The sequence below is a fragment of the Leptopilina boulardi genome, unplaced genomic scaffold (genome assembly GCF_019393585.1).
Source record: "Leptopilina boulardi isolate dan_hultmark-lab unplaced genomic scaffold, ZJU_Lbou_2.1 LbouV2_210, whole genome shotgun sequence".
NCBI lineage: Eukaryota > Metazoa > Arthropoda > Insecta > Hymenoptera > Figitidae > Leptopilina > Leptopilina boulardi.
Genome location: NW_026137764.1, coordinates 662,688 through 715,145, shown reverse-complemented (window position 1 = coordinate 715,145; position 52,458 = coordinate 662,688). Strand labels below are relative to the sequence as shown.

Genomic DNA, 52,458 nt, shown 5'->3' with positions numbered 1-52,458 from the left:
AACCCTGGGAAATAGCATCATTAATTGCTTGAGTAATAGTAGTTAGATTTGTTGCTGTAGAACGATTGCTAATGCTGCCATGTTGCTCATTAGCAATAAATGGCGAAAGATAAAACTTAATATGTTTTACAACTGACTTCTCAAAAACCTTAGCAAAATTAGGGATTATCGAGATTGGTCTGTAATTTTTTATGTCATCCTTTTCACCTGATTTAAATACTGGAACGATTTTTGTAATTTTCCAACTATCAGGGAAAGTACCAGTGGAAAGGATTTTATTAAATATATAACAAAGTGGTTCGGACAAGAAAGAAGAAGAGGATTTCAAAAAAAAACTAGGAATATTGTCGTATCCAGCAGTGTTTTTTGAGTTTAAGCATTTCAATGCCTCTGATACCTCTGTAACTGATAGTTGTAAAATAGTGTCACCAAAACGTTGCATACTGGGATTATCGACAGGAGCATTTCCGCTTGGTAAGGTATACACGCTTGAGAAATAACCCGCAAAAGCATCTAAAATTTTTTGAGGGTTGTCGAAGACTTGATCGTTAAGTTTCATACTACTAGGAATACGTGGGGATGTTTTTTTGCTTCTTATAAATTTCCAAAAGGCTTCAGGATCTGTTGCGAAATTAGATTCCAATGACTTGTGAAATAATATATATTGTTCCTGAATTCTTTTTTTAATGTTATTAGACAAAAACCGGATCTGATCTTTTAATTTAGGTGCCTTTGTATATCGGTATTTCCGAAACATAGTATTTTTTAAACGGATATCACTGATGATATCTGGTGTAAACTATTGGGGAAAAACTTTGGTAGATTGTTTATTTGTTAAAAAGTAAGGGATGTGTTTTTCAAAAAGATTAATAATACTGTTATATAAAAATTTACATGCTTCATTTACATCCTGTAGATCATTAATAGGAGACCAATCCCATTTAGCTAGATCAGAGAAAATCATAGGAAAATTACCGGTTTTAAAATTAAATCTTTTTTGCAACGTAGTTTGTGGTGAGTCATTTATCTCTAATCTATTATCGCGGTTATGAATCTTAGGTGAAGGTATAGAAAGTGTGATATTTAAAGATGGATGGTGATGATCTTCAGGGACTAATGGGAAAAATGAGCGGGAAATTTCACAGGTGAAGTTTGAAAAAACTAAATCCAGACAAATGCCATTCCTATTGCGAACATTATTGAATTGGGTAACATCAAAAAATTCTGCGAAGTTTAGTAGCGGTTCTGCTTTAGTATCAAATACTAAAGTATCAGTTTTATAATTGACGAAATTCGTAACATTGAAATCACCTAAAAAAATTATTTTTTCAGAAAAAAGATGTCCTTGAGATTTAAGGCAATCAAAAATGTCCAAGAAACATTGTAAAGATAAATTCGGTGGTATATAAAGAATAATAATGTCAAAAGTAACTTTCTTTTTTAATATTCTTAAACATAAGCAATTAATTAGAGAAATTATATTTTCAGGGAAAGGAATGGTGATTTCACTAACTTTAAAACTTACATTAACCGCAAGTAATACACCTCCTCCTCGTCGATTAGAGCGATCTTGTCTAAAAATATTATAAATAGTAGTTGGAAATAATTCCTGAGAAAGAACGTTATCTTAGATATCAATAGATAACACAATGAAAATGTAAACAGGAAAAATAATAGAAAGAGAAGGTAGATATAAATTCGAATAAAAAGAATTATTAATTTAATTTAAATTTAAAAATTTTTTTTAATAAAATAAAGAATTTTTATAAATTACACAGCCACACAAAAAAAAAAAAAGTTCTGATCTGGGGGTCTGACTATATATTTTCTATGTGTTTTGGGTCGCTGAATCCGAATCCGAGGCCCATTCAACCCCATCACATCAGGTTTTTGAAAAAACCTCAAAAAACCAAAATGGCGGACACTTTTTTGGAAAATTTATCGGATTCGCTTGAAACTCGCTACTCGGGGTTTTTTGGGGTCGCTGATTACGAATTTAAAGTCAGTTTTCAAAAATTCAAAATGGCGGATCCAATATGGCGGACATTTTTTTGAAAAATTTGCCGGATTTGCTTGAAACTCGCTACTCGGGGGTTTTTGGGGTCTCTGATTACGAATTTGAAGTCAGTTTTCAAAAATTCAAAATGGCGGATCCAATATGGCGGATATTTGTTTGAAAAATGCTGGATTTGCTTGAAACTTGCTACTCGGGGGTTTTTGGGGGCGCTGATTACGAATTTGAAGTCAGTTTAAATTTATCATATCAGGATTCGGACATAATCTAAAAAAACCTACAATTTGTGCTATTAAACGCGCGTAATATCTTTAGTTTCAATGTTTATGTTATCACGTCTATTTTACTATATAATGTACCGTCGGCATTTGCGTTACCCAATGTACACCACGTGGAGGTGCCCTGGACGCAGGCACACGCAAGATACAAAGTAAATACGGGTGAATTAAAACACTCAAGTTTTTGATTTCTCAAAAGAACATCTTTATTGGATTCGCCATTTTAAATTTTGTAAATTGGACTTCAAATTCGTAATCAGCGACTTCAAAAACCCTCATGTAACGAGTTTCAAGCGAATCTAATAAAGTTGACAAAAAATCCTGCCATAATGGATCCGCCATTTTGAATTTTTGAAAACTGACTTCAAATTCGTAATCAGAGACCCCAAAAACCCCCGAGTAGCGAGTTTCAAGCAAATCCGGCAAATTTTTCAAAAAAATGTCCGCCATATTGGATCCGCCATTTTGAATTTTTGAAAACTGACTTTAAATTCGTAATCAGCGACCCCAAAAAACCCCGAGTAGCGAGTTTCAAGCGAATCCGATAAATTTTCCAAAAAAGTGTCCGCCATTTTGGTTTTTTGAGGTTTTTTCAAAAACCTGATGTGATGGGGTTGAATGGGCCTCGGATTCGGATTCAGCGACCCAAAAGACATAGAAAATATATAGTCAGACCCCCAGATCAGAACTTTTTTTTTTTGTGTGGCTGTGTTATTATTTAAAGAATAAATTTTATTTTATATTTTTTAAATATTTAGAAAATAAAATAATAAAAATTATTTTCTTTTATTGCTAAAATTAATAATAATTAAATTATATTTTATATTAAAGTCAAAATTATTTGAAAATTGATGGTAAAAGTTAAATAATTTTTAAAATTATTACTTTTTGAAATATTAATGATTTTAGAAAATAAAAATCAGTTAGAGGAAAATGATTGACAGGTTAACAATGACATTGTTCTCGGCGAGCGTTAGAAACGGAATAAGAGAGAGAAAAATAGCTCTGCCTTTAGATGACAATTTACATGTAATTGGCTATCCAAAAATAGACGGCGCGAAAAATCCAAATACATACACTAAAACCCCGATTGTTGGGTCGCTGTTTACATAGTTCGTTAGTAAAGTTGGAGGGAGGGAAAAGAGGGATCTGTTGAGCGACATCATACTGAGAAAAATGTTTAGTATCATCTACCAAAGTTTGGTTCTCTCTACCAAATTTTTTATTTGATATATGTGCAACTAATCCGTTTGGTTCGGGCTACTAAATTTTTTCGTTGAATCATTTTGTTCGGTCTACCAAATTTTTTGTTTTGCACAACTAACTTATTGTTTTTAAGCAAACAAAAAATTTAGTTAAATGAAATTTTTTTTTTTGTTTTCTCAACCAACTTATTTTTTTGTTTCACCCTTTTCTCTTTATATAACCTACCTATGCCTACTTAAATTAATTTCTATCGCGGAAAAAACCTAACACTGCTGGGGCTCGAACCCTCAGACTACGCAACGCTAGTCGAGAACGCTGACCACTACTCTACGAATCCTACTAACAATTTGAGATTAAATCATTTTCACAATGTATAAAAGCTGGAAAAAAACTTTCGTTCTTGTAACAAGTTTTATTTATTTATTTTCACTACACAAACTTTTTTTTTTAAAAATGTCTGAAAAACATAAAAACTTCAACACTGAAACTTCACGACGCGAACGACATATGGTTAATGTTGACATCCCGTGAATGGGAAGCGACGCCATATTTACGAGAAGAGCGCGTGCGCAATACAGCATGTCAGCTATTTAGTACTGGGAACCAAACTATTTAGTTCGTAAACATGAAAGCTTCAAATATATTTTTTGGTAGAGCCAACTAAATTTCCCGATTTATTGCCACTTTCTATTCTGTTGTGACAACCATATTTTAGTAACGCCAACTAAAAAAGCTGAACTAAATTATTGTCTTATTATTACGAAATTATTTTTCTCAGTGCAGAGTTGTACTAATATCTTTCGTTTGAAGGCGCTGTTGCCCCTTTTAGTTTTCACTAGTCAAAAATATGTATTTAAAGAAATGCATGGGAGCATAAAACAGTTCATACGTTCCTCTTTATTTACATTTCAATGGACCACGATCGGTGGTTTAGCATGACCAAACCGACCCAGCGATCGAGGTTTTAGTGTACACTGAAAGAAAATTCATACTACTAAGTATTAAACTCATATTAGAGTTTAATATAAATGTTACAATTTAGGGAAAAAGTGCACCTATACTGATTACTATTACAGTTTTTATGAAAATATATAATGAATTTAAGAGTAACTATTATTTTAAGAAATAAAAATTAGTATATTTATTTTAAAAATTAGTATTTTCTTTATGAATTCACAGAATACGAAATATTATAATAAATAATTTCACAAAATAGTAAGAAAAATAACATATATCCGTATACTTATTTCACATTTTGTAAAACTTTATATTAAAAGTCACGGATTTTCCCGAGAGACTACGAATTTAACCGAAGTTCTGTCTGTTTGCGGCTTCGTGTCCTACTCGAACTTCTACGACTTGATCCGATTTTCGAAAGTGTTGTTAACCAGCAGAACGTACCTATCAACTGTCAACACACGTGTTTCAAATGTTTATAGTGCCACAGAAAACATTTATAATTATTAAATTTATTATTATTTTTATTAATTATTATTTTTTGATGTCATCTTTACAATTATTTGATTTTTATTTGCAATAAAAATTTTTATAACAATCATAATTTTTAATCTGAAAAAAAAGAAAAATCTATATAAACAATTAATAATAAAAATGAACCCAGCGTAACCTCTATAAAATTACACCATTGGCACTAGTAAACTATTTTTTATTATTAAGTTATTATAAGTAAACTTCTTTCTCGCAAGTGGTAAAAATATTCAGTAGTTAGTATATAAGAAAACGATATATGCCGACCCCCAGCGAAATTTATCGTTATGCGTATAGAATTGTAAGTGTAGGTTTCGTTGCGATCGTGTAATGTCTATGTATAAGCGAAATGAACGTGCGTGTTCATTAGTATGTGTGTTAACCTGTATCGTAAGTGTGAATGTGTTGTTCCTAGTCTCACTCCTCTTCCTCCCGAGAATTAACGGAAACGTCCGAGTTTCCACTTTTTTCCCTTTTCTTCCGACATTCTCAATTTTTCGTATAAAGTTTTACAAATATTAGAACGCTACATTCCATATAATGCAACAACTCTATGAGAATTTAATATAATATTTTCAAATATTGGTAATCTTTTTACGTTCTTTCTACAATAATTATTAATATTTGAAAAAAGATTTTAAGTTGGAACTTTAATATAAAGTATATTGAATTTTAATAAAAAGTACACTTTTCCCTAAATTCTAAAAGAATATATTAAAATGTAATACGCATTTTGTTATTTTTTCCTATGAAATTTCTTTCAGTGTAGAGGGAGAAATTGTCGAAAAGAAATACATGGGAGAAGCGCCCTGCATAAAGTGGTGAGAGAAATTTGCGGATTTTCGCTCAATCAATTTAAAATTTCCTACTCATACACTCGCACATTTTAAATCTTACTTACCCCGGAAAATTAAGGGTACGGACCCGACTATATAAGCCGAGTAAATGCACGTTTCTGTCTCTTTTGATCTGAACAGTTTATACTGGTAAGAGCTTTGTTTTATATTATTTTAAATATAAAGAAATATTCAGTTGTATATAAAATTCTACTATATGTTTATAATTTTATCCGATGATATGGTTCTCACGCGTTTCATTATACTAAATAATAGAATTTAATAATATATGTAATGTCCCTTTAAATTTTGACAATACTATTATTTCTTTTATATTGAAAATAATAGAATGTGGTCGATAATTTCCTAAACAATTATGTTTATATTTAATCAACCACATGTTTGAACTCATTTGCTTCTCAGAATCGATGTAGCACATAAATTTAATTAAATAAGAATAAGAAATTATATAATATTCTAAAAATCCCCGGACTGAGAGCATATGAATGCTCTTCAGTATATTAACATATATTTTAAACATTAAATTTTGCTTTTATTTTTAGAATTTACAGATATGTGTATATAAATATGTATTTTAATTAAAAATATTTTCACGTGAATTGTGAATTTTAAAAATATAAAAAAAAATTTCTCTAATTTTATTAAAGAGAGAGAAAGAATAAAATAAAAATTTTGCAATATATAAAATTAGCAATATTTTAATTTTGTAGTTAAAAGAGAATATTGTAAATGGAGTATTGACAGTTTGGATACAAAGTTGTGCAGTCCTGTTTGGTTTGATACGCGTAGTCGTAAAGTTTGTTCTCTATCGATTCGAAGGCGGTGCCGTCGTTTGGTAAACTGAAATCAAATTATAAGTAGTAATTAGAATCGACAAGCAAACTGATTCTATGTTATATAGTTGTAAACAAGCAGTAAAATGTGTCTCTTGTTGTACGACTTACGTGAAAATGGCGTGCAAAAGTTCTTGAACGAAAGTACCTTTTCCAATTTCCGATTCGCTCCTTTGGCCTGCCTCACAAAGGGCCCTCATTACGCAGGATTTCCCATCAAGACCTGTACTATAAAGAATGAAGCTTTGCTTATATTGTATAGTGGAAGGTTTCATGAGGACGAGGGTAAAGTTTAATTGGAAACTACCTCAAGCACCACTTTGAAAAATTAATCGACAGAAAGGTAAATGCAACTCGAAGACGAGTCTTCTCTCACACCTTTTGTTACGATATTTGAACAAGTTTCGGTTAACGCTATATATATATATATATATATATATATATATATATATATATACACACTCACACATTCTCTTCAGGCTTTGAAAATTATCTTCACTACATTTAATGTCGAAACAAAATTAAATTCTTTTCTGTAATTTCAAAATTAAATTATTTCGTATTAAAATTTTAGATAACATTTCTCATTGTAAAAATTCTCTAACTAAAGGAAAGTTGGGAGTAGGTTGTTACATATTTCAAAATATTGAAAAAATTATCAATTGTTTTAAAATCATAATTGCTATTATTAATAAATCAATCATTTCTGCAATAAAATACAATAAAACAAATCTATTATAAAATTAAGCTGTCAATTTTTATATGAAAAATTTAATAAAAATAAAGAAAATTAATACACTGATTACTCGGGAAAATATTCAAATTTTGACAGGTTATAAATGTGATCATAATTATTAATAACGAGAGCCTGGATTATTTAATTTAAAATTAACTAATTAAAGAAAAGAAACATTTAATTGAATTTTATAGGAGAATAAAATTCATTTTAATTATCCGGATAGGGAATGGGTTAATAAAACAAATAAAAATAATTATTTTTAATTGAGATAAACAATTATAAATAATTGACTGTTTTTGTTGCTTCATTACACTTAATATTAAGATACAAATTATTATTTCTCCATTTAGGACTATTCGTAAAATTCTTCGCACAATTTAATTCAACATTTTCAAACTCTACACATAAAATAAATATAAATAAACGAGATCTTAAATAATAAATTCTGAACATTAAATGAAAATAATGTAATTCAACACAAGAAAACTATACAATTGTCATTTAAATGATAATTGAAAAATTTATTTGATTAAAATAATCGGTTACTTGACTATTATCAAATAAATATTTATTTGTATCAAATAATTATTATTTGAGTCAATTAAATGGTATTTAATTAGTTGTATCAAATAAATTTTTTTTTCCGTGCATATGTAGAATTTACTTGTGTAGGATTTATTTATTTTTATGTTATCTTTAGTGTTTAGAAATGTTGAGTTAAATTATGTAGAATTTTACGAATAGTCCAAAATAGGAGAAATAATAATTTTTACTTGTAGTTTAATTGTGTAGAATTATTAAAAAAAAATTAATTAATGAATTTTTTAAGCTATGTAGAGTTAACGGATGTAGGATTTATTTCTGTAGAGTTATTAAAAATTTTCATTTTCATTTTTATATTAATGTATACAGGGTGTTCCAAAAGTATATGGAAACTTGAAAATATCTCGAAAAGTACGAATTTTTGTAAAAATTGTTCAAGACAAAAGTTGTTCCAAACAAAAAGATGTACATCTTTGAAACCAAAAAATTGGGCCCGGAGCCCAATGTTGGGCCCTACAATGAAAAAAGTGGTTTTCTTAAATGAGACCACTAATTTTCAGTATCAAATTCGTAATCCCCATGAAATTCTGCGTTCAGACATGTGGTATAAGTGCCCAAAATATTGGGCCCAATCCAAGATATAGGGTCCAAAATTTATCAAAAGATAAATAAATTTTAAAAAATTGCATCTTGGAGGGATTTTAAGATCACAGGATTAGAAATTGGAAGCTAATTTTCAAATTGGGCATAAAGCCCAATGTAAGATTCCGCCGCCCAATGTGAGGCCCACGGTAAAAAAAATTAGTTGTCTTAAATAAAACCCATTAATTTTCAGTATTCATTTCAGAATCGTTCTGAAATTCTGGGTTTAAACTTGTAGTACAAAAGCCAAAAAATATTGGGCCCAATGTCTGGGATTGGGCTCGACATTTTTTGACAAATAAATAAATTTATAAAATCGCATCTTTTGGAGTTTTTGTGGTCACAGGTTTAGAAATTCGAAGCTAGTTTTCAAATTGGGCACAGAGCCCAATGTAAGTTTCCGCAGTCCAATATGAGGCCTAAAGTAAAAAAATTAGTTTCCTTCCATTTCGTAACCGTTCTGAAATTCTGGGCTTAGACTTGTGGTACAAATTCCAAAAATATTGGGCCCTCATATTGGGCTGCAGAATCTTACATTGGGCTCTATGCTCAATTTCTAATCCTGTGATCTCAAAATCCCTCCAAGATGCGATTTTTTAAAATTTATTTATCTGTTGATAAATTTTAGACCCAATATCTTGGATTGGGCCCAATATTTTGGGCACTTATACCACATGTCTGAACGCAGAATTTCATGGGGATTACGAATTTGATACTGAAAATTAGTGGTCTCATTTAAGAAAACCACTTTTTTCATTGTAGGGCCCAACATTGGGCTCCGGGCTCAATTTTTTGGTTTCAAAGATGTACATCTTTTTGTTTGGAAAAACTTTTGTCTTGAACATTTTTTACAAAAATTCGTACTTTTCGAGATATTTGCAAGTTTCCATACTTTTGGAACACCCTGTAGAGTTTACATGTGTATAATTAGCTGTGTAGAATTTTCTTGTGTAGTGTTTGTTTGTGTAGGATTAATACCGCCTCAAAATCGATTTAATTGAAATTGTTTCAAAAAATAATTGAAATCTAACAAATTATTTTTAGACATTATTTTACGTCCAATGGAATCAGATAAAATATTTTTGCTAATTGATAATTAAAAAGTTGAAAATTTCTATAAAAATATGATATGTTACAACCAGTCCCTAGCTCCCCCATAACTATATAAAAAAATATACTTTCTTAATATATTCACATTGCTAATTTGCCTAAAGAAATTTTGCCGCACGTAAATTTTCATTGATTTGAATTTCCATTCCTTTATTTTATATTTAAATGAAAATTTAACGAGTGTTAAGTCCTAAGACCGCGTGACAGTTGAAAACTTTATGTGACCTTTTCAAAAGTGACAGAAATTATTATCGCAATTGACTTTCAAATTGAGCTCTCCCTTGAAAACTGACAATTTCAATTTACTTGGACATTTTATGTAAAATTAAGATAGTTAACAACTTTGTTGAATGAAAAACTTGGATAAAACTTTTTTGAGTGAGGTGATAAGATCATTTTTTATATATCAGTATTAAGGGGTATTCTTTATTTTAGTGATAGTGAGGGGAGGAGGGATGAAGAAAAAATGTCTTGACTCATTTACATGTGATAGCTGAAGAAACTTGGCTATTTGCATGCCTTAGCTTGAACTCAAATGGAATAGTGATGAGGCTACAAGGACTGTTATGCCCTTATATACTAGAGAAGAGAATAACTTCAAAGGTGCTTTCTTTATATTCCACAGTCTTTCTATACTCGTGAATTAAGAACTTTGTTACACTCAATTGAATATTCGTGCTTTAATTTGACAAGCATATTTTTATTGACACTTTAAAATCTGACGTAATAAGATGTTTGAATATAATTCCCTAAAATCTCATTTGAATTTTATAAAAATTTCGATTTAACTGACATTTTTTTTTATTAATTATTTATTTTTATTTACTTATTTATTATTTTGTAAAATTTCATTTTCTAGAATTTTTAATTTCAAATTATTAAATTTAACAAAATTTCTTCAAAATACTTACGATTGTAAAAATGCTTCAATTTTTGGAAATATTACGCTCCTACTTTTTCGATGTAGTACTTTTTTAAATTTTTTATCAATTTTGTTTGGTAATTCCCACGCCAACGCTGCTGTCATTCCCAAAACCAAGTCACCTTCTCTGCCATAAGCTCCAATTGTCAAACAATAAACCAACTGAAATGTCACAAAAAAAATCTTTATAATCGAAAAAAATAATTTTTTTTAAGTCTAAAAATTTAATAAAATATAATTAAATAAAAAGATTGAGATGAATATACAATCTGATGATAATTTATACTTGAAATTTATCAAAATGAAAATATTGTCTGAAAATAAATTTCTATTGATTTCCTCCATAATCTTTAGGGAAATTTGAAAAATTATATGCATGTAAAAATAAACATGAAGTTTGAAAATAAAAAGAGATTTATTTTATTACAAACTTTATGTTTTTATTGACATTATAGTCCAAAATTTTGTATAATTTTTCAAAATTTCCCAAAAAATCAATAGAATTGAATTTTCATAGAATATTTCTACTTTTGCAATTTTTTTTTTTTTTTTAATTGTTTGGATAAGATACAAATAATGTTTAGAAAATTAAAAAAAATGACAGCTACATTAATATTACCTGAACGTTACTTCCTTGAGGAAATATCAGATATCTTTTTTGTCTAGATAATAATTTCGATGAGTTTTCGTTAATTAATTCGTTGTCAATTAATTCATGTGAATTAATTAAAGAAAATGTGTAAAAATGAAAAATTGTTGTAAACCAAATTAAATCGAAAATACCAAGTTTTCGCGTATAAAATGAATTTTTGAAAAACTTGTCAATCATAGTAAGAATAATAATAAAAAAAAAAGAAAACAACAAAAAATAACTTTTAATTAATTAGTATTCTTGCACTTTTTTTTATTATAAAATGTAATTCTGAAATTTCCATTTTAAAAAATCAAAAGTATATTTCTCAATTTAAAATCCCGCAGCGAGTAAGTACGAAGAGTTCTTGAAGACTAGGAAGTTGCAAAGATTTTGTAACGGAGAATTTGCGTGATTTTTCACTTCTTATATACATAATATGTTGACATTGGGTTCTTAATGATTTCAACAAATATATATATGTATATCATCTTTACGGTTTTCTATTCATTGAAGTGAGTCTAATATTTATTGTCGATTATACATGAAACTGGTTTTTCCCATTGTTCAATTTTAGAACTTTTATTAAGCAGCCAGTATTGAGCCAATACTGGTATTTATATTGGATCTCTACCAAATCAATACTGCTCTCTAAATTTGAATTAGCGAAAATTTCACTGTTTGAATCAGCGAATAAAGTTTTCACTGCAAATCAGCGGTTACAGCTAATAAAATAGCGAAACACGAATCGGCGAACGTCGGTCATTTTCGTCGGAAGATAAATTTATTTTAAAATGGAGTATTCCGCTGATTGAAATAGTTGTTAGTCGCTGATTCGCAGCTGCATACTTATAGCTTTTTCAATCAGCGACTATTCGCTGCCAATCAGCGGATTTTAGCTGATTCAAATTTAGAGAGTGACATTTCAGTAATAGTAAATCAGTACTAAGCAAGCAAAACAGTATTGCTTTATTTAAAGAAATAAATTAATAATAATTATGCATCAATTATAATTTAATTTTTTCATGAACGATTGTTTAAAAAAAATTTTAATCTAAAGTTAAAATTATTTAGGTATTAATGAATAATTTATTTCAGTCATGATTACGAATTTAGTATTTTTTAATTATTTATTTAATTGGTTAATAAATTTTATCTTAAAAATTAAATTAACTTAATACCTACAGTGAAAAAAAATTTGTTTAATTTAGGTACTGAGGGGCCATTCATTAATTACGTAAGAACAATTTTGATCCCTCTTATTTATTTTGGGGTCGCTGATCACGAATATGACATTAGTTTTGCAAAATTCAAAATGGAGGATACAAAATGTCGGACATAATTTTTTTAAATTTATTAGATTTGACTAAATTTTGTTGCTCGGGAGTTTTTGGAGTCGCTGATTACGAATCAGGCATTACTTTTCAAAATTCAAAATGGCGGATCCAAAATGGCGGACACAATTTTTAGGGTTCCGTACTCGGTTCGGAACCCTATTAATATCGGTTTTTTTGAAATCGTGTACCCCCCCCCTAGCGGCCACATAAATTTATCTGGAGGGCTGAAAATTAGTACACATATGTATTTTCGCGTGTAGATTACAGGAAAATTATAGCGAACTTGATTGGAATTGATTAACATAGCGTTGTCAAGGAAAAACCATGAATTTTTACGAAAAATGCCTAAAAATGACTATGTACCCCCCCCCCCTAGCGGGGGGGACATCTTTTGACATAAAGAGCTCAAATTTGACACACTTACGTATTTTTACGTGAAAATTACAGGAAAATTATAGCGAACTTGATTCGGATCAATTTACATAGCGTTGTCAAGGAAAAATCAAAAATTTCGAAAAAAATAATTTATTCTCCCTAGCGCACACAATATTCAATCCAGACTGTTCATACTTGCTGTAAAACTCAATTTTTGCGTGAAAAATACAGGGAAAAAATGTAAGCGCGATTGGAGTTGATGATCAATTTTTATCAAATTTTTGAAGAAAAATGATAAATTTCAGAAAAAAATGTATTTTTCCGCAAAAAACGAAAAAAGTTTTTCTACAGTGATTCAAATTTATATATTTTGACGTATTTTTACGTGTAGATTACAAAAAAATATAGCGAGGATGATTGGAGTTGATTTTTCTGGAATTAATAAACAAATTTTATTTTTTAGATAACTTTCGATTTTTCCTTGACAAGCAGCTACTAGCCTTATATCAATATCTTAAGTTTTATCTCTTTTTGACTTAGAAAGATAAAATTTAATATTCAATATATTTTTAAAATATAAATACAATAAAAATATTGCGAGTTGAAATAAAATTATGTTTCTTATATTTTTTTAGTAAAATATTTTTTAAAAAATAAAATCGGACAAGTGCGAGTTACACTCGCACTGAAATCGAGGGTTCCGTACTCGAAGCGAACGAAATCGAGGGTTCCGTACTCGAAGCGAACTTATTTGGTATAAAAACAAATGTTTAAAAAATATGTGTTGTATGACAACTAATATAAGTGATACGAAGAGGAACAATTTTCTTGAATTTTACAAAATTGTTCCTTTTTGTATCACTTATATTAGTTGTCATACAACACATATTTTTTAAACATTTGTTTTTATACCAAATAAGTTCGCTTCGAGTACGGAACCCTCGATTTCAGTGCGAGTGTAACTCGCACTTGTCCGATTTTATTTTTATTTTATTATGAAATTTAATAAAATTCAGTATATAAGTACTTTTGAGGTCAGGTTAATAATCAACGATTCCAAAATCCCCTGAGTACCAAAATTTAGTCAAATCCGATGAATTTAAAAAAATTATGTCTACCATTTTGGCTCCGCCATTTTGAATTTTAAAAAACTAATGTCAGATTCGTAATTAGCGACCCCAATAACCCCCGAGTAACAATTTTCAAGCATATCAGATTAATTTAAAAAAAATTCCGCCATATTGTATCCGCCATTTTGGCTTTTTTTTAATTTTGAGGTCAGATTTGAATTGAACGACTAAAATGAACATGACTTACGGGTGGGTCGGAAATATTCTAGGCCAAACTTTTCTACAACCCACCCGTGGGTCGGAAACAGGCAACGGATTAAGGAACCATGTTTTTTTTGCGTTTTTTTTTTGATAATAACTCTTTTTAGATTAATAACAAAATTTTATTGCTTTTCCAACTTACTCGTAAAACATTTACTATATTATACATATAAAATTAACTTTCATCTACTGCATAAGATAAAAGCAAAATAGTCTTGAGTAGTTTATATTCCTCAGCAATCCGTGTAATTGTGTATGATGACTTGGCGGAAACCGCGGAAAAGTTTAAATTAGCGCCTTTAGTTAATGTGCTCCGGCGCAAAACCACGGAGATGCAATTATAACCATCCTGTCGTGGAATGTAATAAAAGAGAGAGAGAGAGAGAGAGAAAGAGAGGGAGACGGTGAAAATAGCGTAGTAAAGGAAAGTGTAAAAAAAATCACCAATAGAAGCTACAAACATTTTTCCATGCTCACCGTTACGGAGATAAATTGATAGTGGAAACGCGAGAAACGTGTCGCTCCTCACAACGTTAATAACTTTCCACCTTTATTCCTCTTCGTTACTTTGTTTACCGACGTAAACGATACGCTGTATATTTCTTTCTCCCAGACACTTACACGTCTGATTCTTCATCCTTTGAATATTTCTTTACTGCCTCTTTGCGTAAATTTCATTTCAAATTCCACATGATTGCACTCTTTAAAAATGTTTTAACCGACTTTTTTTTAATTTATTTTTATCTCATTATTTTATAATATTAAAAATAATTATATCATGATAGTAAGAAAAATTAGAAAATAAATAATTCAATGAATTAAATTTTGTTGTTGCCAAAATTAGCAAATGCAAATAACTATTGTGTAATTGTAACAAATATATTTAAGCGTGGGCAAATTATTTTGCTAACGAAATAATTGAATTTTGATGGACTGAAATTACATGGATAATTTTTCAACATATTGATTTACGCAAAATTGTCAAACATAGAATCTAATATTCGATTTATGATTCATATATAACTTGATTTTATCCTTATGTTTACAGAATCAAATCGTTTCTATCGTCGATATTGGTAAAAATCATTAAATCCAATAAACTGTAACGGACACTGATTGGCATAATGACCGCATGTGAGTGGATTCGCATTCATCGTTCCATTTTCAGTAGAGGACCTAAAACCAATTCGTTTAATGGATGAGTGCTTCGATAGCGTGACAAATAATTGACTTTACGTGCTTGAACAATCAAACCATTCAAAATTATACCTACCATAACAATAATTTTAATATTTTTGCAACAACTCCGTCTTGTCTTTCAATAAATTCCATTGTTTCACACATGTTTTTCATCAAACATGCCTGTCCATTCAAACCGTGGCTAAAATCGAAAAATGATTTTAAAAAAAATTAATTTTTTATTTACCTGCGGGTCAAACGAATGTGTGAAAAAGATTTGGAAAAATTATTTATGAAATGAATAAGAAGAATTTGAGAATTTTTTTTTTTTTTGCATAGAAAATATCGTGTGCCTTTGTTTTTCACCTTTTGAACTGGGATATTGGAGAACAAAGGGGAACTGTAGAAAAATATATCAACAAAAGAAGAGAAAGGTACAAAGCTACTTCCGCATCTTGTGTTAAGTTTTTGGATGTATTACATTGTAGCAAAGCATGACGTTCTTGAAAGAAGAGATAGAAATGCATATTTTGCTGCGGCGAAGGAAAAATAAAAGAGAAGAAGACTGCAGAGATCCTGAAATACCACAGCATTGCACCATTGGCCAATGCAAGTACCAGTAACCGCGTCTGGCCAGAAACCCCTCCCCATTTCCATTTCTCCTTTTACCACTACTATTAACTGGAAAGCATTCTATACATTATTCACGGACTATTAAACTATTTATTACCTTTCGTACATGAGCTTTGCGTTTTCATGAATATCGCGAATGGATCTGTGTTTTCTAAATCCTGGACCTTCGGGAAGTTTCCAAACAACTTTGAAGCCAGTCGCTTGTGCGAAAATCGTTGTATAGGCAAAGGAATTGATTTTGTAGTTCATACGATACTGAAATTAAATAAAAGCTTTATTTAATACCTATATATATATATATATATATATATGTGTGTGTGCGAGGCGCGCATTAATGTTTCAATAAAACTCATCGGTTCAAAGAATTTTCAATGTTTGGAAAATTTAATATAATAAAACAATTAATTGCATGAATTGTATCAGATAAAATTTTAATTGAACCATATTACTAATTAACGGATTCTTATTTATTTGTTTATAGTTTAACATGTGAAAAAGTCCTTAAATTAAAATTCAATAGAAATTTTATATTTAATAATTATTATTTGAAGAAATTTTTCTCAATATAATCTCATGCAATCGAGTTTCCATTTAACAGAATTTATATTTTATCGAATTTTAATATAATATCCACATATAAAACATTTTTATATCATATAAAATAATTTATTAAAATTATAATAATATTATAATAATTATTTATTAAAGATTATATCATTGCTCAACGATAAGAATCTAGTTCATTAAATAATAGAATGTAATTGTAATTAGATCATTTTTCTTTCTTCCTTTATTCGTACAATCGATGAAATATTTTATTTTTGTTTATATATAAATCTCTAATTAAAATTAGAATCTTATTCTTTAATTTTGTTTTTCTCAAGAATTATGAAATACTCTATTTTTGTTAATATACATATAGATCTTATATAATAAGATTCTACAAAGTCTGTGGAAAAATTAATTTTATTATTAAATTATAATTTTCAAATGTTGTTTTAAAAGGAATGTTTCAAATTTGAGTTTACATATTATTATTATGTATAATAAAAACTTATCATTTTAGCTGTATTTATTGTTTTTTTAGTAAATATCTTTAGAATGATTTTATTTCAATTTTAGTTGGAAAAATAAAGGTGAAATTATAAGGAATATTTTACTTTTTTCCAAGAAACTCAAAACTCGGTCCCTTTCAAGTATAACAACGATTAAAAAAAATTTCGCCTTTTTTTGGGTCAAATTTCAAAATTTTTTTCAACTACATAACACTTCGAAAAGATATGTTTTTTTAAACAATAACATTAAAATTTTATTGTGATCCAATTAATTATTTCAGAAATATTAATGTTTAAAAAATAATTGTCAAAAATTTCAATATGGCGTAACATTTAAAATTTTGAAAATTTTCAAAAATTCTTTTGGGACTTTTATTTCTTATATCCAATACTACAATTTTACAAAATTACAAACGAATCCAAAGACCCCTTGAAAATCGTGATATTTCTGACGGAGTCTTACCCAATAATAAAATTAATAATAATAATATGTAAACTCAAATTTGAAACATTCTTTTTAAAAAAACATTTGAAAATTATAATTTAATAATAAAATTAATTTTTCCACAGACTTTGTAGAATAGAATACCTACATTAGAGTTCGAGCGGAACGTAGCGCGACGCCTGTCACTACGTACTACATGTGCCATGCGCGCTGTCAACAATGTTTAAATAAACCAATTGTCGAATGCATGCCATTTTTTTCTCGACAGAATATTATTCAGAAGGGTTTTAAGTATATGAAGCTATTTTTTTCATTTTAAAATTCGATTGTTTTCATGGTTTTTTACTATTTGTTTATAAATAAACCATTTTTTCTTGCACTAAAAATCAATATTTTTGCACTAAAAAAATATCAATAAAACTATGGTTCAAGACAAGAAGAATGCCGTTTAGATTACTAAAATCGATCAATAAATTTCTTTGGAATTAATTTTTTTTAAAAAAGGGTCAAAAATATTAAATTGTTAATAACAACAACAAATTTTTTTTTGCAAAATCGTTTTAGGAGGTGATTGTGCATATAAAATACCATAAGAAAAATAACATTTCAACAAAAAATAAATTTTTTCAATTTTAGGTGGCACGTTTCAGAAATTCTTACTACGTAACAAAAAAATTTGGTTAAGTTAACCAAACATTTTTGTTATGCTAACAAATAACACTCAACCAAATATTTTGGTTGCTTAAATACCAAAAAAATTGTTACCCAACCAAATTTTGGTCGCCAAGACGAAATATTTTTTTAATGACTAAAGTCATTTACTACTAATCTTAAAATTGCATAAAAATAGTACAGGGTTAACGAAAACCTCTATAAGTAATCCAGTTTTAAGTGAATTCAATCAATTTTGAAAAATTCTTCCTCTATTTTGAATTTTTATATCATATTTACATTTAGATTTAAAGGCCCGAAAGACATAAAAATATAAAATTTCATAACAATTCGTCCATTTACAGTAATTTTTATCCGCTATTATGAATTTTGAAAATCTGATGTTAGATTCATAATCATCGACATCAAAAATCGCCGAGTAACAAATTTTAGAAATATTGAAAAAGTTTTTTAAAAAACTACGTGTTTCTATTTTTACTTGACTCGGAAATAATGGTTTTTTTTACACTTATATAATTCTCAATTGAGTGATAAGCTTATGAATTTATTATAAAAATTGAATTAATTATTAGGAAATTTTTTTTAATTCGATTGTGTAAAATCCTGCCATTAAAAATTTTGACATATGAAAATTTAATTGAAAATTTAAATGAAAATTTTCTTTAATTAAAATTTTATTCAATAAAAATTCAAAAGGTTAAAAATTGTATTAAAATTTAAAATTCTTCCTCATAAAATTCAATTAAATAGTCATTTGACATTATAAATTGTAACATCGGGAATTTTAAAGTATAACAAGTTTTATGGAACACTCATGCTTTCCTTTCGAGTGTATATAAGCAGGGGAAAAAAATAGTTTTTATAAAGTATACGCAGCTGAAACTTAAATTCGTTATGGAGGGAAGAAAAATTTTATCACATATCTCTGCAAACTATGGGTCGTGGGAGGTTTTTTTTTTTTTTTACTTTAGTATTCGGTTATACACTGAATCTTGAAATTGAAGCTAAAGTCTTGTTTTAAGTTTTTCTCTCACACAGATATATATATATATATATTGAATCGTATATATACGAAGCGATATCTTTTTGTCAATTTCAAAAGAAAAGTTTACTTTTCCTTTTTATATAGATGAAATCTTTATAGTTTGTTTAAAAAATATTTTATTTTACTTAAAAAGAATAAACTTTTGTTTTGTGTGCTTTGAAACTTGAGCTTAGGGTAAAACATCACTCTTGATATCGGAGTACATTGAAGAACACGATTCTTTATATTGTGTTATTTTTTTTTTGTTCGATGAAATCCCAAAATACGTTAACAAATCAGTAGAGTGAAAAAAAAATTTAGTTTAAGCTATAAAAATTTTGTTGGTATTTAAGCCGATGAATCTATATGGTTGAGCATTTTTTGTTGCAGCATAATAAAAATGTTTGTGATTGACTGAACCAAACATTTTGTGTTATGTTTAGAAAATTTAATCCCTTACTATTTCTTTACTTTATTTACTTGTAATTAATTTAAAAATTTTCTTTTTTATTGATTAAACATTAAACATAAATTCATTGATTTTAAATATTTGTTGTCTGAAAAATTTCGCAAACCCACAAAGAATTTAATCCTAATTTTTCGATTACAAATCGAATCTGGTCACTTAACTACGTATCTTTTTATAAATATTTATTTAGGTACAAATATGTGTTTTAGTAACGGCAACCAAAATTTTTTTTATGTATGTAATGAACAAATGTCTGCAATGATTTTTTTATATGAAAGTAAATTTTTAGTAAGAAATGCAAAAAATTATTTGGTTGTAACATAATTTTCAATTGACCCCGAAAACCCGTAAGTAACAAATTTCATTTGCCATATTGAGTCCGACATTTTAAATTTTGAAAAACTGACTTTAAATTCGTTATCGCACCGACTCGAAAAACCCTGAGTAATAAGCTTCAAGCGAATCGGATCAATTTTGAAAAATTATTCCGCCATATTGGATCTGCCATTTTGAATTTTTAAAAAGTAGCACCAAATTCGTAATCAGCGACCCGAAAAATCCCCGACTAATAAATTTCAAGTGAATTTAAGCAGTTTTGAAAAATCATCCGCCATATTGGAGTCGCCATCTTTGATTTTTAAATATTCCATTTTACATTTTAAAGTAGACATAAATATAGCTAAAATTTAAGACCTCATAGAAGAATTTCTGTCAAAAGGAATTTCTTTGGCATACAAGCTAAAAAAATTATGAACAGTGACATAGCAATAGTAAAATATTTATAAAATAAGGAAATCTATTTAATAGATTACTTATAACGTTTAACAAGTTTAAATACATGTTTTATCTAAAATAGTCATATGAATATCTCCTATGATAGTTAAAATAAATACTGTTTCAGAGATATTGTATTTATATTCTAATCATAATATATATTTAGTATAGTTAAATCTCATAGAAAATTTAATTTTCTCTATTTTAGCGAAAATGGATAATCGCTAAGGCGATATTAACTATACTTAAAACTATCCCAGAGATTATTTTCGCTAGTTTATACAAAGTTTTTTTTAGCGTGTACGAAATTAGAATGAATTCCCAGGTAAAAAAATTAACGTTAGTTTAACGTTAGTGACTAACGTTAGATTAACGTTAGGTTTTTTAAAATCTAACGAAGGTTTAAAAAAACAATATTAAATATACTTTGAAGCCTGAAAAGATATTTAAACATCAACAATATTTTTTTCCAGTTTTTTTGAAAATTAATCTTTTACCAAATATAAGTTTTAAAAATAATTAATATTAATATTAATAATTATTTTTAACAAGTTCAGAAATTAATACTTACCGAAATCTTAATAATTCTAAAAAGTTGATAATCAATTTCGTATATAATTTAAAATTGAATTTTATTTTAACGATTTATTAGAAGTAGAATATAACGAAAAATTACAGTTGTAATTTAAAATTACACCAAATTCAACATCAACCATTTTTATATCAAAAATAGCAGTTATTTTAATTTGTTGAATTTGGTGTAATTTTAAATTACAACTGTAATTTTTCGTTATATTCTACTTCTAATAAATAAAAAAATAAAATTCAATTTTAAATTATACGAAATTGATTATCAACTTGTTAGAATTATTAAGATTTCGGTAAGTATTAATTTCTGAACTTGTTAAAAATAATTATTAATATTAATATTAATTATTTTTAAAACTTATATTTGGTAAAAGATTAATTTTCAAAAAAACTGGAAAAAAATATTGTTGATGTTTAAATATCTTTTCAGGCTTCAAAGTATATTTAATATTGTTTTTTTAAACCTTCGTTAGATTTTAAAAAACCTAACGTTAATCTAACGTTAGTCACTAACGTTAATTTTTTTACCTGGGTTTAATGAATTCTGAGCACATTTTCGGCCATATTAAATCGGCCATCTTGAATTTCCTTTTTGGCCACTTTGCTTTAAAAAGTAGACTTAAAGAGCTAAATTTTGGTCTCTATTAGAACTCTGTAGGTCAAAACCAATTTTGTGGAGATAGGGGTCTCCCGTTCAGAAAGAATGCCCCATATATATATAGGGTTTTGGAAAAAGTATGGAACCCCTTAAATATTTCTTAAAATCTGCATTTTTAAGCAAAATGTTAAAAATAACCGTTGTTGGGTTTAAAAAAATGTATTAATTGTTGAAATGAGTGAACGGGCTAAGGACCTCATTTGGGCCCTATATAAATAAAAATGTCAATTTTTTAAATGAAATCGAATTTTTTTAATTTCGAATTTTTGGGCCTGACAATCTTCTGTTTACAAACATGCAGTGATTTTTTATTCCAATTTTAATTTTGGGCCATATTAAAACCCAAAAAATGTTATTCAGATGTATTCAAAGATTTCGATAAAATCCCTTAAAAGTATTTAAGGATTTCCATACTATTGCAACACCCTGTATAATTGAATTTATATTTGGATAAATTATATAATTTTTGTATCAAACATAAAATTTATTTACAAAAACAAAAAATTGCTTAAACAAAACTGTATACATATATATATATATATATATATATATACCAAATTTTTTTCTCCCATTTTTTTTATTAGAAATTTCTATGAGTCTTTTTCTCAATAATCAATTGATTGGTAGTCAGCTCAGCAATATTGCGAGGTCTTGATTTTATCTTTTATTTATTTTTTTTTTTCGAGAAATGTCGCGTCGTCAAAAGACACATGTTCGTAAGAACGTGTCTTTTTGAAAATGACCAACGTTTGAACTGGTAGAAGTTGGCGAATAAAGTGGTATAGCAGGTGCTGGAGTTGAAGCCAGTATTAAACTGTATCACATGGGTGCCACTGCAGTGTAAACGTGGGTGGAGTGCAGCCTCTGGTTCTGGCAAGCCATTTGTCAGACAGGCATCGCCTCTGTTTCTTATGTTCCAACGTTGAAAATATCATCTGGTATGATCGGTTTGCGTTTCATTTCTCCTCGATTCAAAACTTCTCTGTTACCGCAAAATCATCGTGTTTCCTTTGCCACTGTACCTTGTATTTCCATTATTGCTGTTTTTTTTCTCTTTTATGTTATATTTTTTTTCTGAAGCCAATGAATAAGAAATTCAATTATTTCTTTTGTGCTACATTTTCTTTCTTTTCTTTATTGACGTTTCTCTTCATTATTCATTATTTATCATTAGTTTTTTTTAACTTTTATTTCTTCTTTTTTTAAAGAAAATAATATCTTCAAAAAAAAGGGGGGAGTAATTTTTACCGTTAATTAATTTCACATGCACTTCGTGGGGTTTTTGTGTAATTTGAATTCAAAGACTTTTAGTAAAATGGCCGTGATTTTGTTATTTTTGAATATTTTTGAATTTTTCTACCGGATTTTTGAAGAACAGTGAACGCTCTAAAAAGCTTTGAAAAATAACAATTCGGAGAAAAAATTAAATAATTGTTTTTTTTAGCAATATTACAATATTAATTTTTGCATTTTAAAGTAGAAGAAAATTTTAATTTAGAAAATATTTTAACGTGTGCGAGTAGAAATATTTCCGAAAATATTTTTAGCTAGATATATAGCATACGTGTGTTTTTTTTTATCATTATACAGTAGTAAACATTCCGCTTTCTGGAGTATTCTGTTTGTATGAATCTCTGATCGTCGAACTAAAACTCAAACCATTATCGTATGCCGTAAAAATTTATTCCTTTATCATTTCAAATTGAACAATACTAAGGAATTCTCTATATCCGCCATTTCAGAAATGCTTGGAATTCGAAATAGAATCCATAGTGAAATCGTATGAACGGCTTGATTTTCTATAAAAAAAAGTGTGATTATTGTTTCAATGAATTTTAAAATACTTTCAAAAGATATAATATATATTTTATTAGAGAAAAAAATTAAAAAGAATTTAATATTAAAGTTGTTTTTTTTAATAATAAATTTACTTATAATAAAAATGTTTAAATTTGAAATAGTCTTTTGTCTGAAAATACATGCAAGTTGCTTTAAAATCAAAGAAAATATTCACCTCTTTATAAATAGAAAAAACTTTCTTTTATACAATGTTAACGAATTGAGAGGCTCACTTTTACAATTCAACATTGTGTAAATGTATTATTCTCACTCTTTCTCTGTATCTATCTATATATATATTGTGGAAAGATATATTAAAAATTCTGTCGCTTTCAACTCTAAGCACTTTATAATTGAAGAGCTTTTAACTTGTGTGTCACTTTCAATTTGAAAAGAAAGCTTTCCAATTTTCACACTTCTTAACTTGTTTTTAATTTCTTCTTCAATATAAGCTCTTAACATCTTGAGAATTTCATTAGATTATTGTGCAATTTTATACACCTGAACTCGTGTTATTAATAATTTTACAATTTTTCCATTCGCTATTTTCTTGATTGAAAAAGAATGGTAAATTTTATAAATTTAATGATAAATTCTGTTAAACTATCATTTAGTTGAATATAAATTCTAACCATATATGACAAAATCGATTAAACTTTTGAAAAATCTCTCATTTTGTGTTTAAATAAATTTTAAGAAAACATTTTAACAACAATATTCCCCTCGATGGGGGAAATTTGAAATTCTTGACCCGCAAAATCGGATTTAACGCCGTAAAGTAGGTATCCCTTAACCGCTTAGAATGAACCATGAGCTTTATTCGCTAAAGCGAGCAGCTTTTCTCAGCATGACTGGTTACTCACGAAAAACGTGCTACCCTTCCTAAATGCAAGGACCCTTTTACTCCTTGCATTTCCTTCAGTGTCATTGGATAACGTCACGATGTAGAGTATTGTCCAAAATAATAAAAATCTCATGATTTTATTATTACAATAATTTTTTGTTGCATTCAGTTAAGTGTATATATATATGATGAAAGATATATATATATATTTTAGTGCCAAATGCCACGCGAAAGTTAGCTAAATCCTCTTCCAGTTTCGTCGAAACCTCACAAGCAATTTATCTCGTGGCCAGCTCGTCCCCCGCAGTCACCCCTTTGACTAGCCACCAGCTCCTTTCAACCCTTGGCTGCACCAATTAGAACCTGGTGGTTAACGTTAATTTCGTGAGGTACACTGGATACTTAATTTAATCGAATTGTAATTAAATATCACTATTTTACATTCCTCCATGGTATTTTTAAATGAATTGAATTTTTCATTCTGTGGATTTTTCACAGCATTCTACACAAAGTAATTAATTATTGTTGTACTTGTTAAAAAAGGAAGAAACAAAGAAAAAAAAGAAAGATTTACGAAAAACACTATTTTAAATTGCCAGTTTTAAAATGTGAATTTTTTCCTTGTTTTATAACGATTTCTCTACCTTCCCTCGTACATTTTTGGTTTAATATTCAGGACAAAATGTCGAAAATAGAATTGAAAAACATTTTTTTTTTAATTAATTTTTGATTTTATTATATTTTGACTTTAATTAAAAAATAAATTTTTTTTGTCTGTTTTTTTTTATTAAAGATGATTAAGAGTTTAAATAAAATGATACCTGAATAGGAAACTACAACACAAAAATTCTCCTTCATTTTTAGAATTTCGTGACCCAGGCCCGAAAGCCTTATAGTCTCGCTTTGGAGTCCGTCCGTCCGTCGTACGCTTGTATGGTAGCTATGGTAACAGTTACCATAGCAAAAAAAGGGCACTGATCAGTGTTTATCTCGTTTAAAAAATTGTAAATAAACAAAGTTTTTTAAATTATTGCTTGTAAAAAAAAGTTATTGGTAGTTAAAGTTTATCGTTTTATACAAGAGTTTTAATATATTTTTTATCTGAATAATAATTAGTAAAAATTTTAAATAATTTTTATTATTGACTCACTTTTTGCTTTTCATTTAGTAAAATTTAACTAATTCAAAAACAAAAAGTACATAATTCGTTGATAAATTTTTTTTTATTATTAATTAGTTAAATTGTACTAATTCAAAAGCAAAAAGTGAGTCACTAATTCAAATTAGTTAAAATTTGTACTAATTAAAATTAAGAGAAAATTGAGATTTCAGATTCTATGATCGTTACTTTGCTAAATTTATTGACTTATTTAAAATTATTTAATTTATTTATTTCCAAAGTAAAAAAAAAATTATTTTATGATTTTTTAAATAAATTCTTAAAAATTGTTATAAACTATTTTTAAATGTAAATATTTTAAAATTTATGTTATTTTATTATCTCAAACAGCATCTAGTTTTTATATTCAAATAGAAATATTAGCTTTGGAAAATGTCTATAAGTTCACGTAGCTGTGTGCGTCAGAGTACACGGTTCGCGTCCCAAGAGTCTTGGGTTCGATCCCCCATGCGTGCAAGATTTTTCAAAATTATTCTTAAGTGTTTCGTATACTGTATATGTAATAATCTTAAATAGAATATAAATTAGAAATAAAAAATAATAAAAAACCGTAGTTTCATTAAAATGAAAATAATTTCACAAAATAGGTCAATTTAAAAGAAAACTGACAAGGCCTTGATAAGTTGTTCTTTAAATACTTTAAATTAATTATATTTTGTTTAAATAAAAAGAATTCAACATTACCAATTAGTTTATTCTTCTGTGAATATATGGTCTTGATTTTTTCTGCTCTTGGAAAACACTAAGAATTGAAGAAATGGTTAACTCGAAGTAACAAGATTTCGTAATTTTTTTTTCTTTTTTTTTTACTGTCCTGCCTTTCGTTCTAAAAATGTAATGCAAAATGAAGTGTACACAATCATTAGTATTATCTTGTTACTAAGAAGACTGTCCTTATGTACTGTACTCGTTAGGCACTCTATAAATGTTGTAGTTAAACACCGTTGAGAGGACTTCCGTAATTTCTTAATATTTACCAAGAATCAGTCTACCAGAAACATGACACTTTGTTATCGCAAACAATAGTGCAATAATTTCTCACATTATTTATCGTCCAACACTTATATATACCTAATTACGCTATGTAAATATTAACTATATAGTATCAGATGTACTACAGTAAAACCTACTTATATATATCGGATGTAAAGGGACTAAAAAAATATCCGATATAAGCGAAAATTCAACATATTTAATACTTCAAAAGTATAATTACAATTTACAACAATTTTAATTCAAGATACCCCTCCCCCCTCTCTATCTCTTTTTCTCTCTTTGATGGCATCCAATTATTTTCGTACTATGTATTTTATTTATTAAATAATTTAATTTAACTTTAAATGAATAAAAAATTGGAAAGTAGAATTTATTTTATCAAAGAAACATTATTTGATTTCAAATAAGTTTACACATTAATTAAATAAAAAAGTTGTATTAAAAAATAGTGTTTTTAGTTTATATAAAAGTATATTTGAAACAATACAAATTGGTTTAGATTCATGAGCACATGCTATTGTTATAATAAACGGCATATTCACATACGTTCAAATACAGATTCTATCAAATTGACAGTATACGTAGTTGAATCATAGAACCATTTATTGAATTATGTGGAATTAGAATTTTTTTTTATTAAAATGCATTCTTTAACCATCAGAAATTACATTTCTACGATTTATTTTAATATAAATTAGATTTTTAAAAAGTTAATTTTCTTTAATTTATTCATTTTTAATTAATAAATAATATTTAAGAAGTCAATTAATTTTAATAATAATCTTTTTTTGAGCCTTTACTTTTTCAATAATGTCTTACAATATTATTTTGATGATTTTTTTTTTAAGTACCCACATAGCACGACTTTTTGCTGTGCACGGAGAGAAAAATTAGGTGATAACTGCTTTGTTTCAAGTCGTTGGTCCAATTTTATTAAACAAGGCATTTGTAACTGGAGAGCACGGTAGATTTGACTTGGCTATCAAGTTAGGGCTATAATGTTCTCAAATAATACCGACAGACGGTTTGACCAATCAGCTTTGCTTGGCAGCGTGGCGCTATTCACACACGCATATTAATAGAATATTATATTTATTAATTTTTTCTAGGTTAGGTTTGATTTTTAAAAAAATTTCAAATATTAACATTTTTTTGATGATTTAAAGGAAATAATAAGGTCCACAATATAGTTTTTAAGCAATTCTGAATCCAAAGGTTTTTCAAATTAACTGAAAAATTATGTAAAAATAAAAAGAAACACTTTTTCAAGTTATGTTGTGTGTTGGATTTTCAGTTTTAGACACTTTTCTCGTTATACATAATTATAATAAAAAGTTAGGACATTGCGTAGTCGTATTTCAACATTTAAAGCGTACATTAATTATTCACTGTAAAAAAAAGTTCTAAATTAGAGCTGATTTCGGTATTAAAATCGAACCAAATTACGATTTAGTACAAAAATTGGTACTAAATTAGTACCTTTCTTTTTACAGTGTTTTTTACATTACTTTTGTGAACGCATTCATTAATAAGTATTTAATTATTTTGTCAGCAAACCATAACACACTTCGAATACGATAAATGACAAATTTGTAAGTTTCGAAGTGCAAAATTTTTATTTAAATATTTTACAAATAAATAAATTGGCATAATTTTTTTCTTGAATTCGCTATTGATATTAACATATTGATATTACTTGTTACACGAATAACCTCAACTGTTTAAATGAATGGAAATATCACTTTTTAATGGCACATTAATACTATTTGGGACCGCACAGTCAAAACTACCGTGCGACCAATTTTGCTTTAACTGTAGGCATCGTTACTTGAGTCACTCAAGTAGTTTTAACTTAAGTCTCCAGTCCACACAACCTAATTTTTCTCTCCGTGTGAGGTTACTGTAAGGATATCTGTAGGCTGTTATTTTTTATGTTTAATCACATCGCTCACAAAACTTTTCTCGTTCCTACAAATGCACCGACGTCACAGCAGACGCTACTTTTGATCCTCCAAAAATTTAATGGCCCAAAAAGTTAGGTTTCACTACGAGAAGCTTCGCCACGTCCATGCGTAGATGGCGCTAGTGTTCTTATTTTAAGAAAAGCGAAGTGTCCAACCTTAAGTATATTGCGCTATTAAAAAAAGAGTAAATTTGAAGATATATGTTCTTGATACGAATATCAGAAAACATGAATTATTTGGTAAATAATTTTTTCAAAAAAATTAATTATTATTAGCATGATACTATTGACTTAATGTAAAATAGAAATTAATTTAATAAAATCTGTAATATCATTTATTGTGTATACTTTGAATTGAATAGCATGGCTTCTTCACTTCAAGTATTCTTCAAATTAAACGCACAAAATATGTGCTATGTTAAAAAGAGTGCATGCTATTAAATCTATAGCGTAATAATTTATAGTATGTGCTATTAAATTAGCAGCAAATGACTTCGAACGATATTGAATATGCCGTTTGATGCGACAAACTAATATTTCATTGATTCAATAGCATTTTTTTCTCAGTGTATTTAGTAATTTAGTTATTTTATTTCATTTTTGGGAAAATAATTATAAGAAAAGTTTAGCACATTTTTGCTTAAATATAGATGGGTGAATCTCTCGAAAAGGACAAATGCTGAATTAAGAAAAAAAAAAAAAGTTCAAAACCACTGTTATGACTATTGCTATGTGAAGAGAAGGACCTAAATAAGTCTCTAAAATACGTTGTTACGATCTTTATGAACATTATTGTTTAAAAAATAATTGTTTAATATAAAAAAATTGTTTAATATTTTGTCACCGATACAATGATCGAATCCGTTTAAATCTTGTTACTCGAGGGTTTTTGGGGTCGCTAAACAAGAATCCGGTGTTAGTTTTTCAAAATTCAAAATGACAGATCCAATATGGCGGACGACAATTTCAAAAATCAGTCCAATTTACTTGAAAATGGTTATTCGGGGGTTTTCGGGGTCGCTGATTACGAATTTAAGGTCCGTTTTTAAAAATTCAAAATGGCGGACGACAGATTTAAACATCCATCCAATTTACTTGAAAATAGTTACTCAGGGGTTTTTGGGGTCGCTGATTACGAATCTGGAATCAGTTTTAAAAAATTCAAAATGTCGGACAATTATCTTTTAAATCTATTTAATTGGCTTTAATATCGTTAATTAGGGGGTTTCAATAACGGTGAACATAAATCTGAAGGTAACCCAAGTAACCATTTTCAAGTAAATTGGATTGATTTTTGAAATTGTAGTCCGCCATATTGGATCCGCCATTTTGAATTTTGAAAAACGGACCTCAGATTCGTAATCAGCGACCCCAAAAACCTCCGAGTAACCATTTTCAGGTCAATCGGATCGATTTTTTAAATTGTTTTCCACCATATAGGTTCCGCCATTTTGAATTTTTGAAAACGGACTTCAAATTCGTAATCAGAAGACGAAAATCTTGAAGGAACGATTTCGTTTGATTTTTTTAACATTATTATTCGATAATATTACATGTTCTTTTTTTTTGACATGGCCCCCTTTGACCCCCTGTAATTCCGAAAGGGGGCATATGCTCATCTTGAAATTTTGCAGGGATTATTGGGTCATCATTTGGCATAAAGAAAGTTTCAAAATTCGAGGTACGAAAAAGGTGCATTTTTTGCATGAGGCTTTATAATCGATGGATGTGACTAGCGATCACGGAGGGGAGTTTTTTTCCTTTAGGCGTAGCCAAAATTTATTGATTCTAATATAAAAATAATAAATTTTATAAAAAAAAGTAATAATAGTATTCGCGATATTTAAAAGAATATTCTAAAAATTATTAATAATATTTATTATTTATTTATCAAAAAACTAAATTTAAAGTGGTCACGGAGGGGAGTTTTTTTGTGTCGACGAACATTGCGAAACTGAAAATCTTTCTGACACTTATTGTTTTCATTTCTTTCATGATGTTGTGTACTGACCAAAACAACATCGTCACTGTAAACACTTTTGAATTCTTCATTTCTCAATTATCATTTTTTATTTTCATTTACTCATTATATTTGTAATTGGTCACGGAGGGGAGTTTACTTTGCGAACAAAACTTATTTAATTCTAGGAAAAAATATTTTACAAATATTCTGTTTTACACTTTATAAATCAATTATAAATAATGTAATTAGTAGATGTTACTAGACAAAAGATGTTTTCCTATTGCAGTATGAATGCAATAATTCTTCTTTAAATAAAACTTACTTCGCGAACGGTAACGGAGGGGAGTTTTTACACTATATAAACATGATTATATTCAATTATTTAAAATTGTCAATTTTTTTTTATAAAATCTTATTAAATTCTGTTGACTTCTATAATAAGGCCCGCAACATTTTCAATTATTATAATTATTTATTAAAAATAATGTCATGAACGTGTCATTTGTCCTTTTTGTGAGAATGACCCAGATACATAAATATTAAAAGATTTATCATTTTATTTTTAATACCTTACAATTTTATTTTATTACAAAACAATATGTAGAGTTTTTTTTAGTGATATTTATCTTTCTTTTCTTTTTAAATTTCATATACACACATATATATATATATATATACAGATTCAGATAAAATGTATCTGCACATTAGGTGATTGTCTGTTTCCTGTGTGTGATATTGATGTTCGACATCCGCACACCTTGACTGTAAATCGTTTTACTCGTTTCTTTCTGCCTATAGTAGTGCAAATATTTGATACTTTGACTTTTCCAACAAATTGCTACTTTTACTGATCTCTTCGCCTGTTTAGATTAAAATTCCTGCTGACTTTTACTTTGAAAAAGTTACATTTTACAACAAAGTGCAATACAACACATGCACGATGAGAATAGTTTTTATCAGCCAAGTGTTTTAAAAAGGGGAAAAAAAATTCTTAAAGAAACTATATTAGTTTCATATGAGTTAATTTTTTCGGTAATTGAAAGATTAATAAATAAAACACTACTTCGTTACCTATTTAAAATATTTTCAGTAAATAAAAATAATTATTTCATCAAGTCAAAAATTATTTCGTTTAGATAAATATTTATTTTTTATAATCAAATATTACTAATTTATTTGAACAAAAGAAATATTTTAAACATAATAATTGTGTATACCAATATATATGACTATTAAACATTAGAATTTAAATAAATTTACAAATCGTTATTGTTTCTCTCTATATAATGAAATCAATCTCTATATTGACTTCATAAAGTTTGATCGAAATAGTTGATTCTTGATATATAATCCAATATTCCATATCCATGAGGACAAGATGAATAAAGCTGTAGACAGTCGACCCCTTGTTCTCCCGCTTTCATGGCCTCGAAATAATCGTTATTCGGAAACGACCCATGAATCGGCCTAAAAAGAAAAAGAAAAACTTTTATTTTCACATTGAAATTAAAATAATTTTATTAAAATTTTCCAATTTAAAATATATTTTAGACACACAATTTATTTTTAATAGAAAAGAATTAGCACAAATTCTGTCTTTTCTTGTTAGCTATAGCATATAAATAGAAAAAAAATTTGTATTTTTTTAGCGAAAATAAAAAAAAAAAAAATTTATCTATAATTGAGATATCTATACAAATATTTATAATTTATGAAATAAGCCTAATATATAATGAGAAAAAAGGTTTGAGCTGACAACCAAATATTTCATTCAATATATGTGCAACTAAAATTTTTTGGTTGACACAACTAAACTTTAGTTGACAACAACCAAAGTTTGTTTCAGACGACTAAATAAGAAAATGAAAAAGAATTTGGTAGTCTCAACCAAAAAATTTTAGTTGCACATATATTAAATGAAATATTTGGTTGTCAGCTCAAACCTTTTTTCTCAGTGTATAGAAACAATAATGCAGACTATATACAACAAAAAAGTAGAACACACATTTGCAGATGTTAATTATTGATTTTAAAAAGGTCACATCAACCGAAAAATGCAAATATATTTTTATAAACTGATCATTTTATCTGAAAGTTCATAGGTCGAGGATTTATCTGCGCAAAAGAGGGGAATGAAAACCATAAAAACAAAATCTTTACGAGCGAGATTTTTTTCATACTTTCAAGGATTATGTCGCTTGCAGTCAATTTAAAATTAATATTCACAGATTAATGTCAAAAAAAAAAAATATTGATTTAATCTTAAGTTATTTCAGTATTAAACCAACGTCTCCTTTAATATTAATCATTATTGACCACGGTTTTACACCTTCAATTTTATTTATTATTAAATATACCTATATAATTCATATTTTATATTACAATTATAAATTTTTTATTAATTTATTAAAATTTAATGACACTTTTCTGCTCATTAATTTTTAAATTGTCGATATATAGACTTACACGTGAAATATATACTTACATTAATAATATATATATTTTTTTATTAAGAGCATTTGAACCTTCGTGACGTCACAAATCATGGCGCATGACACGCAAACTTCTCAGGTATGTGAAAAGCACAATTTTGAATATTTTTTAAAAAAACCTTTTGGAAAATGTTCAGAATAACATAGACTCTGTCTGTTATGTGCGGAAAATTCAAAATTTTGCGTATAAAACGTTTTTTAAACAATGTTAAGGTCACAAATCATGGCGCATGACACGCAAACTTCTCAGGTATGTGAAAAACACAATTTTGAATATTTTTAAAAAAAAACCTTTTGGAAAATGTTCAGAGAAACATAGACTATGTCTGTTATGTGCGAAAAATTCAAAATTTTGCGTAAAAAACGTTTTTTAAACAATGTTTAAGTTGGTTGTCACAAGTAAGGAAAAATACACGAATTGCTTATATGTAGGCATTGTTTAAAAAACGTTTTAAACGCAAAATTTTGAATTTTTCGCACATAACAGACAGAGCCAGTGTTATTCTGAATATTTTCCAAAAGGTTTTTTTAAAAAATATTCAAAATTGTGCTTTTCACATACCTGAGAAGTTTGCGTGTCATGCGCCATAATTTGTGACCTTAACATTGTTTAAAAAACGTTTTAAACGCAAAATTTTGAATTTTCCGCACATAACAGACAGAGTCTATGTTATTCTGAACATTTTCCAAAAGGTTTTTTTAAAAAATATTCAAAATTGTGCTTTTCACATACCTGAGAAGTTTGCGTGTCATGCGCCATGATTTGTGACGTCACGAAGGTTCAAATGCTCTTAAATATTTTAAGATTGTCGTTATTGATTTTTTTTTCCATTTATAAATGGAGGGGAAATTGGAATTTTTTAATAAAGTAAACTCATCTCTATAAATTGAATTATAAGGCATATATTTTATGAATAAAATTGTTGTGAACTCACGTCAGAAGTACTTCGAGAAGTTCACCCACTAAACCCTCTTCCTTTAATGGAATTTCAGTAGCTTCACATATGCTTCTCTTCAAGCAATCTCGTCCACTTAAACCTCTTCTGCAAAACAAATTCTTCACTATATAACTTGAAATTCAATTAATAATAATAATAATAATAATAATATACATATATATATATAGCTCAAATTAATTCTAAAAGCAAATATTATTTTTGTCGAATTCCAGCTATATATCATGTCAATTTTCCAAAAAATTCTAAAGGAAAATTAAAGTTTCAAATAAACAAAAGTTGTGAAGTGAAATGGATTTTTTTTCAGTTTACGACTGAACAAAGGATCTGCGACTTTGAAAAGAATGTAAAAAACGTTATTAAAACCGACAGTGAAGTTTTAAAACGTGCACACTTTATAATATGTATACTAAAAATTGATATATATATGTTACGGTCAAAGACCGAAATTGGTCATTCTCCGAGAATGACCGGTCAATGTCGACATTGCCAAAAATCGTTGGTCATTGTCGACATTGTCCTGAAAATTTTACCAATGCTTATAAATATTTGACAATGCCCAAGCATTGTTGACAATGACCGGTCATTGTCGACATTGCCTAGTCACGTTTGGGCAAAGTTGTTAATCGTAATAAACAGAAAGGAATAAAAGGAATTTATTAAAATTAAAATTTATTTAAAAGGATTTTGTAATTAATTTATTTATTGCAGCATGACAAGCTACCGTGGCATTTAGAATTGCATCTTTTGTCCTGTTTTAAGCCTCGTCGAAACGATCTTTAAAATTGTTGGAATCCATTTTTGCGCGCAGAAATCGAGTGTTTCTGTACCGACAATTAACGGCAAACTAATCACTATGAACTTCGTTTATTTTGATATGACTGTAATCAATACATTATTGATGGCTCGATCACAAATGAAATTCTATTAACTTTTTTTTATATCATTAACAGCGTATTCTGTGTCTACTGTTTTCAAAAATTATTTCCGAATAATTACGGAATTAATCATATTTTAAATGATTAATTAAAAATTAAACAATTTTAATAATAAAAATTTTAATTAATAATACATTTTAACAACTTTGTCCAACTTGTATCGGTCATTGTTGACATTGACCAAGAAGAACACATAATATGCATAATTTTGAACTTTGTTCGCAATTTTCAGGACAATGTCGACAATGACCAACGATTTTTGGCAATGTCGACATTGACCGGTCATTCTCGGAGAATGACCAATTTCGGTCTTTGACCGTAACATATATATATATAAAGCGAAAAAAAAGTTTTATTCGTAATAATTGCAAAACACGTTATACCCTCTATTTTTACTCTTTAAAGTTCATTAGGGTATAATTTTTTTTTTTTCTTAAAATTATGAAGTGCACAAAATGCATTTTGTGCAACTTTTTTTGCCGTATAGTTAGAGAAAACTTTAATTTTTTTTGTCACGAAAATCATTCTTTATCAAAAAGTATGTATAGGGGATTCCACGTGAAGTGATTAAGGTGAAAAACTGTTTCTTTTCAAACATACTCATGCTTAGGTTATTTTTTAAAAATAAATAATGAAATAAAACTTTTTTTCAATATCTGTTTTAATAGCTTTTTAAATGTCCTTTCAATTGGTAAAATTCATTTTTAAAAACAAAATTTCAACCAAAAAAAAAAGAAAATGAAAAATGAATTTGACTTTTTTTGTAAATTCTTAAATAAACATGCATGATTTATGTATTTTTTTGCTTTCCCGTCTAATACGTTTTCCCGCATAAGACGTGTTCTTGACACGGTCCCTTCAGAATCGTATTAACCGGGTTCTACTGTAGATGTAAAAATGTGCCTAGAATGTTTAATTCTTGAAAATTAACAATTTTTACTTACTAAAGCAAATTGAAAATAGTTTATTGATAATATAGCAATTATAATTATAAAACATTTGAAAATTTTCGTAATTTATTCAATATTCTGAAATTTGTTATTTTAAAATTTGAGCCAACTTTCCTATACAATTTGTTATATGTTTTAATATTACCTTTCAAATTCACTTTCAAAAAATTCATAAGCGATTTTCCGGTCTAACGAAATTTCAGTCTCTCGTCGACGACGACGACGATGAGAAGATTTCGAAAAGAAGTCTGTGAAAAATGACGCATTTGGCGGCGCTGCATATTGAAATTGAAAATTTTGCCCAAAGACTAAAGTTCTTCCAGGCAACGCTATTGGTACAGAAATTCCCACAAGTAGCTTTAAAAAAAAAGAAATTACAAAATTGAAAAATTAATAGAATTTTTTATTTTAAAAATATATTTTAATAAACTAATTTTGCGACACCTTGTATATATAAAGATATACCAGTAATTTTATATAAAATTGCGATTTTTTAAGATTTTGTAAAAAAGTAAATTTTACATTACAACTTTTTTAAAATCAGGCCACGTTAAATTAATTTTATTCCCTTAAATATAATATACGTACTTAAAAAATAATTTTATTTTTATCACTTTCAACTAGAAACATAGGTTAGCGAATTTCGCAATAGGTAAAAAGTGTCGAACATACACGGAAAAAAATTTTACAATGAGATTGAGCTATTTGAGAATATAATTAGTATAAGGAACGACACATATATAACTCTGTGAATAAGTTTCACTGCAGTAGCTGAATGTTTAGCCGATTTGGCTAAAATAAATTTAGGTTCAATCTTTCTGATCCGCAAAACCCGGGAACTTTTTCACGTGGGGTTTCAATCTCGAAAAGTGCGAATGTTTTTATTTCATTGGCTTTAAGTTTTTTGTCCAACCAATGACATGCAAACATTCACACTTTTCGAGATTGAAAATATATTATTTCAATATTTTTAGAATAAAGTTATAGAGTACGATTTCTAACAGTGTATGGGAGAGGAAAGTGGGAGGTGGAATATTGGAATTTGGAAGTCAAATGGAAAGTAGGAGGTAGAATGTGGGAAATTGGATGTAAAGTGGAAAGTAGAAGGTAGAAAGTGGGATGTGAAAAGTAGGAAGTGGGAACTGTGAGGTAAAGAAAATGGGAAGAGGAAAGTGGGATGGAAAAAGTCGGAAGTGAAGTGGAAGTAGGAGGTTGAAAGTGGGATGTGAAAAGTAGGAATTAAGAAATGGGAAAGTTACGCAATTGACCCTCAGAAAGCAATATTTTGTAATAAAATTTGAAGTTAAAAAAGTAGTAAATAAATGTTTCGTTCATTTGAACGTTCTGAACTTCAGGCACATAGAATATTTTCTTTTTCCAAAAAAAAAAAAACGAACAAAAAAAATAGTGAAAGAAGGTAACTATTTGCATTTAAAAGAGTTGTATCTAAATTGAACTGCTTTATCAGTAGCGTCTATCTTACGTTGATTTAATGTTCACCAACCCCTTGAAATCGTGCAGTGCAAGTTAATTATTGAGAAGCAATTGAACCCTTTTCAAGCTTTGAGTAAAAGAATCTAAAAAGCCCAATACAAAGAAAATTCATTTAATTTGTAAAAAAAAACTCGAGAGATTTTGAATCGCTTTTAAGGTGTAATTTTGAAAATCTCGCTCGTAGAAGAGACTATCGTAAAAAAATACTTTTCTAGAAAAAAGAAAGCTTAATAAGACGTCAACCATGAGAAGAAAGAGAAGAGGGTGAGGGGCGGGGGGTTGTAAGGATAAAAATAAAGTCTGATCGAAGACGAAAAAGTGAAATTACAAGGAGCAAGCTTTTCACTTTCGTCAAAAACTTTAACCCATAACCCATTCGCTGTATATATAGATTTTCTCTCATATTTTACAATTCTTTTTAAAAAAATCCAGCCTGCTTGCCTCAATTTATTTACCCCTCAGTTTGTGATATTATTTTGTCGCTGAAAAGTTTTTTTCATAATTTTTTTTCTCCGCTAAAAAATACAAAAAATTATTTTTTTATACTAAATATATATATATATATATATATATATATACAATTTTCTTGTAGATAGAGATGAAATATTTATCTTATATAAATTTTTTTATTTATGTTATACAACAAATGTTTATCAATTTTTTTCCCCACCATTTTGTATACCTTTAACATACTTATTTATTGCAAATAAGAAAATCTATACTTTTATAAAAAAATATTTATTTTTTGAAAACCGCAACATATTGAGAGAAGGAAAGAGATTTTATTTTCATAAAAGCTCTTTATATACTTGGAAAGGAATTGAATTTAAAACGATGAGATTATAAAGTTTAAAGAAAAAAAAATTTCTATTAAAATAGGATATGCGATTTTAAAAACTAAGATATTTTTAAGGGAAAAATTGTATATATACGGAACAGAAAATATATAGAGAGAAAACACATATATATATGCCTTAACAGACAAGTAGAATTATCATGAATGAAATATTAGATTTCTTTAAAAAATATTACAATAAAAAAGTTTGATATATATTCAAAGGAAGAAAACGATGCGTGGAAAATGGGATTGGATTAGAAGAACGTACATATATAATATCGTGCCATAGATTTTTGCTTTGAAAATTCAATGAAAAAAAAAAAAAAAGTTGCAAAGCAAAAGAATATGAATTTATAATCGAACAAAAAAAAATATCCATTAGAAAAACTGCGTATATTATTCTTGAGTGGAAAAATCAGTGAATGGTCAGGCGGGACAAAATATTGTTGAAAGCATGTATATATGCTTAAACGATACATTTATTAGGTTTATTGGATTCTAAATTTTTTCATTGTTAAAAATCTCTCTTCCTTTTATATACTGTATCTGATAATTACATATTTAATAATGCTATTTTCCAAGAGAGCGAATAAAAAGATGAAAAAACAAAAAAATTTATTTAAACAATTTGTATATATACAATTATGTATAACTTTTCTTTTAAAACGAATCATTATACAGAACGATTTACGAAAATGGTTTAATAAGCTTAGAAATAGTACTATACGATATTGTAAAAAAAAATTTGTGAGCCAAAAAAATTCCTGCAAGCAGCCAACATAGCTATTTTTTGATCATTTAAGCCATTTTTGAAATTGAAAATTTTTAAATTTTGCAGGTCAATTACATAACTTTTTCCGTATTCCACATTCCGGATTCCACATTACAGATCCTACATTCCATATTCCGTATTCCACTTTTCACATTCCAGATCCTACATTCCGTATTCCACTTTCCACATTACGTATTCCAAATTCAGGATCATACTTTCCGGATTCCACATTCCCGATCATACATTCCGGATTCCACTTTCCAGATCATACGTTCCGGATTCCACTTTCCACATTCTGGAAAATCGGTGTAGAAATCTCCCATGACCCAGAATACGAAATGTGGAAAGTGGAATCCGAAATGTGTGATCCGGAATGTGGAATCTGGAATGCAGAAAGTGAAATGCGAAATACGAAATGTGGAATCTGGAATACGGAATGTAAAATGTGGGATCTGAAATTTTGAAAGTGGAATCCGGAATATAGATCCCCCAGGTCTATGTAATAATTTTATTTCTTTGAATTTTCTTTCTAAAAAGAAATTCGTTAAAAATATTTAAATATAGTTTATTAACAAAGGTACTAATAATAATTATTATTATTATTAACGAATTACGGTAATTATAATATACAATCTTTTACTGATTTTAATTGAAATTTTTATGTCATTAAAATTAAATTTCAATAATAAAACGAATCTAGATGCATGAAAAAGGAAATGAGTGAATTGGTCAAATTTACTAAAATGATTAAGGGAAATTTTTGTTTTGCGATTGAAACAAATGCGAAAAAGTTTAAATTTGTCTAACAAAAGACTTTGCATACCTTGAAAATACCACCGTTAGGGTACACAATGGGTGGTGAATACAAAGTTTGCCTCTTGCTTCTCGCATCAACTCCTTTACTTCCGATTCGCCAAGCGCACTCTATGCTCAGTAAAATCACGATAACAACTTTGACATTCATTTTTATCAGCCTAGTTGAATCGCAATTCACTTGTAAAACAGGTAACAGAACATTCCTGCCAAATTCTCCTAAAAATAAAATTTGAATAGTTGAACATACTTTTCCCTACCTTGAACATGTTATATATATATATTCTAGGTAATGTTAAATAATTTTTCTTTTATTTCATTTTATTGTTTTTTAACCTTTTCTTTTTAATCATATTGACATTTTTTTATTAAGATAGAATTAAATTTGTCGAATGAGTAAAAGATGAGATTTTATTTTTAAATAATATTTATTCACTAATTATGACACGGTAGTGATACAAAAAGTAATAATGCATAACTTTATTTAAAATTAACGAATAATAATGAGGTTAAAACTCAGACGTATCGATAAATGTTATTAATATTTAATCGTTTTAACGCCATAAATTCGGTTCAAATTTAAAGTTGAATTTAAAATGATGAAATACATTTTTAGAAATTTAATTCAATTTTTATTCAAATAAGTAAAATAATATAATAATATAATAAAAATTGAATAATAGGGTCAGTTGGGGTAAATGGGGACAAGAGGTTTTGGAGCTTAATTTACAGTTTTAAAGTTAAATCTAAATAATAATTAATTTAAGTTAATTCTAAATAACATTTTATAATTAATTTTTGATTCTTAGTAATACTTAATAATCTTTTTTTGACAAAGAATTAGATGATCTTCCAAATAAAAAAAGAATTGACGGTTTATCTTTATTTCCTTAAATGTTATTAATTATTTAAATAATTTTTATTATTAATTATTAATTTAACACCCGTTTATCAAAAATAGTTCATATAGGGCTCATTGGATGCGGATTTTGATAAGCATTCTAATGGCGTTTTTAAAATTACTGTAATTGTATTTGTTCGTAAAATATTTTATTTTTTATTAATTTTTGTTACCTAGTTAATTAATTAATATTTCGAAAACAAAAAATAATGCCATATCAAAAATTTAACGATCGATTTATTATGACTTAAACAATATTCATGATTTTTTTCGCACTTCTAAATGAGGGAGAACATGTTTAAAAGTTATAAACAAATTTTATTTTTTAAACAAATTGTTTAAAAATTAATACTTTTTAAAAAAATAATTTTTTTCTAAAAGTTTAAGGTCTTCTGCTTAAAAAACATTTACAACATTTTTCTCTATTTTTAGTAGGAAAAAAGTTATAAGTAAAGCAAAAAAATATTGCTTAAATTTGTTATTGTAAATATCTCGAAAAATATTAAAAATTTCAAATTCAAAATTTGTACACTTATTTAGCATCACTATCACTACAATTTAGCGAATTTTGAGAAAAATCTGAGACATGACCCCGTATTCTCATATGAAATGCCTTATATATTTGCAGTTTATTTTGGAATATTCGACAAATTTTACAGAACTCAGTTCCGTAATTAATTATACAAGAAGTTTTGTATTTATTTTCACTATAACAGAAGCGGGGGGAATTTTTAGTCAAATAAAAATAATAATAATAATATATTTTTCAACAAAAAGAAATGGATTTTTTAAATATAGTTGATATTTAAGTGGAAAATTATTACTTTACCTGTTCGCCATATGGATTTTTCTACAAAGAATATTTGTAGACTAAAGTTTTACACCGCGTGACATATGTTTTCTTCATATTTTTGTAATTTGCCAACAGTTACTTGAAAGTAACAGAAAAGAGTAGTAAAGACGATGGTAGAGTACTGTAAATATAACTTTAATGTTGGATGTGGCACGAGTTTTTAATATTCTTTTGCGCTTTTTTTTCAGTAAAATTTTTCAGAGAGAGTTGTCGGTTACCCGCATATCTATAGCAGTATTTTTTAACACGTGTGCAAAGTATATGAACGTTGAACACAAAAAAACTTTAGCAATATAAGCTATATATATATATATATATATATATATATATGGTATATTTCTTGTCATCTCATCAAATTCACATTCAACATCCGTTCTCGCCTTAACGACTTCTCCTTCTAAACATTTTACATTTTCGATTCTCGCTAAATACAACGGCAAATAGAAGACAATTAGCTGTGCACTGGAGAATTTATGTACATATACATACACACACAAAAAAAAGTAGGTCGCACTCTCCCAAGAGAATGATAGACAGGCTTAAAAATAATAGCGTAACGCTCGGGGATATATGTATATTCTAGAATGTTAATCACAAATTATGTCGCTTTTCAACAAAGGGAAAAATGGATTATGATTTTCTCTAGTTTCGTGTCACTGGAGAATATATTTCGTTAAATGACCGAGATGAAACAATAAAGACATGGGTTCGCGATAGACTAATTATAAAAATTTACCTAACTAAACTATAATTAGTTGTAATTAACCATTTTTTTTGTTTTTCTTTTCTCAATAAAATAAAAATAACATTTTTTTTTAATAAGAATTTTATACCTGTATAACTGGATCAACAATATTTTGAAATATTTTTTAAAATAATTTTCATTAAAAAGTATTTTAAATAAATATTTAAATTTTATGATATTTAATCAATTTTGTGAAGTTTTAAAATGATATTTTCCAAAGTGGTCCACTCATGATATCCAAAGGAAAAGTAAAAATAGAATTTTGTAGAATTTCTGTTGTTGATTCAAAAAGTCTATACATATATGAAAGAATACAACAGAAGGAAACAAAATGAAAAAAAATGATTGACTTATTATATATAGTGTTTGAGATGTCAGCACTCTTAGGTCAGTACTGGACTTTAGAGAGAAAGAAGGAGAGAGAGAGAGAGAGAGAAATAGAGTCAATTTAATACTGACTTGCCAGCCAACAGTCCTAGTTATAAATTTCCACCTGGGCAAATAAGCAAACAGTGAACCCAACACTGCAATAAATTGAAAGTTAAACTGCGAATTTCGCGGCGAAGTGTGTGGAGCTACAAATTTCCAACCAGAATAGAAACAGTGAGCAGGACAAGTTTCTTGTGAAGGAAGACTGCAGTGTATGCAAGTTTTGGAAACAGAGTATAACAACAGTAGAGTTCTGCTCAAGCTTCTATATTCCTGGATCATTGTACAATGTATACACACGTAAATTGCAAATTCATGAGGATTTTCTTGTCTTTAAGAATCCCATTATATGCCTTCTCTCTTTCTCTCTCACCAGAATGATCCTCGAGATTAAATTCTTTATACAATTTTAATCCGTGTGCAAAGTTAACAAAAATTTAATTTATAAGAAATATTTTCTTTACTGGTGCCACAAAAAGAGTTGTTAAAAGTTAAAGTGTTACTTATATTTTAATAGTTTTAATTTAATGAATCTCATCTGGATAAGAAACAAATTTATTTAATTTTTGTTGCACGGAAAAACTTTATTTGAGAAATATTCCAAAAATTCGTTCAGAAATTGAGGATATGGGAATACAATTTAATAACAATAGTTAAAAAATGTAAATGGAATTATTTGTAATGCTTGTTTTTGAATAAGTAAATAAAAATTTCAAATGTCTTCATAAATTGTTTCGTAATTATCATATAAAGATCTGAATGAAGAGTTCTATCTCTGATTTCACACAAACTCAGACATCAGAAAGTAAGAACTCAAGAATAGTTCTGGAAAACTATGAGATCAAGTGAAAATAATTCAATGTGTGTGTGTGTGGGCTCGCTTTCTCACGCACATATATATATATATATAACATATCACGTGTTGCTTTCAATTTCTCTGATATACTAAATCTTCGGTTTCTTAACCACTTGTGAGAAGGAATAGTTTCATAAAAAATTAATTTTTTTATTATTTCAAATTGCAGTGCTTGCTGCGCATCAAGCGATTCCATTCCAGTTCTGGACTTTTTGCAAACAGAGAACCAGAAATCTTAATGTGACAAAGAATTAGAATACCTCTCTAGCGAATTGTATGATGCAAATGCTCCACGAAATTGGCGGAGTATTTGTGGAACAAGAGGTTGAGATGGAAATTTTGTCTCAAATATATAAAAAATGATGAAATATAATATAGTTAAATGATTAAAACAATAAGATTTATGTTTTTTTATGATGATTATTGTAAATAATTATAAAAATTTAATGGTTTTATTAATTTCAATCTATTACAGTTTATTTATCAACATTTGTCGATAAAATCAATGAAGCCGCACATTTTAGAAAGTAGGTGGCAGCACTTTTTTTTTCTTTTTCTTAAATTTTTCTAAAATTATTTTGAGTGTAATTCAGCATCCGCTGGACCAATCATAAAGTGCACTATACATTTTTTGTTCAGAACTTTCCTCTAACTACTTTGGCGATATTCCCGAACAATTATCTCGCGAATTTAATTTTTCGAAAATTTTTCCAAAACTATTTTCAGTGTAGCTCAGCATCCGCTGGACTAATCAAGAAGTGCGCCATACATTTTTTGTTTAGAACTGTCCTCTAACTACTTTGGCGATATTCCCGAACAATTATCTCTCGAATTTAATTTTTCTAAAATTTTTCCAAAATTATTTTGAGTGTAACTCAGCATCCGCTGGACCAATCATAAAGTCCACTATACATTTTTTGTTCAGAACTTTCCTCTAAACTACTTTGGCGATATGCCAATACAATTATCTCGTGAATTAAATTTTTCGGAAATTTTTCCAAAAGTATTTTGAGTGTAGCTCAGCATCCGCTGGACCAATCAATATTGCCCTATACATTTTTTGTTCAGAACTTTCTTCTAATGAAAGTTGTGGTATTCCCGAACGATTATCTCACAAATTTAATTTTTCGTAATTTTTTCGAAAATTATTTTAAGTGTAGCTCAGCATCTGCTGGACCAATCAATAAGTGCTCTTTACATTTTTTGTTCGATACTTTTTTCTAATGACAGTTATGGTATTCCGGAGCGATTATCTCGCAAATTTAATTTTTCAAAAATTATTTTGAGTGTAATTCAGCATCCGCTGGACCAATCATAAAGTTTATTTCCACGAATTTTTCATACATGTATAATTACATATTTAATTTTTCCCAAAGAAAATATACATAAATGTGCAGCGTAAATGTATAATCGTTTTTGAAATGCAAAAATAATCCCTTAGATGTCGCGTTGAAAGTTGTTATTAAGAGAGAAATCCTTAAGGAAATATGATTTGGGTAAATGACTTTAACGGTGATTCAATGCAGTCCGGATAACTTAGAATGCAGTCACCACCAGACCTTCCTAATCGTTCAGCTTCTTGATATAATTTGTTGACGCTCCGCTGACTCGAATAACCAGTCCTCGGTAAATCTTCCGATGGTCTGCACAAATCAAAGTAAATAGAGATTATTATTAATCTTAAACCAATAATCTTTCAGCAAATAAATTTTCAATAATTATATTTTTATCGATATGGTATGGTTTGCATATCGCATAAAATTTATTAAAAGAGTTTTATAATAACAAATTTTTTGAAATTTTTCGTGAATTAAAAATTTTTTTAAATCATTTTTTCATTACTTTAATTTTTTGAATTATAACAGTAATGAATGGATATAATTTAGATTATTAATTTTCATTGAATGCGAAATTACGACGATTCAATATTGAGCAATGATTTACTGTCTGTTTAAAAAAAAGCTTTGAACCGATAAATAATAATTATACAGTGGAATAAATAAATAAATAAATATATGTACATATATATATATATATATATATATATATTCAACGAATCTCGTTTAAGTAAAACGCTCGAATTCTGACTTCTGAGAACGTTCAAGTGGTATTGATCTTGTGATTACATTCAAGCTGTATTTGGTTCGGAAGTCTTGTATATAATGTCGAGGTCAGAAGCTTTAAGATCATTGAAGCTTAACGTTTTGCAAATATATATATATATATACACTGAAAATATCAAAAAAAAAATTGTACCAAAGAATTTTCCAACCAGATTTTCTAATATTTCTAACGAGAAAAAGTAGTAACATTTTATTCTGATTAGACTAATTAAAATTTGGATAAATTATGAACTGAATATAAAAAAAAGTCATCCTGTGATGAATTTTTTTTATTCTCACTGTAATTACGAAATCGGTAAATTTAATCGCCTTTATCCTACTCACATATAGTGACTATATACCATTCATTAAACTTTTCCAGGGAAAACAAAAAAAAAAAAAAAAAAAAAAACAACAACTTACGTAAGAAGCAGATGAATAATATCCTCAACAATGTCCTGACTGCTCCTTGCTAAGGGGGTCTCGGCAAGCTCACAAATTGTTCTTAAAAGGCACTCTCTTCCTTTTTCCCAACCAGTGCTACAGCAATGAATAATGAAAATAAAAATTTCTCCTTTATTTTGCTTCTATTTTATTAATAACGAAATTGTATAAGAATTAACTAAAATGTTGACAATTTTTATTAATAATAAGAAAAATTCAATCTCTAATTATATTATATATACCAATTTCTATTTGAATTTCTATTTTATTTAAACAAATTTAATAACCAATTAAATAACACTAAATTGTTTGATTACCTAATAATTTAATTGATTTATAAATGTACATGAATTCGTCTATAAATAAATGAATTTACATTACAAATTAAATTAAAATTATTATTATATTAATTTATTATTATTATTATAATTTAAACTTTGATTTGAATTTACACATGTTGCAGTAAATGATTGATATTTATATATAGGGGTTTATAATTCTTTTGTAATATCTGGCTTTTCTTTCCAATATGGAAAACTTGTATGCCTCAATGCAAAACGTCAATATTCGGGTAATAATGAGGAATTTCAGAAATGATTGAGCTGCTGAAGCGTTTTTCAATTGGTCTATTATTGCACATGCCACTAGCTTTATCCCAAGTAATTATCTTTGAAATGCCGTTCTTAGCTTAAGTTTCCTTTGATCGTAAGGGCTCATATTTAGTTGAACAAGAGGCACTCTGAGTGCCACTTAAATTCAAGGAATGCTTTTCCTTAAGCTATCATTAATTATCTCTTATATGCATTATACCTTAATTTAAATGACATTGTTTCATATACAAATCTATCAATATATATATATATATATATATATATATATATTAAATTAAATTGGTTCAATCGTAACAAACACCATTTTACGAAAAATAATCAAAAAAAGACATTAAATTAGGGGTTTTTTTTAATTTCATTGGATAAAAGCACTTCAAAGCACTACCAAAAAAATTTTTTGGACATAAATAAATATTTAGAACAATTAATATCTGAAAAAGTGTTTTAAAAAGAACTGAGACATTTTAGAAAAAACAGGATTTTCACAAATAAACACGTAGCTTCCACAAATGATATCGCATCAAGATCAAATTTTTCTTGACGTCTTTTGGTGTTAATTATCCTAAATTTTGAGGTTATGTTCGTTTCAACGCTCTGAATATAGCAGCAAGTCCCCCCTCCCTCCTCTCATTTCCCCTTCTCCGCCAAAATGGCCTAAATTTTAAGGTTATGTTCGTTTTAAGACTCTGAATGTAGCCGCAAGTCACCTCCCCTCCCCCGCCAGAAATAACCTAAATTTTGAGGTTATGTTCGTTTCAAGGCTCTGAATATAGCCGCAAGTCCTCCCTCCCTCCTCTCATTTCCCCTCCTCCGCCAAAAATGACTTGAATTTGAAGGTTATGTTCGTTTCAAGACTTTTTAATAATTTATTGGTTTTTAGGCAATTTCATTGAAATTATTTTTAAAAATAATTTCTTAATGTCGATTTTAATTTATTTAATTATTTATTTATTATTAATTTAATTAATTTATTAATTAAAATTTAATAATTTTAATTTTAATAATATTTATTCAGATTTCAATGAATTTGTAATAATAATTCTTTGAAATAGGTGGTTTAATTGGAAAAATAAGATCAATGGAAAATTAAAAAAAAATTATTAAAACAGGGGGGTTGGCGCGCGAAGCGCGCAGGTGGGCGTAGTATATATATATATATATATATATATATATATATATATATATATCAAATGGTGTTTGTTACGATTGAACCAATTTAATTTAATATACTATACTATTAAACATAATGGCTCTAAAATTGTAATGAATACAGCATATTAATAAATGCATTAATATATTATTATCATATGTTTTATTTAGCAATTTTAATTAAGTAATTTTTTTTTTAAATTATTATACTCTCTAAATTAGAATTTAGTTAAAAATCACGAACAAGGAAACCTCACGATTGATCACAGGCTTTGGGAAATGGTATATTTACATTCTCATGTAGAGGAACCTTAATGTAACACAATTTTGCTATTTTTAGCGGCCAACATAATGGATTTTTTTTACGAAAAATTATTTTTTGCTTTCGGGCATATATAATTAAAAATTTAATTTTTTTATTATATGGGGCATTCTATTTTAAAATTATATCCCTAGTAAACAATTGACAATATTATCAAATAAATATTTATTTGTAACAATTAATTATTATTTGTTTCAATTAAATTGTATTTATTTCAAATACAAAAATTATTGATTAAAATACATTTTATTTAATTCAAATAAAAATTACTCGGTTCAGGTAAATATTTATTTGATAATACCCAGATAGCACGTAAGCTTGCAACAACTTTGCTGCAAGTTTGCCACGCAATCTTGTCGCGCAATATTGACAAGCTTCCACAGCAAACTTGCCGCAAGCTTTAAATGTTCTACCCGACCGAAAACTTGCATGGTAAGCTTACTGAAAGATTGCAGTGTAAGGTTACTGCAAGATTGCACAATAAGATTATCGCAAGATTGCTCAGTAAGCTTGCACAGTAAACTTGTAGTAAGTTTGGTGCAAGGTTGACAAATAACCTTGCTTCGAACCTAAAAAAATTTTTTTTTAATGTTTCGCCTGAATTACATAATTTTATTATATAAATTATATTATATATTATTTATTATTTTTATTATTATTTATTATTATTATATAAATTTTGTAACATAAATTAAACGAAACATTTTTTTAGGTTTAAAGCAAGGTTATTTGTCAACCTTGCTACAAGCTTGCCGTGCAAGTTTACTGAACAATCTGCGATAATCTTCTTGTGCAATCTTCCCGTAACCTTATCTTGCAATCTTTCAGTAAGCTTACCATTTAAGCTTTCGGTCGGGTAGAACATTTAAAGCTTGTAGCAAGTTTGCCGTGGAAGGTTGTCAATATTGCGCGACAAAATTGCCGCAAGGTTGGTGTAAGCTTACGTGCTATCTGGGTAGTCAAGTATCCGATTATTTGAATCTAATAAATTTTTTTCAGTGATGTAGGTAGTTTCAAAAAATTTCAATAAACTTGTCCTTGACTTTATAAAGTCATTTATGATTAGTTTTACGTGACATAGAAGAAATTATTTTTTTTAATATTAAGAAATTAAAACTTTGTCTAAATTTAGAGAACCTAACAATTTTTCCATGATAAAAAATACTATAAAATGTTTTAAGCCGAAGTAAAAATTCAGCCAATATTTTACTAATAATAATTTATTTTTAATTAATTAAGATTTAGAGAGTAAATGTTCTTAATTTTACAAATTTATATATTCATATAGAAGTACTATGGATATATTTGATACGAAGTTGTGTCAGTTGAATAAGAAAACCGGCGAAGAGAAGATGAGAATATTAAGGGTATTTACTTATTATATACCTTTCCAGTAAGTGTTCGAGAGAGGAATATATATCTTGTAAGTCTAAATTGCGGCTTTGCCTAGCTGATACAATCAAGGGTTCGAATTGAGAGACATTCCATGGTAAAGCATAATTGAATTGGTATCCAGATGAGAATACTAGACCTCCTCTTTTGCTCATTTCGATAGGAGTGGAGCCTCCAAATGTTATCTGGACATAATAAAAAAAAGCCATTAAGTAAATTTATACAACCTAATAACAATAATAATATTAAAAGATAATACTAAATTGTATAATAAATTAGGTAAATTTTATTTTGATAAATTTATTAAAGTCTGCAAATATGTATTTAATTTTTTTTTCGCTTAATTAGAAAAAAAATAATAATTTATATTTAGATGGTTTAAAAATTTATCATTTAATTTATTCAGGATAAATATTTAATTTAATGTCTCAAATGATCAAAGTGATGAAATAATTTTACTTTGAAGTAAATATACGAGTACTTTAAGAAAGTTCTTATATAAAAAAAAAAACAAGTTGGTTAAAGCAGAAAGAGGAAAGTATTACATTTTATTTTTAAGGAAAAAATATCTCAGGATTACAGCAAACAAACTCAGACTCTAATTAAAGAACTAGTTACTGAATTCAGTGTTTACAAGAAGTTCTAATGAGATCCAACCCATCCTTGATTCATTACTCAATATTACTTTTGAGGTTTCTGTCAAAAGTTAATTTTTGTCGGTGATAATGTCGCATAAAGAGATTAAAACACTGACAAACACTTGTAAAGTTTCTTTTTTTAAAAAAGAAACTAAAAATTATTTATTTATGAATTTAATTTTTTTCTTTTAATTAAAATTCTGTATATATATATATTTGAAAGAAGAAAATATCACGGAGAAAAATGGGATTGTTGTGCAAACAATTTTTGAATTGTTGTCAGTAGATTTGTTGATATTACAATTTGAAATGTTAATATTACAATTCGGATTGTTGTCAGTACAAATGTATGTTGTTTTAACAACAATACGAAGTTTTTGTTGTCAGTTTTGTTCAGTTTGCAATTCCGTACAGCTGCAGAAGCAAACTTTTTTTATACCGATTTTAGGGTAAAAATTCTCCTTTTTTTAGTGTGATCCGAATTTGTTAAGCTGACAAGTTTATTATTCCATGTCACGTGGTCATCTTGAATTCTCGCAAACTGGCGTGCAGATTGTCGCGTCGTTTGCTTCTGGCACATGTGCCACTTTTGCTTTTATTATTAGTTTTTTTTTTAAATGACAAAGTGCTGTTAAATAATGAATCCGGTTAAAGTGAGAAATCTATTGCAAGTGTAGTGAAAGGATGAAGAGACAATTTCATCGTTTATCGGTAAGTTATACTCGGTTACTATTGAACATAACCTCACCTTAAAAAATACAAAATTTATGTTAAATATTATTTAACAACAATTTTCATCTCAAAATAATTTTTTGGTTTCAGGTCAAAGAATTTGATGCAGAAGTAGCATGTTCCACAGATTTTAATGCTAATGAAACTGGTGATATGACCTACGTAAATCTGCTATCGATTATTTTAGAAGGCGAAGAAACTGAACAAATTGTATCAGACTGATCAAAGCTTTGTTAATAAAACAAATTGTATTGCCGATTTAACAATTTAGATTTGTGATTTCAACTGTTCCATAACAATTTTCTTTGTTCGTCAAACAATTCTGTTTGTTCACCGAACAAACCACAACAATTCTTTTTTCTCCGTGATATTTACAAGAAAAAGAAGAGTAAAGAAATGGAATATATATATAATATATAATATATATAATCGCTAAAAGAAATTATAAAAACTTATAGTCTTTTCTAGAGGGAAGTATTCCCCAAAAGTAAAATTATTATTTCATGAAAAAGAATATATTTTGGATCGAATGGAAATGTCAAATTGACTTTCGGACAAGATAAATTGTCAAAAATTGATATATATATATATATATATAGCTTTATGCAAGAAATCCCTGAGACAGTGAAATATGATTTATAATCAAGCCAACAATCTTATCACGGCCCAGAAGAGAAAGCACCGCTCTGGAAATAATTGTCATCATAATTCTGTCAAGCAGACATTCATGAACCATAAAAAATGTCATAAAAAATGCGTAAAGTGTCGAAGAATTCTCTATACTTTCTCTCAAACATAAAATATGTATAATCTGATAGGAGATTTATTATAAAAATATCAAGTAAAGTTTTCTTGATATTATTAAAAAAAAAGATAGTATAGAGGAAACTCTCCTTATAAATGAATTTTTCTAATTAAAAAGACCTGCATCATGATCCACGATAAAATTCCTTTATTTAGTTGTTAAATAAAATTATAATTATTTCATTAGCATTTACATTTTCAACAAAAAATTAACGTTAATAAGTACCTGGAATAGTGTGTTCTTTGGAAATAGAAGAATAGGTTCACTTTTAGTTGCTCCTGTCGTCACGATTAATAAAAAAAGGATCGTTTCATTTATACTGAACATTACGTCAAAAGTGATTCAACCGAAACTTATTACTGTCTCGACGTATTTCTTCTTCCTCTTCTTCTTCTTCTTCTTCTTCTTTTTCTTCTTTAGACAGCAGTTCAAGTCAAATATTAACTCATTGGTCACTGGCCTGAACGAACAGTTCTGTTATCTTAAAAATTCATTACCAAGGTTAAAAGAATAAAAGTTTGAAATTATATGTAAAAAAAAAAATTCTATACTTAAAAAGTAAATATTGTCTTAAAAAGAATTTTATTTATACTTTCAGAGAAATCTTTTATTTGAAACAAATATAATATATTTGAGTT

At 27.8% G+C, this 52,458-nt stretch overlaps 4 protein-coding genes across 5 annotated transcripts; all 4 read right to left on the bottom strand.

Moving 5' to 3' along the window:
• Positions 1-6,427: 6,427 nt before the first annotated feature.
• On the bottom strand, positions 6,428-11,643 carry LOC127278708 (uncharacterized). The gene is made up of 4 exons (XM_051300535.1): positions 11,252-11,643; positions 10,622-10,794; positions 6,788-6,904; positions 6,428-6,683 (listed from the first exon to the last, which is right to left on the bottom strand). Exons 1-4 carry the CDS (start codon positions 11,459-11,461, stop codon positions 6,554-6,556), a joined length of 630 nt encoding a protein of 209 aa, XP_051156492.1. The 5' UTR covers positions 11,462-11,643; the 3' UTR covers positions 6,428-6,553.
• Positions 11,644-14,535: 2,892 nt separating this feature from the next.
• LOC127278714 (uncharacterized) lies at positions 14,536-26,490 on the bottom strand. Of its 2 annotated transcripts, XM_051300542.1 has the most exons (5): positions 26,351-26,490; positions 24,506-24,849; positions 16,216-16,373; positions 15,580-15,687; positions 14,536-15,482 (listed from the first exon to the last, which is right to left on the bottom strand). In XM_051300542.1, exons 2-5 carry the CDS (start codon positions 24,617-24,619, stop codon positions 15,368-15,370), a joined length of 495 nt encoding a protein of 164 aa, XP_051156499.1. In that variant the 5' UTR covers positions 24,620-24,849; positions 26,351-26,490; the 3' UTR covers positions 14,536-15,367. The 2 variants fall into 2 exon arrangements, with proteins under 2 accessions (XP_051156499.1, XP_051156500.1); XM_051300543.1 differs by lacking the exon at positions 24,506-24,849 and having other exon boundaries at positions 26,351-26,421.
• A 5,337-nt stretch (positions 26,491-31,827) lies between these two features.
• Positions 31,828-41,856, bottom strand: LOC127278709 (uncharacterized). The gene is made up of 5 exons (XM_051300536.1): positions 41,572-41,856; positions 39,852-40,060; positions 36,070-36,281; positions 34,016-34,123; positions 31,828-32,055 (listed from the first exon to the last, which is right to left on the bottom strand). Exons 2-5 carry the CDS (start codon positions 39,990-39,992, stop codon positions 31,899-31,901), a joined length of 618 nt encoding a protein of 205 aa, XP_051156493.1. The 5' UTR covers positions 39,993-40,060; positions 41,572-41,856; the 3' UTR covers positions 31,828-31,898.
• A 2,832-nt stretch (positions 41,857-44,688) lies between these two features.
• Positions 44,689-52,183, bottom strand: LOC127278713 (uncharacterized). Its single transcript, XM_051300541.1, has 4 exons — positions 52,046-52,183; positions 49,640-49,830; positions 46,151-46,267; positions 44,689-45,268 (listed from the first exon to the last, which is right to left on the bottom strand). The coding sequence occupies exons 1-4, from the start codon at positions 52,145-52,147 to the stop codon at positions 45,103-45,105; spliced, it is 576 nt and encodes a 191-aa protein (XP_051156498.1). The 5' UTR covers positions 52,148-52,183; the 3' UTR covers positions 44,689-45,102.
• Positions 52,184-52,458: the final 275 nt, after the last annotated feature.

Excerpts from the sequence above, each read along its gene's own strand:
- LOC127278713 (XM_051300541.1), bottom strand. The coding sequence starts at position 52,147 with ATGTTCAGTATAAATGAAACGATCCTTTTTTTATTAATCGTGACGACA. Across the intron at positions 49,831-52,045 it reads CAAAGAACACACTATTCCAG|ATAACATTTGGAGGCTCCAC; the intron begins GTACTTATTAAC and ends TATTATGTCCAG. Across the intron at positions 45,269-46,150 it reads ATTATTCATCTGCTTCTTAC|ACCATCGGAAGATTTACCGA; the intron begins GTAAGTTGTTGT and ends TGATTTGTGCAG.
- LOC127278708 (XM_051300535.1), bottom strand. The coding sequence starts at position 11,461 with ATGATTGACAAGTTTTTCAAAAATTCATTTTATACGCGAAAACTTGGT. Across the intron at positions 10,795-11,251 it reads CTCAAGGAAGTAACGTTCAG|TTGGTTTATTGTTTGACAAT; the intron begins GTAATATTAATG and ends GTGACATTTCAG. Across the intron at positions 6,905-10,621 it reads ATTGAAGCATTTTTACAATC|TACAGGTCTTGATGGGAAAT; the intron begins GTAAGTATTTTG and ends CATTCTTTATAG.
- LOC127278709 (XM_051300536.1), bottom strand. The coding sequence starts at position 39,992 with ATGAATGTCAAAGTTGTTATCGTGATTTTACTGAGCATAGAGTGCGCT. Across the intron at positions 36,282-39,851 it reads CTAACGGTGGTATTTTCAAG|CTACTTGTGGGAATTTCTGT; the intron begins GTATGCAAAGTC and ends TTTTTTTTAAAG. Across the intron at positions 34,124-36,069 it reads TTTGAAAGTGAATTTGAAAG|AAGAGGTTTAAGTGGACGAG; the intron begins GTAATATTAAAA and ends TTTGTTTTGCAG.
- LOC127278714 (XM_051300542.1), bottom strand. The coding sequence starts at position 24,619 with ATGAGATTTTTATTATTTTGGACAATACTCTACATCGTGACGTTATCC. Across the intron at positions 15,688-16,215 it reads GCAAAGCTCATGTACGAAAG|CCACGGTTTGAATGGACAGG; the intron begins GTAATAAATAGT and ends TTTCGATTTTAG. Across the intron at positions 15,483-15,579 it reads ATATTAAAATTATTGTTATG|GTCCTCTACTGAAAATGGAA; the intron begins GTAGGTATAATT and ends AATTGGTTTTAG.